The following is a 62,670-nucleotide window of genomic DNA, read 5'->3' as shown; positions in this document are numbered from 1 at the left end:
ATAGAGTAGCACAAGATGGTAAGGTTTTTAGTATTTATCATCAAAATATTCAGTATCTTCGCACACAAAATTGACAGATTAGAAGTATTTCTTAAACAGGAGGATCCTGACATTGTTATTTTCACAGAGCATGGCTTAAAAATAAAGGAAATAAATCAAGTTAGGATTCCAGGCTATTCACTGAGATCAGAATTTTGTAGAATAGCTCATAGAAGTGGTGGTGTATGTATATTCACTAGCAATGCTAAACATACCCAAACTTATGAACTGGATTTTGTTAAGAGATTTTCTGTTGAGATGGATTTAGAGGTGACGGGACTAAGGTTAAAAATTGATGATCGATTTGAGGTAGCAGTGTTAGGTATCTATAGGTCACCAAATGGAGACTGGCAAAAATTTTGTGAGCTGCTCCATACACTTTTGGAAATTACAACCGCTCGTTTCACAAATGTTATAGTAGTAGGAGATTTCAATACCGATTTTGCCAGGCAGGATAAAATGACAGAGGATATTAGAGATATTATTAATATGAATAATTTAGAAATTAAGGTCCACGAATATACAAGAGTAACTCGAACTTCACAGACAATTATTGATAATATCCTCACAAATATAGAAGGTTGTAATGTCAGGTTAGGTAGCTCAGATCTGTCAGATCATAACTATCAAATTTTAGATGTTAAGCTGCAGGGCCAGAATCCAGCAGAAAAAAAACTTTTGTGAAAGAAATTCAGCAATATGAGCTAGGAAATATAAATTGTTTGAAGCAGGAACTGCTTCAAGAAAATGGAGTAGTGTTTATAACAGTTGTAACCTAAATTACAAATATAAGCAATTCATTGATACTCTAAGATTTCACATTAGTGTATGCTGTCCAATAAAAAAAGTCAAAGTAAAAAGTAAATTAAACAAAGTAGATGAATGGATAACTGAAGATTCTTACTCAAAGAATATTGTTAGGGAAGCTTATGAGGAATTTAAATTAGTGAGGGATGTTCCGAGTGAAGTCAAATACAAATGTCTAAAGAAAAACTATGCAAAAGAAGTGAGGAAAGCTAAGTGTAAGAAAACAGCTGAAATATTAACAACTAGTACCAATTTTAACTCTGCTGTTTGGGAGGTAATTAATAGAAATAGGAGAGCAGCTCAAAAAGATACAGTTACTAATGTCCCTAGGATAATCGATGAACATGGAAATTATATGGATGATAGTATAGACATTTGTAACTTTTTCAATAAGTATTATCAACAGGTTGCATATAATCTCCAAAAGTCACTGAACACTAATACTTATAATACAACTACATTAAATGCTGAGCCAATTGAAAAGGTATTTAAATTTCATCCATTATCAAGAGATGAGTTGTCAAGAATAATAAAAATTTGAATAACAAAAAAACAGTAGGATTGGATGGGGTCTCAAGCAAAATTTTAAAAGAATGTGAAATGAATTACTGGACCCTTTATTGCATCTCCTTAATACTTCACTAGAGCAGGGTATTTTCCCTGATGATCTGAAACAAGGAAAAATTTTGCCAATTTTCAAGAGCGGTGATTCTGAAAGAGTTGAAAATTATAGACCCATTAGTATTCTAAATGTAATAAGTAAAATTTTTGAAAGAGTAGTTTTAAATAGGCTATTGATGCACCTGGAAGAAATTAATTTCATATGTGATGAACAGCATGGGTTCCAGAAAGGGAAATCTACTAAGACTGCAATAGTATCCCTTGTTGAAAGACTAATAGATATAATAGATTCAGGTGAGAAGGCAGCCGCAATATTTCTTGATTTATCCAAAGCTTTTGATTGTGTGAACCATAGAATATTATTGGAAATACTAAAAACTGTAGGTGTGAATGGTATAGAACTAAAATGGTTTGAATCATATCTCATAGGTAGAAACCAGTGTGTTGAGCTTACCAAGGTGGATGGGAATGAAATAGTAAAAATTAAATCTCAAAAACTGGAGGTCCAGGCTGGAGTACCTCAAGGCTCAATTCTGGGTCCCTTACTGTTTCTGTTGTATGTGAACCAATTACCAAAAGAGTTAAAAGATCACAGAGCTCTGTTGTTTGCTGATGACACATCGCTTATCTTTAACAATTATTTATTAGATAGTCTAGAAATAAATGCTTTTACTGGAGTACAGTCAATTGTCCAATTCTTGAAGCAAAGGCAATTAACAATAAATAGTAAGAAATGTCAATTCCTACAATTCAAAAGTAAATATAATTCAGTAGAGGATAGAGAAATAAATGTGTTTGTAGAGGAAAATGAATTAGACCAAGAAGAGAAAGTAGCATTCTTGGAATTTTATTGGACAGGAAATTAACATGGCATCCAATTTATTATAATCCACTCGACAGCTGATTTATGATGAATAATTCTATAGTCTGATTTTTACTCTAATATATTGGCGTACGAGGGAGGCGCCTTTTCCTTTTATATTATCCTTGAAATTTCCAAAAACCTTGTATATAGACTACGTCGACGCGCAATTTGAAAAGGAACATCTGTCAAATTGCATGAAAATCTATTACCGCGTTTCGCCGTAAATGCACAACATATAAACATTTAAACATAAAGAGAAATGCCAAACCGTCGACTTGAATCTTAGACCTCACTTCGCTCGGTCAATTAATAGACCTGCAGTTTTACTTATGCTAGGATCGAAATTTCAGGTGGGTTCCCAACCACGGAGATGTGATTATGCAGCTCATAATTTCTGTTAGCTGAGCTGGCCTATGAGATCCTGCGTTTATTCATTTATTCAACGATGATTTAATCGATGATATTAATCGAACAACAGCTGTTTCTCTTCAAGTTACATTGATATATTAAATTGATTGCGTCATTGCATGCAATTTATAATCCTCTCGACAGCTGATCTATGATGAATAATATTCTAGTCTGATTTTTACTCTAATATTGGCGTATGAAGGAAGCGCCTTTTCCTTTTATATATCCTTGAAATGCAAAATTTCCAAAAGCCTTGTATATACGTCGACCCGCAATTTAAAAGGAACATACCTGTCAAATTCATGAAAATCTATTACCGCGTTTCGCCGTAAATGCGAAGGAACAATTATAAACATAAAGAGAAATGCAAAACCGTCGACTTAAATCTTAGACCTCACTTTGTCGGTCAATTATGTTCCTATATATTTTTATATATATATTTACTACATCTATATAGGCCTATTGCTATACAGAATATACAAGCACACTATATTCAAATTGCTATACAGTCGAGCCTCTCTATAACAAGCCACCACTTAATAAATTCTTCTAAGCAACAAATATTTTTATGTCAAAAAACAATGCCATAATGGAGATACAAGTCACACGTCATGGTCTCGAATAAAGAAGCAGACATAGAGCGAATGGTGCCGAAATGATACCCTACTCTTCAAACAAAAAAGTAGAAAGGGCACTCCGTGCTACGAGCATTGTCATGCTAATCAGTGTGTCTTGTGGACAGTGTTGGGGAAGGCCAAGCAGGTTAATAAATTCGTCAGTGTCCACAACGATAAAGATGACTTTTGGCGCACTAATGCAACATATGAGCACAGACGCTAATAAGGGGCATACGTCTGAAAGATTCTGTCTCTGAATCCAACCAACCATATACTAATGTACCATAGCTAATATTTTTCTATTTGAAACAGTCTACATTATTTCAAAGATTTCAATAGAAGGGTTCCCAAGAATTTTGTAGAAAGAAAGCCGACAGTTGGTGACAATTTTGAGGAATGGAGAGAGAAGATGCACTTGTAAAAATCTCTGTATGTCCGCCACCAGCAGTACCTGCATTCAGATGAATTCAACATAAAATATAGCATTTATTCAGCTTTTATAATAGTTGCGATTCAAAGTTCTATCAAAATTATATAAAAAACCGCGGTTTTCTCAAAAACCACTCCAACGATTTTGATCAAGCTCATAATATAAATTGACATTGGTAAGCTCATCACCTGCCACAAGTACCATATCTGTGAAGGTGCGTACAGATATAAGCGCCGCGAACATGAACAAATTCACTTTTAATCAGCTGACTATATCTGTATTTTCACAGAAACGGAAAGATGCAGATATAAAAAGCTTGGCATCAGCTGTTTCGGATGGACACGTTAAGTCGTCGGTCCCAGCTGCCTAAAAAGCAGTCGTTAGGTCATGTCAGAGCCCTGAAATTGATCAGTTGCGACCTGAAAACTCTGACACCAGACCTGAGCCAGCCAGGTCACTCGACATTATTATTATTATATTAGCTGATTAAAGTGAATTGCTCATGTTCGCGGCACGTATATCTGTACGCACCTTAAGAATTGCAGGTGCTCCGCCCCATCCATGTAAATTTTTATTTTCCATTTCTAATTGCTGAGCGAGCCGAAGGTGAGCGAAGCTCTTATAGATGAAATTGTTATTATTTGTTGGGATACTCCTCCTAGACCGTTCGACCAATGGTCATGAAATTTTGCAGAGATATTAAGTTGGACACGGTGACTGCTACTAGCAAATAATATTCTTTATCCGACTTCAGGACTTTGTCACGATAGTGACAGAACCGTGTCTCAAAAATAATTTAATTATAATTTTTTTTAATAAAATACAGTACTTTCAATTATTTTAAATGTATAAAATATAGTATATTTAACAATTCATTTTCATCTGCAGAGCAAGAGAAGAAAACGTTCTATTCAATAAAAATGTCTTAGCAAAGCTTCCACGCCATGGGCTAAGAACTTAATACAACTCAGCAGTTGCGCTGACAAAATTTTTATTCCTAAAAAAGACCACTCACTTCTCGTTCAACTGCGGTATCGACCACGAGTCCAGTTTACCCAGGAGAGTCAGTTCCATATTTTCTGTAAGTTTCTTTTTCTTAATTTTCTTTCAAAATTCATTCTCCTCCTTTTAAAAGTAATATCTCAAATAATAATAAACAATAATAAAACGTTTTCCTCAACATATTTTTTTTTATAAATTTAAATTCTTAAATAACATCAATTTCATTTTAGATAATTAATATAACCCAACGTTTCATAAGAAAGGGCGTAATGTTTAAAATAAGATTTGTTTGTTTAATCATCCGTATACCGATTTTCAACCTTTTGTATCTTTTTAAATATTGTTCAAAATTGATAAGAACTTTGTGTCAATAAAAACTAAATTACTTTTCCAATTCTTACTTCTTCTATTTTCATCCTATTTCAAAATTCAAACACCTTGTGTGAGTCAAAATTTTTATTATCAAAATTCCAAGTTTTTGTGTTTTTTCTTTATATAAAAAAGACACTGGTGGAGGCGTCCTGTTCCTGTGAGGTAATTGAATGAATTGATCGAAACCATACGATTTGGAGGAATCTGGGGATTAATTCATTCAATATCCACAAATTTAAAGATCCTATAATTTTTGGTGGTGTGCTTTACCAAACATCGAGTAGAGGCACTAACCACTAAGAAGAATACAATCGATCAGTAGGCCTACTAACGAATTGATTATTTGAATAAATCACATTAATGTGAAGAACATAAATAGATGATGAAATAACACAAACATCACAACACTTATAATCTTTTCGTTAGACTGGTCATTTCTCTTTATTCTTTTATTTGTTACATATTATGGTGAAGGCGTCGATCGCCCATCATCCCATTTATTTGTTACAACTTCTTATTGATTTTTAATAAATTCAGGAAGGTTATTGTGTTATCTTTATTTAAAAAAGTATGAAACATTTTGTCCAATATCCTTTTCCACTGAAACTTCGAGGTCAACATTTGAAGTCCAAGACTTAAAAACCAGAAAATCCTTTAAGCCACGTTTACACCACGTTTACATTACATTAGACATAAGGATGATATAACTAGATCTACAGTTAGATTGACTAGAACTCTGAAGAGTCATAAGTACCTACAAATTTGCATGTCTAATTTACTACCAGATAATGTTAAGCAGTTACCATTGAAAACGTTTTGTATTGCTGTTGATGAATGCTCAAGTCTAAAGTTTTTTATTCTGTTAATGAGTACCTGGAATAACTCAATGTGTATGTGTAAATTTTATCGTTTGTATGGTCTATCTTGTGATATTTTACCTTTTATGACAGAGCCTATTTTTCATGAATTTTTTTCCTTAGTTTATTGTTAAAGTTAGCATATCATTCTATTTATGTATTTTATTATTAATTTTAGGCACCTGCTGTAAAATCTTTTAGGTTTAGTGAAACCAATTTTGTAATGCATTTTTCTGCATTTTTTAATGCAGTTTTCATAATATTGTAAAAAATATATCGTTTCTTATCTCTTTTAAAATAAAATGAAGTATCTTTTTGATATTTGATATTATTTTGATGAGATAGCAGTGCACCCGTTCTTGTTCGGGAGGACTGAAAAGTAGAGAACAATTATCAAAGTTTTTAATATTATTATATACCAGTACAAATGTTTATCAAAGTACTACATTATATCAGGAAAAACTACATGACAAATATTTAATAGGATATTAAAAGATAAGTAAGGGAGGCTTTCCTTTTAAATGTTAAGGTTACTTATAAAAAGTTGGATAATAATAATTATCATTGATAATAATTCTTTATTCCAAAAGAATATTGAATAGCAATTTTGGTAAACATTCATACAAATTTGGAATAATTCTATTCATACAATATAATGTCAGCAAGTCTAGGTATTCTAAATTATCATAAATTATTGTACCAGGTTATCACTGATGTTGTGTTGTAGGTTGTATTTACTTAAACATTACAGGAGCAATAAATAACACAAGTTGGTTAACGAGTAAACAAGTTGAACAAAATGTATCTATAAATGGATTGGTTTTTGGAATAAAGATATCATCTGAACAAGTACATTTTGTAAATTCTATCTATTAATACCAATAACAACTCATAGTCCAGTCAAATGGTCGTTTTTCAGGAAACAGCCCCGAAATAAGTTTTTTCGACGGTTCTATAAATGTATTTTGGGCATTGAATTCTAATCTGAAATTTGCTAACACACCAGAGGGCGACTTAACCAAAATTTTGGACTTTTTTCAAGTTCTCCATTTAATCTCGAGAACCTTGAATTTTACGATAAAAAGCATTCTCTATACGATATTAAAGATGATAAAATTTCCAATGAATTGAGTGATCGCACAGGACTAATTTTTGGATTTTTTATCTGAAGTGTTCCACAAGATACGCATCTTTGAATGTGCGAGAAATTTGTGATATTTCCTCCATTTTCACAGTCTCGCATAAGCAACGTTGCGTATATTGTGGAAAACTTCAGATAAAAAATAAAAAAATCTGTTGTGGCGCACTCACACAACTTTCGTGCCGTTATGAAAATTGATCACCTGACGCTAGTGCAAACGCGCATCTCAAGTCAAAGATCTGAGCCAGCTGGTGACAGTTCAATAACCCTGGATACACACGAGATCTGCTATCTCATCATATTTAATAGAATAGAATCAACAGTTGCCAAAAGTTTGCAATTGAATAATTACATTTTCTCAAATTTCAAGCTTATTTTCAATTTAAGGTGAAAATGTTACTGGACATTAATTGAAGAGATTTCCATGCTCAATTTTTTCCACTCGAAATTTTTCGTTCAAATTATATCTGAGACCTGATAATTGGAAATCTAAAATCGAACTTTGCATAGATGGGGCGGAGCTCCTGAAATTTTTACAGATATGGGACTTGTGGCAGTTGACGATATAGCTTATCAATGACTATTTTAGGTATGAATTTGATCAAATCGTTGGAGCCATTTTAAAGAAAATCGCGAAAAACCCTGTTTTTGACAACATTTTCGCCATTTTAGCCGCCATCTTGAATCGCATTCGATCGAAATTGTTCGTGTCGGATCCTTATAGTGTAAGGACCTTAAGTTCCAAATTTCAAGTCATTCCGTTGATTGGGAGATGAGATATCGTGTACACAGACGCACATACACTCATACATACACACACACACACACACACACACACACACATACAGACCAATACCAAAAAACCACTTTTTCGGACTCAGGGGACCTTAAAACGTATAGAAATTTAGAAATTGGGGTACCTTAATTTTTTTCGGAAAACAATACTTTCTATGGTAATAGGGCAAGGAAAGTAAAAAGTAGTCGAGGTTGTAATGAATTTTCTCCTCTTTTCACTCCCATGAATTATACTTCTGTTACCGTTCAAAAGTTACAGCCAATTGAATGATGATTTTTATTTTCTAATTTTTCTTGCGATTTTACTGTTTAAAGAGTCTCTAAAACGAGTAAAATACATGATAGAAACTTGCGATTGGTCTCAAATGAGAGAAAAGTTCATGCTCTATAAGCATAGTTGCCTTAAATTGATCTTGCATTACTGTTTATTATCGAAAAACTGTCGAAACTGTAAAAATGAGAAAAATATCGCAAATGTCTTGATTTTTTGAAACAAACTTATCTTACTTCACGATTATATTTTTACAAAAATCATTCCCCTAAATAAAAGAGTAGATTCTTTTCTTCAAATCAAGACCAAGTATCATTTTGAGTTACCGAGACACACATTTTGAATATAGAAATTGGTCATTTTTCTATGCATTGAAAAATATGGGCTAAAATACCTAAAGGAGAAATTTTCTATTTTTTCAACAAATTTTAGTGACATGATAAATGATTTTTAACCGCCTTGACGAGCTGATATGAACAAGCTGTATGAGGAGATGTGATTATTCAGTCATTTGAAGTTTTGATCCTCGACGTAACCTTATGCATGCCCCCCACTAGGAAATACTGAAATCATGATCATGAAATACTGAAATAACATCATGAAACGCCCTCGAAATTGGAATAATTACATTAGATTAAAATGTGCATTACAATTTAACTTATCATTGGCTTTTAAGAAAATTAGGTTGCAACAGCGAGGAAACTCAAACACAGAACCATTAAAAATTAAAATTAAGCAAAAGAGATCAGAATAATAGTGGATGATGAAGTAATAATTTATTTTTGTCAAAGATTTACCTTTAAACTCATAGGCTTAAAATTACTAAAATTCCTGCATACAAAATATTATCAATTGTATTTTTTATGCTTGATCAAATACACAGCTGCAAGATCAATAAAAAGTGGTTCAACTGATGAGAGCACAGCAGTTATTTCAAGTCCTTTGACATTTGCAATTGTAAAAATTTTCTTGTAATATGCTTTGAATTAATTGCTTTTTAGGAAGTCTCCAAACAATAGAGAAAACCTCTTATGATAATATCATTCGAGTTCATAGAGACATTGCAGTCAACCAACCAAGGGAAAACAAGATTACTCGCGATATCAAAAAGGCGATTCGTCGTTTACCAACGGAGAAATAAGAATTACACACTTTCTGAACGCAGTGGCTCATGGTGTCTAAAACATTGTCAATAGGCCACTGCCTCAGAATGAGTGGTTCCTTCTTGATATTGCTGGAGAGGATGAAGTGATGTGAGAAGGTAAGTGTCAGATTGGCGAGATAACCATTACAATCAATGGTCGACAGCCAAAAAGTTACATATTACTTGTACCTTGATTTTAGTATGTGGAAATTATCATTTATATTAAAGCGACAGAGTAATTTTTCATTTCAAATGGGATAACCAATGAATCCTAATGTAATATTATTCTTGTGAAATAAATATTTAGCTGTATCCATAATTTTTACCATCTCTGCACTAGTGACACCCTGGGTTGGAGAACTCACTCATGAAATGTTGTATTGTAATTTTTGAAACGCGCAACTTTTAATTATACAGAGTTGATTAAAATTATGAAAACAGCTAAATATTTCTTTTACAAGAATTATTTGAAAGGAGGTTTCATTGGGGATCCAATGAAATGAAAGGATCTATATTGAAAGAAAAATTACTCTTTCGCTTCAACATCTTTTTCCCTCATATGAATCGAAATTCATTTTTTTTTAATGAAAGATGGTCATGTGATACATGATTTCAATACAGAGTTCCAAGAGAAAATCGCACATTGATATCTCAACCCGTATCAGTTTGTTGATGTAAAAGTTGCAAATTAGCCAGCTGAAATCATGTGTCAGCCCATGAAGGACTGTCTGTGACAGCTCCCAAATAGCCTCAGCTGATGTTATGAATGAATGAATGGAAAAACTGTAGTAATTGCATGCAATGAATTCTTCAACTGGCTTAATGATAAATCACAACAAATGTTTTACTTGAGCAATTTCAATGTTATTGTTATATCCTGAAAAAGGACGAAGGAGTTGGTAAATTTTGTTGGCCAACGAGCTTGAGCTGTAAAAAGAGTCGAAGAATATGTGTTCAAAATTTGAAGTTGATTGATCAAATCTTTCAAAAGTTATTGTTGAACATACACACGACGGACAACGACTTTGGCCTTGAGTTGAAAGTAAAAACTCGCTAATGCTCGATTAATATTTTTTATGGATTCTATATGCATTTTCTAAATGCATTTTTATTGATTTGTATCACAGCCTACTATAGATTATCTAAAGTAAGCCATGTTTGAATGCATTTTCTATATGCATTTTAGTTTGATGTTACTATGATTATATAAATGTCCTAAATATTTATTGATAATCTACAGATGTGGTTCAATCATTTTAAACATGTGATTATAAGATGTTAGGAACTCCTGACTCATAACTAGATAATATTACTGTTTTCATTCAAATAACTGATTTAAAAAAATTAATTTTCATCTTTTCAGGTTGTCCGTATCTCCAGAAGAGGTTGTAAATATTAGGTGGATAGGAAATATTATTAGGATAGATCTGTAAATATTATAATGTATTAATATATAAATAAATAAATTGCAACTTGAAAATATGTAGAATATCAAGACTTTTTATTTCTATCATTAAAAAACACCTTGTGTGACTAATTTGTTTCAAATTTTCGATGTAGTGTTTTTTCCTCACATGAAAAATCACTGTTGTTGGGTCTAGTCCAACAAGGAAATTTCAGACTTGATCATTGTTGAAGCATTGTCCAGATGCTGCATTACAGATCTGACTCGACTAAATTATAATGTACAGCAGACAGCATTGGAATATTCAAGATATATTGAGAGTCATAAGAAAATATAATTGGACTCATGATAAAATCTATCACTTTATTTTTTAATTACAACACAATATAATACAACTTGGATAAAATATAAAAATAGGAAATATAAATGAATGTTTAAATATAGATAGAAATACAAATCTCAGAACCCTTTTAAATTATTTTATCACAACTTAATTTGGACATTAATGCCATTTTCAAGTTTGAAAATGAATCGGAATGCTTCAGACTTGAAAATGGCATTTAATGTCCAAATCATGTAGTGATAAAATAATTTAAAAGGGTACTGAGATTTGTATTTCTATTCATATTACAAAAAAGCCCTAAAGAAAAAGAGAAATAAGTGTTTATATGTGATTGAGAAACTACTAGACAAATAATTATTATGAAAGTTTGGGAATATGTTGTGTGAATAAGTCTCAAGTCTAGTAACACACACATCAATTTTTGAACTTACGATTTTATGCAATCCTAATAAATTTGATTAATTGAACAAAATTTGACAAACATATATTATGATGTGATCATGAGTTTGTCAAGCTCCTGGTAGAGTTTATAAGGACGGCAAAAAATTGTTCATTCAAAATTGATGTGTGTGTAGTTAGACTTTGGACGTTCGATAAAAATTAGTTAGAATTTTTATTGTACAACCAAAACTTGAAGTAGCTTTTAGACACATCGATGATTTTATATCGTGGACGTGCATTTTCAATGATTTCCTCCAGCTGCTTGCCAGTAGTAACAAATTGCCATTTAAAAGCCAAACATAGCCTCCCACACATTTTCTCTTACCTTTGAACCAAATAAAATAGAATTATTAGGTCATGTTTATTTATGACTAGACTGCCTGTTTATCAGCCTGCAATGTAAACGCAATGCTGTGACACGTCCCATGTTCATGAACATCATAATGTCCCACTTTTGTTTCAGTTTGTCTGGTAGGAATAGGCACTCGAAGATGAGAGATACTCCCTAAAGTAGAAACTTTGAATTTTACCCATTGAATAGTCAATATTGTAAATAGGATATTATTTAAAATAACTCTTATTCTTTTGAAATACAAAAGTTTTTTAAGTTGCCTGATTTGAAAAAAATGTAATTAGTTTGTGTTTTATTTCTGGTTCAAAATTTTTCTTAATAACTCAATATTTTCAAGTTCTGAGAGTTTATTGAATGTCATCATTCTATTATATTCGGTTTTTAATCAAATCAAATTCAAAATTTTTAGTTTTATTTCTGGATTGAAAAAAAGGACTCAAATCAATTCAAGAGGATAGCATAACCTATAATTTTTATTCATTCATAACTCTACCTTCATTGTATTATCATTCATCCCTACTTCTACACTTCTACAAAGTCGCCTTTGTAAAATAATAAATAAATTAACAGGATTGGCTCGTCAAGTGCTTCAAAGGTCTAGAAATCTTTCTAGTTTGATCATCGTATGACTTGTTTATCAATAATCACCTCGGTCGGTTCTTCTAAAGTTGCGTTTATACCAAAGTTATCAACAAAATGTTTATTTTTCCGTCCTTATAGATTCTATTACATTAAACGGATCTTGACAAACACCTAAGCACATCATTTGTATGATAAGTTACAGTATGTTCAACCTAATAGAATCTATAAGGAAGGAAAAATAAAAATTTTGTTAATAACTTTGGTGTAGACGCATCTTTAGCTAGGCACTGAAAAGCCTTCCAACAAATACCACCAAATAGTAGCAAAGCTGCCTTAAATATTACTAAGAATATTTATGATATGAATTATGGAATTATCTGATACTTTCATTAAACATAGGATGTCTAATCTGGCAAGTCGAGCAGTTATTCAGAACCAGGTATTGTAGATTCGGTTCATAGTTTCCAATACGTATGATTGACTCTTATTGGTAGAAATACTGTATATTTAACTTTGAATATAATATTTTTACCCTTTTGAAAAGAATATTTCTACAAATTTTGAATTTTATTTGGGAAGCTTTCATTGTAATTAAGAATTGTGAATTGTAATTGAGAAATAGTAAGATGTAAGTTACATGGGAAGTTGTTAATTGAAGATTAGAAAATATTCCACTTGTCCAACGTCACATTCCATAGGCTACTTGCATTCTTTGCATGAATTTTAATTCAGATTTAATTTTAATAAGATCAACTGGATTTTCAGCAGAAATTTCTGACTAACATATCTCATTACCGTATCTCAAATTGAATTCATACTTTCTCAAATACAATTCACTATTCTTAATATTACATGATGTGATAACTTCTAAAATACAAATGTCTATTCTCAATTATTAGGCTACAATAGATACTTTCTTGAATCAAATTTGAAAAGGTACCTATAGATTATCTCAAGTCTGGTAGCCTATAGGTAATACCTACACATTTATAATCAATTCAACCAGATTTTAGCGAATACTTTTGTCTATTCTCAATTATTAGGCTACAATAGATACTTTCTTGAATCAAATTTGAAAAGGTACCTATAGATTATCTCAAGCTGGTAGCCTATAGGTACCTACCTACACATTTTTAATCAATTCAACCAGATTTTAGCGAATACTTAGCCGTGATAAAAAATAGCCATTTAATAACAATAATAATGCTTTTATTAAATCAAGAGCTTTTACAAACACAATTTTGTAATAATTTTGAGTCAATACAATATAAAATACCTTTAAATAATAACTTTTCCACTGAGTAAACTGAATTCCATTCAATCACAACAATGTATGAAAAAGGATTGTCTGTTTCATTGTTAAATCATGACTAAGTGCCAGAGCCGTTAAATTTTAATTGTGATTAATTCCAGGAGAGCCATCAGACAAACCGTAATATAAAAATGCCTTCTCTGATTGGTTCTTGTGAAATTAATCATGGTTAAAATTTAGCCGGCTTCTGTGCAACTGACATTAATTAGAAGTTATTATTAATAAAAAATATATCAATCGAATATGAGAAAAATAACATTTATTGAAAAAATCATCAGTCTGTAATAATTATTTTAGTAAAAATAGAATTGCTATCACCCATTTCATTCTTTACCTATTTTTCCATTTCTTTTTTAAATAATGCAATGTTTCCAAATACCGGTGACATAGCCTATTAAAATTACGCCAAAGATAAGGCTAAAATCAGCGTTTTGAAGTGCATTATCGTATTTCGAAAATTACACAAGGTACATCTAATTGAAATTTTGTAAAGTTTATAACAAGATAAGCAATGCAATTATTACTGATAAAAATGTAAACTATAAAAGTGTATTAAGAAAGTAAAACCGGTGATTAGGTTAGTGATTAGTTTCCATAATAGGCCTACATTTTTTTTCACAATAAATTTTTTAAGCTGCCGTACTACTACAAAGAATTTACTTTATTATTGTAGCTACAATACATACGGCCTATCTAAATAAAAACTGTTGATTGAAATAGTCTTCTACATATTTATTTTAGACCTTAATACAATAAATGTAAAAATGATTCAAACTTTTCTATTAGCTAGCTCTACGTAAATTATATTCATATAGGTATTTTAAGTTTTAAATCAGTTACCTTTGATTTGTAACTTGAAGTGAGTTCTAATAATAATAAATAATTATAAAATATATAACGCACTGTAAGCATGTAAGCAGTAAGCACTAAGCAGTGTTAACATAAACATAACCTTTAAACCGTGAAGTGTAAAGTTCATACATAGTGGAAACGTGGAACGATCCTATCGTTCAAGTCCACTCAAGTTTATTTTTGTCTACATTTTTGACTGTCGACCACCAGTTGAACAACTTATACCCACCCGCTGATGGCAGTCCGACTGTTCTTTTGACGTCATAAGGACGGTCAGTTTACAGAACTGTCACTTTGCAGGACGGTCAGTTTGCAAGACGGTCAGTTTGTAGAACGGTCAATTTGCAGGTCGATCAGTTTTTAGGTCGGTCAGATGGTATACACCCGCTGGGTGGAACTCCGAATATTTGTCAGACAGCGGAATTGGAAATATCCGGTACTCGAAATATGTTGCTAGGCGGAATTGGGAGTATCTGAAACTCAAATTATTTGTTTGTCAGATGGCGGAATTGGAAATATCTGGAACTCAGAATATCAGTGCCAAAGTGGGAGTACTGATAATGTGTTTGTTATTGAGAAATGGTTCAAGTCTGACTTATTTTCTGGAATGATATGGACTAATTAGCCCACTTAGGGTAATTCATAGCTCATTATATATTAATTTTGAATGGAAATATTGGACTTGAACTTTAAACAGTAGAAACAGCTTGGCTGATCTTTTTGGACTTGTTTTTCATTATCAAAATTTGGGAATAGAATACTTTTGGACCTGGTCTGTCGTTCTTTTTCAATTATATTAATTATATTCTTACATATTATGCAAGCTTTCAAAACTCTGTTATCTGTTTCAACAACAAGACTGACAACTGTTGATGTGTTGATGAATTTATTTTAGGTTAACTATAGAACCCTTCATTTGTTTTTCGATAAATTTGTTTCATCCCACATCTACACAGTCTCTCTAATAACGATCGATATTGTGAATTCGATATATTTCCAATTCCACCAGCTGACAAGATATTTTGAGTTCCGCCGTCTGCACGATATTCGGAGTTCCGCCTGTCAATATATTCGGAGTTCCATATATTTCCAATTCTGGCCAGCTGCAATATTTTGAGTTCCAGATATTCCCAATTCATGCGACCTTTTATAGCCCTTGGCACAGAGAAGGAATTCCTCTTCTCTGTGCCCTTGGGCTAAAGATTCGACTTATGCAGTCTCTGGTGGACAAAATATAACTAAGTCAGGGTTTCCCATTTCTTGTTTACATTGATTGGCAGAGATAGAACAGTAGTGAATGAAACTGATTTTAAACACATAAATGTGATTTTTGAATGCGAGACTGTACTTTTAGAAAAAAAAACCTTCTAGTATGTGGTAATGTATTCAATATTGTTGAAAGAAAAGAGGTGAAAGGTTATAGGATAGTGACTAGACAAACGTTGTCTGCGTCGTCTGCATACTTAACTGTAAAGATCAAAACAAAATGCATTATAGAAACGTGATCGTCCATGATGTTTTATAATAATAGAATACCTACTTTACACCCAATATTTACAAGTTCTCTGAAGGAATCAAAATAAGCTCCTCTTGTTTTGTGGGGCAAGTTATTATAAGTTTTATGAATCAAGTTTGATTTTATTTAATATAAGCATTATTACTCTATAGAATTCCAATTACCTGTTGAAGAGAAAGTGACAAGTTCATACATGTTTATGATAATTCAAATGAAATATTATAAATAATATAATCCTAGCATACAAGGTGTAGTATTATAGCCTATCACAAAGACAATAATTCTATGACCTGATCTTGGACCCACTGCTATGAAATGTTGCTTGTAGTTTATTTTGCCTATAGTTTTTATTATACACTGCTTCAATACGGTATTTCATTATTACCATATATTCATTGAAAGCTACAATTGGATCAATAAATAAATACGAAAAACATTTAAACAGGATAACCTGTTTTGGGTTGAGATGTCTGAAACAATGTATGGTAATACATGATAGGAAATCGTTTCAAAAATACAAATCATGTAATTCCATGTATACCTTCTATAAAGAATCTTGGCAATATTGTTATGTCAATCAACAAGTATCTAGTAATAAAATATAAAATTAGTTACTCATCCTTTTCAATAGTGAAGCCTAAAGCCTATCCACTTCCCATGAAATCAATGAATATTAGACTGATAAAATTTAGTATTATAAAATCTTCATTGCAAAATATCACTTAATCTTTTTTTAACTTCAAGGTATTTTTCATTCCCTTCCCAGTCGAATAATTTTAAAACTATAAGTGAATTGCAAGTGAGGTATTTTTACGTTCAATAAGGCTGCTCAGCCTTTGTACTCCCTTGAGGAGTACACATCTTCTCCACGAGCACGCTGTCGGCGTTTCTCCTGTTTCCCATACTTTCAAAAAGAGAAAAGTTAAGGACGTTCAAATGTTACAACGAAGAATCTATAAATCCACTTCTGTTGTGTTTAGATGGCATTTCTAAGAAGATTTTCTATTGATACAAATTCAAAAGATGAAAATCAGTGAATTAAACGATGTTAAACATCGGTATTTTATTCTGATAGAATGTTATTACTTTTAGAAAATAAATTATGACAATCAAAAGATAGAAAGAAATATTTAAAAGAGCTCATGCTGTAGTTGAGCACTCTAGGTATCTAACAATCTATTATATAAATTCTGACAAGTCGCCTCATCTCTTGTTCGACTTTCAGTAGAGGATGAGGAATAAATAGTAATGTTGGAATCTGATAATGATTTAGATTAATGTATAGAAATTACACGAATTGATGTAAAATTATGTACCTAGTACTGATTGAATAGAGATTTAAATTTTACACGGTTTCTCGGCTTTATTAATGGACGCAAAATGTCTGGATTCGATGAAAACCCATTTGGTGAGCCTACGTGGATACCCCTTTCGCCGTAAGTAAAATTTGTAAGGTTATAATTTAAGAAATATAATATAAAACATTTTATTCTCTAGTCTTCTACTGAGAAACTTTCAATTATCCCAAACTTAACATAAATTCAATAATAAGATTCCTTATCTTCAAGATTTATAATTATTCATGAAACTAGGTACCGTAGATCAAATATGGTGAGCTCAAGACAAGTGAATGAGTCATTCATATAAGTATTGTGTTTAGTCTCAATAATTTGTAAATCTAGAATTAGCAGTAGCACCATTAATTAAAGGATTAATCTGTTATGAATTATTAGAAAAGTTGGCAACCAACATTGGTTTAGTAAGTTATTTAGTTATGTAATCAATCTTGAAGATGTGTCGTACTAAAAGCATATTATGGATAAGTTGTAAGTTCAAAATTTTTAACTTGTAAATGTCAAATCGATTGATTTAGTTTAATAGCATAAACTGTAGTTATTGATCAAGTATTTTGATGGAATGCTCTGTTGTAGACCCTGCAATTCACAAGTAACCAATCAGACTACAATGTTTCAGCGGGGCCTCGATGAGTATAATCCATTTGCTGATCAACCTTCAGCCAGCGTCCAATCAACGGTGGTAGGGCTTTTATAACCTAACAAAAATTAGCCTATAATTTTAGTCATCAAAATATACCAAATCTTTATGCATGAAACGTTTTCAACAATTCTTAATTAAAATTTACACCATGAACAGAGATATGTTGGAATTTCTCCATATTAATGTAAAAAAAACTATATTCGTTCTACATAATTTTTAATTATTGTAATGGAATTTAGTTCGCTGGAGTACACCGATATTCACTTCATGTATGGAGCAGCTCTTGGCAATGCGACCGAAGCAAGAAGAATGTATGCAGCTGCATTTCCAAACCGCCGTCTCCCTTCCGACAAGGTGTTCACAAGAACTCACAATCGGCTGAGAGAAGTTGGTTCATTTGAACGGAACAGGGTAATTGCTGGTAGGCCTCGAGCAGTTCGAAATGTTGCTTTTGAAGAGTACGAGAGCAGTTGCAAAGCAAATCAATTCAAGTGCTTCTTCTGTGTGGCGTGTACTAAACAAGGAAAGACTTCACCCCTTCCGCTTTCAAAAAGTTCACTCATTGGTTGAACGCGACTATGAGCCAAGAGTAAACTGTGCCCGTTGGTTTCTTCAGCAAGACATTATCCAACCAAATTTTCTAGAAAATGTGTTATTTACCGATGAGTCCAGCTTTACAAGAGAAGGAATCTTCAACTCTCGCAACAGTCACGTCTGGGCCTTAGACAATCCTCATGAGGTCAAAGTGCGTGGTTATCAGCATAGATTTTCGCTGAATGTTTGGACGGGTATCTTAGGTAATCGCGTGATTGGACCATACATTCTTCCTAATCGTCTGAATTCTCCCACGTACATTACTTTTTTAAGAGACATACTACCAGAACTTTTGGAAGATGTGCCTCTTGCAAACAGATATAATATTTGGTTTCAACATGATGGTGCCCCTGCTCATTTCGGAAATGTTGTTACGGACTTTCTGAACATGACCTATCGTCAGCGGTGGATTGGGCGGCGTGGACCAGTACCGTGGCCCGCACGTTCACCTGACCTCAACCCTTTAGATTTTTTTTTCTGGGGCCATATGAAAGACCTTGTTTACAGCACGCCAGTAGAAAACGAAGAAGACCTTGTGGCAAGAGTGGTTGCTGCAGCAGGTGCCATTCAAGATGATGAAAATGCTTTTATAGCAGTTCGACGGTCCATGATTGAAAGGTGCAGACTGTGTAATCAAGTTGAAGGACGGCATTTTGAGCAATTGCTGCATTAGTATCAGTGAACCGATTTGAGTGAAATTAATATTTTTCAATGTAAAATAAAATTTGGAGGAAGTTATTCTTGTATATTTCTGTAATAAGAACGGTTTTCATGAAATTATAAAAAATTAATATTGATCTTTAAATGGTGAAAAGTGGTCATGCATGCAGTACGAAAAAAAAATTTCTTCTCTGTTATTCTTCGACCAATCTTAATAAATTAGGTATCATTGGAATCGTGAAAAAATTTGCTAACTTTTTTGTCTCTTGTAAATTTTCTGTAAATGGACGGTTTTCGAGATATTCGCCATCAAAAATTTAAAATGGCCGCCATTTTTTTTCAATTTTTATTTTTTTTATTTTTTTTAGTTGAGTCTTTATAGCATAATATTCATGCCAAATTTCAGATCAATACAACATTTCGTTCTTGAGATAAAAATTTTTAAGTGAAAAAACAAAATGGCAGCTATAAGGATAACCGCTGAGTTTTGGACACTTCAAATATGACATTTGTAGTCTCCTAGCATCCAGGTACAATACCCTAAAATTCTCGACACTACTTCTGAAACACCCTGTATATATATATATATTATATATATTATATTTTATATATTATATATATATATATATAAAAAAACATATAAACAAAAAATTGCTCGTTAATAGTACCGTATAGGATATGATGGCATATGTAATGTAATGTCTCTGAAATAATGGGCCCGTTGTGTACATGGAATGTGGTAAACTGTGCGATTCACAATTTACCAAGTAAAACGTTCCGCGTTCCATGGGAGGAATTTTGACAGATTCTGTTCCAGTCTAAACTTTCTGCCCCAACTTTCTTCTGTCGAAGTGTGGTAAATTGTCCGACCTGTACAGTTCCAACTATCTAAGCTCTCATTGGTCGATTATTGTCTGCTTGCTTCTCTGCGCATGCGCTGATAGATTGTTCACCATAGCATAGAATACATAACCAACAATATGATGTTTGATGACCATTCATTAAATGAATTTTTCTCGATAGAAAATTTGAGAGTATTGGAATGAAATAAATTTATACTTTTCTAGACAGTAGGTTTGTAAAACAGCCTTTCTTCATCCACACAGCTAAAGTGAGGTCCGCTTTATAATGACAGTATTTTTTCAACTTTGGTTTTGCTATCCTTGTCTATCATTCGACAAAGCCGGTGGTACTACCCTTTTCTAGGTCCACAACGATGCCAATTATGTTTTTGACGGTGTAGAAATATAATTAATTAATGGAGAGAATCGGCATCGCTATTCTCCTATCTTTCTCCACTGCCATTATAAAGTGGACCTCACTATAGTAAACGACACATTTTAGTGTAAATCAACTTATAAGTGCGCGCCAAAAGATTGAACCAACGATTTTGAAATGGCGTTCAATGGGAACATTTCGCACTAGTCAAGTGATGGAACAATTTACGATTGGAACTGGAACAATTTACTGTACACAGAACATACACAATGTAATGCGTCACTTTCAAACCTCACAAGGTTGTAACAATTTTGATAGCCCGTTTTGTGGGGGATCCTATTCGAATTAAAAAACCTACCCTTCTGTTATTTAAAAATTTTTGTCCATCAATTTGAATCATGCTTCATTTTTTTCAAATGGGAAGTAACCACTTTCAAGACATAATGAATGTTGAAAAACTGCTCATCGATCTCAAACCGTTTCAAAGTTATTCACATTCAAAGATACTAATAAATCATACTAAGATGGAATATGAGTCCATTGGAAATCGAAACTATGGTGAGGTCCACGTTATAATGGCAGTGCTTGTTTAGCAATTCTATTGCTATACTTGTCTAACATTCAACAAATCGGATAGCACTATCTCTATCGCTTTTCTCTGTTGCCAGATCGTCTTCCAATATGTAGAATTAGCCTAATAACAAAACCCCATTTAATTTTGCATTTTTCTTTGAAAAATATGAAAAAACAAGTACTTAGATCATAATTCATCATTTCTTAATCATTTTTGTTTCAAGTGCATACAGTAATCAGAATTAAAGCACTTCTTATCAATATTTATACTATTTTTTGGTACGTATGTACCAAGTACGTATGTTCCGCCTGAGTGTTGGAGCTCCTAATCCGGTTTGAACGAATGGCTTGATCATTGCCAATGACAACTTCATCAAAAACTCACGTCTCTTCGTTTTATTGTTTTGAATCTCAAGTTGTAGAGAATCATAGCATTTATTCCAATCTGATCCATCATCCCATACCACATTCGTAGTGACAATACAAGTAAATCTTTGTAATAAAAGTGTTTGATAAAAGTCCCACGTAAAAGACACTCTGGGGTGTTAGACACCCCAACGAAAAACAAGATGAGCTGGTGACCTTGTAGAATGCTATTACTGACTAGAAGTGGTGGAGAGTAGTTGACAATACTACAAACCTAATTTAGACTGGGCTAATTCCCATCTGTTTGATATTGTCAACTGCAGAATAGAAAGAAATCCCTGGGGTGTGAAACACCCCATGTGTCTCTTTAGGGTTAATTTTGAAATTCATTATAAAACTATTGAAAAAATAATTTCTTGCTTACCTAATAAAATATATTGATTATTTTAAACGAGAATGAACAGTTGATATTACATCAATGAACTATATCAGCTAGAAGGCATTGACAAGACAGAGGATCGGCAACGTTGTTCTCTTATCTTTCTTCACTGCCATTATAACGTGGACCTCACGATAGGTATCAATTTCCACTTTTTTAAATGAACACTTGGTCCTGGTTGTAGAAAAGCTAGTTAAATTTTAATCATGATTAATTCCACGAGAACCAACCAATCAGAAAAGCCGTCTTTTCAAAAACGCCTTCTCCGATTGGTTCTTGTGAAATTAATCATGATTGAAATTTAACCGGCTGTTGTGCAACGGGGCCTTACATTTTTAACGCTAGTCACAAACTATCACTTGGAACAATTTACCGTGCTCCCAGAACGTAGCCAACAAAATTTTCCCCCTCTACAAGTTCACACCGCTCTGTGCGCAAACAATTGATAACTTTTATATAATGGCAGTGGAGAAAAACGTTGCCGATCGTCTGTCTTGTCAATGCCTTCTAGCTGTAATAGGTTCATTGATGTAATATTAACTGCTCATTCTCGTTTAAAATAATAAATTATATTCTATTAAGCAGGAGATTATATTTTTCAATAATATCATAATCAATTTTTATAATTAATAATTAATTCACTGTTAAGAGATGACTTAGCAAAAGAGCAAATAAAGAAAGAGATAGCGCTATCCGCTTTGTTGAATGATAGACAAGGATAGCAATACCATTGCTAATCAAACACTGCCATTATAACGTGGACCTCACTATAGGTATCAAATTTCACTTTTTTAAGTGAACACTTACATTTCTACCGCTAGTCACAATTTATCACTTGGAACAATTTACCGTGCTTTCAGAACGTACACACAGAGAAGTTGCAAACAAAAGAATAGAACAATTTATTCCTTCAAGGCATAATACAAACATGCTATCGTAAATGTCAAATTAATAAATAAATGTTTATTTCCCAAAAAAACTAAAACTACAACATCAATTACACAAAATATTAGATAATTACATACAATAGTTAGTTACAAAAAATTCTTTAATTTGTCCTCTACTTGATTAGTTTTTTCTGTGTGGAAATGACCTACTCCACTATGGCGTACCATGTTCTAGAGTAGGTTAAAAAATACAAACAATTAACTTAAAGCGTAATATAACTTAAAATGTCCCCCTTCTACATGTTCACGCCGCCTACACTCTGTGGGCAAAAAATTGACAACTATCGTTGCCCAAAATTTTTGTACAGCATTTGTTTGGTGTAGAATCGTTGAATAATAATAATATCGAGTAACCTGGCTGACTCAGTCTGGTGTCAGAGTTTTCAGGTCGCTCCTGATCAATTTCAGGGCCTGTGACTGCTTTTCAGGCAGCCGGGACTGACGGCTTAACGTGTCTATCCTGTGTTTGTAGGTACGCGGAGGAGTAACCTCCCGGCTACGGCCGCAGACGCAACAGCCGGCCATTATGCATGCACCCAGGAGCTTCTCCCCCCTACTCCCGAACGGCCAGCAACAGCAGGCTGCCAAGCATCACAGTTCACCACTGCTGAACTCCAGGTAGTCCTAACTCATTCAATACGCCTTCTAATAATTTACCTACAACAACTTCAAATCATCAAATCAAATTCTATTTCCTTGAAGAAAACAGTTGACAAAAAAATGTAAATCTATATATTGCCACGCCCGTCTTTTTTGATATTTTTATGAATATGAAAATTTAAATAAAATTCTTCAGCTTTTACCACTGTCAGAAACATAATTCAAAACAAAACAGTCCTTACATGGGGCCTGAGGGAGTTTTTGTAAATTTTACTATGAGAATGATAACTTAATGGAATTGATAGTAAAAATAAGAACATATTGAATTTAGTAATATGCTGATTTTATTTAATTTTATGTGTTCTTGGACACAGTCCTTAAATAAGTTCAATTTCAATTTACAATACCGTACATAGGTTATACAAAATAATAATGATGACAATGATAATGACTCACCCTTTTTGGAAAAATACACTTAATAATAAAAGCTAATAATTTAAATACATTTTATGCCATTTTTCTGTCAATTCATAATAAAAAAGAATAATATTATCCCACAAAGTGTGTCAAGTTTGTTCCCACTTTAATAACATGTAACTTTTCAAAACTACATTTCATCTCCACATTTCTCTTTTCTGTGATATCACTTTACATTTTAATCAAGATAAACTTTAATATAAAGGTTTTACACACAACAAAGTCATGGTTGTACATCTACCATCACGAAAAGTACCAAACAGAACAAGACTTCGCTTCTTTCCCTCCAGTTTACAACTGCCATAACCTTTATACAACTCAACTTCCCTCCAAATATTGGAATAATTCTTTTATTTATTTACTGTTCAAATTTAATAAAAATGCTATTTATTTTATTTAATTTATATTGGCTTTTTGTTTATTGTTTTATTGAAATCCTGTAAATGATAACATTATGTAAAATTTGTGTTAATGTAATTGGTACAATTCGTTGATTTATTTAATAAAATTATCAATTATTTTATTTTTTAAAGTGTTTTATAATTTTTTATTTTGAAATTCTAGTATTGAAAACGTATATTTAATAACTTTGTTGTGTTGGCATCTAACCTACAAACATTATTTTAAAATTATCAACAAAACATCGATAAATGAACTTTCAACTATCGATATTTATCTATTTTATTCAGTAACGATCTTTTGTTCAGCGCTAAATTCAAATTATTTATCTTTTTAAAAAGTAACATTATAATATAAAGCGAAATGGAACTCACTCACTCGCAGAACTAAAAATCTACCGGACCAAAAACGTTCAAATTTGGTAGATATGTTCAGTTGGCCATTTACAGGCGCACTAAGAACGGATTTGGAAAAATTTCCAAAGATACGCCCAAAATTTGCGTTTTTCCTGCGTTTTCTCAGCTGTATCGAGAACAAATGAACAGAAATTGTTCAAATTTAGTAAAGAAGCTAAGCTAGGGTGTAATAATGTTGTGTTAGAAGGAATTTGCAATAACGTCAAAGATACACCCAAAATTAGCGGTTTTCCAGCGTTTTTCGCTTTTTCTCAGATTTATCGAGAACAAATGAACAGAAATTGTTCAAATTTAGTACACACGCTAAGCTAGGGTGTATAATGTTGTTTTAGAAGGAATTTGAAATAACGCCAAAGTTACGCCCAAAATCTGCGTTCTTTTTCGCTTTCTCATCTTTATCGAGAACAAATTATTATTATTATATTACAATTTAGTTGCGTATAGCCACACATTTCTGAGCAAGGCTCAAGTGGCATGCAACATGTCAAGTTCAGGATCGGGATCCTGAGAATGCGTTGCAGCACTCCTCTATTGTATAGGGACATGCCTCTACCAATGTCCTGGTTATCTTAGATAAAAACACTTTATAACCACCACACAACCTAATATCCTCTGGAATGCAATTATAAAACTTCAATCCTGAATAATACGGTCCTTTTTCAAGCAGAGAGAGTCTATGAATTGGGAGCTGGAACAAACATGCATTTCTACCTCGAGTTCTGTATGCATGATTAATTCGGTCGACATTGAAAATTTCTGAATTTTTGAACACCAAGATTCTAAGATTCAAGTCGACGGTTTGGCATTTCTCTTAATGTTTGAATGTTAATATGTTGCGCATTTACGGCGAAACGCAGTAATAGATTTTCATAAAATTTGAACAGATTTCATTAAAATGAACAGAAAATGTTCAAATTTACTACAGAAATTTACAAATTTACTACAATGGCAGGACAGGAGTACAATAATTCTCATAATATCCTGAAGAAGTTTTCCACCCTGCACTAAATAATTGAAATTAATCGGTGATTGAATCGAGCGAAGAAGTACTTTGACTTCCTGATAGAATGAATCATCCTCAAATGAAAAATGCTGGCGAGCGAAGCGAGGGTCGGGGGTCCCTGGCTAGACGGATATGGCGAGCGAAGCGAGCCTGCCGGCTAGTATATCATATCGAAACACCAAAATAAACAATAGCAATACAATATTTCACAAAAAAAAACAAGTGGAGTTTTCGAGTTATATGCGAGAAACAAAAAAGGTAGCGTGAACAACCTACACCCCCTTAGCACAGAGAGTAGAGCCTGGTTTTCACTAGTAGCATAGCCACCTCTAATACAGGTGGCTATGCCAGTAGAGTTAGAGGTCGAGTAACTGGCGTACTAACTCTACTCTACTTACTTGGTCGAGTAACTGTTTTCACTACAATTGAGAATAGTAGGTAAAGTGTGTTGTCTATGGAACAGACTAACTTAAAAATGTCAATACGGAACATTCATTATCGCCGTTCAGTCACATAAGTTTTACAAAAAGCTTTGATATATGCGGTTTCTCCCTCAGACCACTTCAGTTTTTAACCAAAACAAACTTTTAAACTTGATAGCCTACGGCACTACTTTACTAGATCGAGACTGCTTTGATTAGCATAGTAGTGATGGAATAGAGTGAGAAGCGGTGGTGGGGTAAGGCAAGTGTTAAAATACTATCCCACTCTTCCCTACTAAAATCTAGAACTCTACCATGAGCGTTTTTATGGGAGAGTTCACAAGATAGTTAGTACTTGCCCAGGAAACTCTACCACTAACTCTACTAATGAAAACTATGCCTAAGCCTTAGGGTGGGAAATTTTGATATATTTACCTCCTTACCACCCTTAACAGAACTGCTGGGTCAAAGATTGTCTTCCAAACTTTTCCTTCTATACTTGTTCTTTTCTGAGCATTCATTGCCTGCATTTTTATCTATTATGTCAATATTTAATTTAAGAATAATAGTACATTATTCGTTTTTGTAATTATTAAAATATAAATGCTGCCTTTGCATTTTAAACATTTGATTCAGATCATAAGTTAATTCGAACTAGAATTTATGTGATAGCCTATTCTTCTAATTTGAATTCTTTCCTTTGCTGCTAACTTTTCTAGAGGGAATTAGAGGTGAGTGTTCGAAATAACTTATTTATTCTGTTCGAAGTACTCTCACTTTTATTAATTATTATATACGCTACATCAAAATATTTTTATCAATTTCATTAGGCTACATTAGATTAGATTCTTATCCATTATCATTGCTACCGTATGCGCAACAAATCGACTATATTCAGAAAGAATAATTGATCTATCGATCAAATTCAGGGTTATAACTCTTCATTAATTATTCTATATTGATTTGTAAACATATTCAACTGTATGCATCCATATTGTAGTTAGATTAAACTTGCAGATTGCTAGTTGAGAATCTCATGTCATTAACCTTCCGGCAGTCAACAGTCAACAAGTACAACAGTGTCAGTTTGTTTGATACACAAAACTATTTATTTATTTATCCATATACAAATACAATTCAGGTAAAAACAATAGGCATTCGCCCAAAACTGCTTTAAACCTTAATAATTTGGATTACACAGTCTAGAGGTTATGTAAAAATGATAACTTAATTCACATACTATTTTGAGTCCAAAAAAATATGAATGGGGTGGTGTCAGTGAATGAGTCACCTATGCATTCCAAAACTTTCCCATCACTCCACTGAGTTGCAGTATCAACCGAGCAATGGTTCAGTCTTTAGGTGCCATTTAGTCGCGACAGTGCATAAGATAGGGAAGACTGTATACGGGGACTGTAAACGAACCAATAACACAGAATTGATGGCTTTGCTTGATGTACCTTATTGGGATATGAAATGGTAATCATCCAAATGTTCATAGGCGTAAAATAATCCAAAAGATGGAAAAAGTAATTTATACAATTAATTAATATGTTTGAAAGTAAACAGAGTACATATCACTTGGAAAATTGGATGTTGTACAAAATACAACACGCGACTGCTCGTGTGATTGAGAAGGGCGCGACTACCGGAAGGTTAAAAAAATTCGAGAATCAAAAACTAGAATTAGAAGCTAAATTATGAATCTATTCCAAGTTATCCATTTAATAGACCTACAAGGGAAATGACCTAATCAAATTAATTTAGAGATTAAAATTGCTTAGATAGCCTATTGCATTTATTCAAATGCTAATGATTTATAATTGTTATTAAACGAAAATCCAAATAAATGATGTAAATCACCCCGAAGACTCCATCTAGCTGTTTACCTTGTTTTCAATATTTGCAGTAGCAGAAGTCTTCGGGGTGATTACAGCATTTAATATTCGGATTTTCGTTTAATAATTATTATTTTCAAATTAATTTATATTCAAATTCTCACATTCTAATGCCGGCGCTTCACTTTAGCCGAGTTCGTACGAATGACGACGAGAACGAAGAGTGTGGATGGGTATTATGTCACCGTTCGCCCTAACTCTGTTTTATGTCCTCTCTGCAGCGATACCAAGCATTGCTTGATTTTGTTGCGCTTTTTGGCGAAATGAACTAAACCAAACTAATTATGTCGAAGTGAGACTATACAGAGATAAAAATGATAGCATGGAACTGTGGAAGGAGACAAAAATACCAGGATAAGGATACAGAGATATAGTACACGTTCTAATGGCAGTGTTTGATAAGCAATGGTATTGCTATCCTTGTCTATCATTCAACAATGCAGATAGCGCTATCCCTTTCTCGTTTGCCAGATCGTATTTTAACAATGTAGAATTGATAATTAACAAATACTTCATCTTATCATCAAAAATTTCATTATGAAATTATTGAAAATATAATTTCTTGCATAGTAAAACATAATTGATTATTTTAAACGAGAATGAACAGTTAATATGACATCAAATATCAGCTACTGTCTATAGAAGGCATTGATAACACAGAGGATCGGCAACGTTTTTCTCCTATCTCTCTCCACTGCCATTATAACGTGGACCTCGCTATAGAAATGATAGCAGGGAATTGTGGGAGGAGACAAAGTGGGACGTTGGCATACGAATCGGTGAGGGTGTAGCGCAGGCACCAAGTTCACTGTACTGTTTTCCTTTTTTATTCGGGTTCATAAAGTGTTTGTCTTTTTCTGTCTCAGCGCAAACAAGAGGAATTAGAACGCAAAGCAGCTGAATTGGCCAGGCGTGAAGCAGAACTAAGAAATGCACCCTACAATGGTGAGTACTTTGAGACTGAACTTATGCCCGGTTGCAGAGTCGTTACATAAAATCAACATAGCTATGTGAGACATAGTTGAAAATCACTGACATAAATGGTTGGTCGTTGCACAGTCGTTTACCGAAGCCCATTTAGCTATATCTCGAATTAGCATCACACAAAGTCACACTGCAGCTCTATTCACTTTTTTCCGTACATGCTTCTATCCAACCAATGTCAAGAACCTTACCTTACACTATAAGGATCCGACACGAACAATTTCGATCAAATCCAATTCAAGATGGCGGCTAAAATGGCGAAAATGTTGTCAAAAACAAGGGTTTTCGCGATTTTCTCGAAAACGGCTCCAACGATTTTGATCAAATTCATACCTTGAAAAGCCATTGATAAGCTATATCAACTGCCACAAGTCTCATATCTGTAAAATTTCAGGAGCACTGCACCACCTATGCAAAGTTTGATTTCAGATTCCCAATTATCAGGCTTCAGATATAATTTAAACGAAAAATTTCAAGTGGAAAAGATTGAGCATAAAAATCTCTACAATTAATGTTCAGTAGCATTTTCACCTAAAATTGAAAATAAGCTCGAAAACAGAGAAAATAAGATTATTCAATTGCAACTGTTGATTCTATTAAATCATTCACTATGAAGAGATAGCTGACTTCGTGTGTCTGCAGCGCTTTGTCCTGTCTCCAGCTGATCTTAGATCTTAGAAAAGTAGACTTGAGATGCGCGTGAACACTAGCGTCAGTTGATCAATTTTCATAACGGCAAGGAAAGTTGTGTGAGTGCACCACACCAGATTTTAAATTTGTTTTTCAAATGTGAGAATATTGATACTGATGGGTATGCATCTTAAAAAATATTGAAAATCTACCTTATAGAAATAGACATTGCCAGACATTTGAGCAATGCATTCAATGAATAATCAACTTGTCAGCAGATTGATTAGGAATAATTCTATAGTCTGATTGATCCTATCTTTAAAGTTGATGATATAATATTATGTATAGTGATATGAGAGTATGGAGGAATTCCTTTTCTTCTCATTTTATCCTTAAAATGCAAAATTTAAAAAACACCTTGTGTATACATCGACGCGCAGTTGAGATTCCTGCCAATCTCATCGAATTCTATCAAAGCGTTGGCCGTAATTGCGTTACTTACAGACAGACAAAAGTAAATCGAATTGGAACATAGACCTCACTATGTTCGGTCAATTAGAATATTCACGTATTAATTTGTACGTTAACATTCTGTGAGTTTTATTTTGTATGCGAAATTGTGTTGCAGTTAGAAGAAACAACTGGCCTCCTTTGCCTGAGAACTGCTGTGGGTTCCAGCCTTGCTTCTACCAGGACATCAACGTCGAATACCCACCGAATTCCAGACGATCGTGCGCCATCTTTATTATCTGTGGCTGTGAGTAGATCAATCATAATTACGGCCTGCTGAAATATTAAGATGCGTACAGACTTATAATACAACTAGTCTGTAGTGTTCTACAGAACAGTAGAACTCACGCAGTATTCTCATCCACAAGTACCTGATTGAAACTATACCCTTATGGAAATACAGCAATAGACTGGCTTCTCAGCCAGTCACTTGTCAGCTGATTTATGATGAAATGTTGACAAACTCAGTTCACGTTTGAATTTGTATTTCATATGATATAATTCATCCAGTTCCGTGATATTCCTTCTGAAAATTAATTTTTTACAATCAAAAATATTATAATTTCTCAAGCATTATTTAGTTCATTTGTTTATTTTTTAATCACCTATTAAATTAGGTTTTTGGAAGGTGAGAATATGATACTAATGGGCACGCATAATAATACCATGACTGCAAAACAAAATATTGAAACCAAAGACCTCAAAGCTGCGATTAGACCAAGTTATTAGCAAAATGTTAATAACTCAATCCTTATAAATTCTATTAGATTGAACATAAATCATACACAATCATGATGAAGATGTGTGTTTGTCAACTTCCGTTCAATCTAATATAATCTATAAGGATTAAGTTATTACTTGGTGTAACCCAGCTTAAAATGATCGTGTTTATATTTTACAGCTGGCTATACGTAGCTATGAATTCTGTTAATAACTTTGGTGTAAACCCAGCTTAAAGATGCATACCTCTTTAAGGTCTTTGATTGAAACTATAGACCTTATACAATTTAATACCGTAATAGACTGGCTTCTCCTCATCTGTGTGATCACTTGTCAGCTGATTTATGATGAATAATTCTATAGTCTGATTTTTACTCTAATATTGGCGTATGAAGGAGGCTCCTTTTTACTTTCCTTGCCCTATTACCATAGGTAAGGAAAGTATTGCTTTCCGAAAAAAATTAAGGTACCCCAATTTCTAAATTTCTATACGTTTCAAGGTCCCTTGAGTCCAAAAAGTGGTTTTTGGGTATTGGTCTGTATGTGTGTGTGTGTGTGTGTGGGTGAGTGTATGTGCGTCTGTGTACACGATATCTCATCTCCCAATTAACGGAATGACTTGAAATTTGGAACGTAAGCTCCTTACAATATAAGGATCCGACACGAACAATTTCGATCAAATGCGATTCAAGATGGCGGCTAAAATGGCGAAAATGTTGTCAAAAATAGGGTTTTCGCGATTTTCTCGAAAACGGCTCCAACGATTTTGATTAAAGTTATACCTAAGATAGTCATTGATAAGCTCTATCAACTGCCACAAGTCACATATCTGTAAAAATTTCAGGAGCTCCGCCCCATCTATGCAAAGTTTGATTTTAGATTCTCAATTATCAGGCTTCAGATACAATTCAAACAAAAAAAATTGAGTGGAAAAGATTGAGCATGAGAATCTCTACAATTAATGTCTAGTAACATTTTCACCTAGAATTAAAAATAAGCTAGAAATTCGAGAAAATGTGATTATCCAATTGCAAACTGTTGGCAACTGTTGATTCTATTAAATGATTCACTATGAAGAGATAGCAGACCTCGTGTGTCTCCAGCGTTATTGCCCTGTCACCAGCTGGCTCAAATCTTTGAATAGAAGACTTGAGATGCGCGGGTACACTAGCGTCACGTGATCAATTTTCATAACGGCAAGGAAAGTTGTGTGAGTGCGCCACACCAGATTTTTCCTTTTATATTATCCTTGAAGTGCAAAATGTCCAAAAACCTTGTATATACGTCGACGCGCAATTAAAAAAGGACATACCTGTCAATTTCATGAAAATCTATTACCGCCTTTCGCCGTAAATGCGCAACATATAAACGTATAAACATTTAAACATTCAAACATTAAACATTAAGATGAATGCCAACCGTCGACTTGAATCTTAGACCTCACTTCGCTCGGTCAATTATTCAAGGGATATTGCTCTGCTTTGAATTTTAAAATAAATTCTCTTACAGAATAATTATTAATATTATTTATTAATTATTATTAGTATTATTATTATTAATATAATATATTATTAATATCAATTATTATTATTAATATTATTTAGATTCCAACTAGGAACTGAATTGTTGATTTTTAGATTTATTGATTGGGAACTTTAAACTGTTTATGAGGTTAGCCTTTTGTTCCATTGCCTTATGAATCATAACAAGATACAAGAATAAGAACAGTTTTTATAATCAAAAATTATTGAACCATTTATTATTGAAATTTCATTATTAAATAATCGAAAACCTGAATTCACATATTATCTGAACCAGACATTGTTTTTAAAAGCATAATGCATTTTTTTATGAGCAGATTGGAATGTTTCAAGTGTACCGTCATAAAGACCCCACATAATGGCCGCTCCATAAGGAACACGAGTGTCATAACCTCTATTTATAGACCTTGGGTTCATTGAACTGCCGCTAGCGCTTGTGCCGCGCGACCAGGCACTAGCTGACTACGCGAGTCAAAACTTGAGTGTTTTCCTTCAAAACAACACCAATACTAGCTCTTTACCTTGTTAATTTCCTTGCCCTATTACCATAGGTAAGGGAAGTATTGCTTTTCGAAAAAAATTAAGGTACCCCAATTTACAAATTTCTATACGTTTCAAGGTCCCCTGAGTCCAAAGTGTGTGTGGGTGTGAGTGTTGTGCGTCTGTGTACACGATATCTCATCTCCCAATTAACGGAATGACTTGAAATTTGGAACTTAAGGTCCTTACACTATAAGGATCCTACACAAACAATTTCGATCAAATGCAATACAAGATGGCAGCTAAAATGGCGAAAATGTTGTCAAAAACAGGGTTTTTCGCGATTTTCTCAAAAACGGCTCCAACGATTTTGATCAAATTCATACCTAATATAGGTATTCATTGATAAGCTCTATCAACTGCCACAAGTCCCATATCTGTAAAAATTTCAGGAGCTCCGCCCCATCTATGCAAAGTTCGATTTTAGATTCCCAATTATTAGTCTGCAGATACAATTTAAACAAAAAATTCAAGTGGAAAAGATTGAGCATGAAAATCTTTACACTTAATTTTTAGTAACATTTTAACCTAAAATTGAAAATAAGCTCGAAATTCGAGAAAATGTTATTATTCAATAATTGCAAACTGCTGGCAACTGTTGATTCTATTAAATCATTCTATTTAATCAACCAATGAATTTAAATGCATCTAACAGCCATTTTAGAATGTTGGTGTGTGTGTATGTGTGTGGTGTGTGTGTGGCTGTCTTCCCCCTCCCTGTATGTGTGAGTTGTATGTGTGTAGTTGTGCTACAATATTTCTATGATTGAATAATAATTTCTATTATTTAACATATCATAATTCAATTTACTTCTTTATTTAAGTTATTCTTTTCATTTCAATACAATGTACCTAGCCAAATCTAATTTCCAGGAATTTCTCTCAAGTTATAATAATTAAAATAATGTAATCACGAACTCAAACAACTCACAAACAGACCTGCGTGTCCATGTGAGTGTTGTTTCAATTATATCTTTTTATATATTGTTTATACTGTAAATGTTGGAAACAAATAAATTTGATTTGATTTGATTCACTATGAAGAGATAGCAGACCTCGTGTGTCTCCAGCGTTATTGTCCTGTCACCAGCTGGCTCAGATCTTTGAATAGTAGACTTGACATGCGCGGAAACACTAGCGTCAGGTGATCAATTTTCATAACGGCAAGGAAAGTTGTGTGAGTGCGCCACACCAGATGTTTTAATAAGATTTATATGAATTGTCAAAGTTGTAAATTCCTTTTTGAATCACCCGGTATAATAGTCTGGTTTTCGCGTAACCCCTGTTGTATTTCTAGGGTTAATGGTTGATTGATTGATTGATTTCAGTCCACGCTTGCCTGATGATAGTGAATGTTTTCGGTGGTCTGCTGCTGCTAGTGCATCATCATGATTTCGGCACCATGACAGCTGGCATCGTCTACACCATCATTTTCACACCCTTCTCCTACTTGTGCTGGTTTCGGCCTGCCTATAAGGCTTTCAGGTTGGTCTTAGTGAGGTCCACGTTATAATGACAGTATTCCATCAACATTGATGTTGCTTTCATTGTCTATCATTCGACAAAGCGGATAGCGCTATCTCTTTTTCTCGCTTTGCTCTGTTGCCAGATTGTCTTTTAAAAATGTGAAATTAATAAAAATTAACAAAATATTTCATCTTCATTATGAATATATTGAAAAATATAGTTTCTTGCTTATTAAAATATAATTATTGATTATTTTAAACGAGAATGAACAGTTATTATTACATCAATAAACGTCTATCAGCTACCGTCTATAGAAGGCATTGACAAGACAACGTTTTTCTTCTATCTTTCTTCACTGCCATTATAACGTGGAACTCACTATCTATATATAATAACCAGCCGTCAGGCTCGCTTCGCTCGCCACATCCGTCTAGCCAGGGGGCTCCGCCCCCTGGACCCCCGACTGGATCGTCAAAAAAAGAAATATTAAAGTCACCTCATCACAAAATTTTTAGACCTAAGCTAAACCTCTGTACCAAATTTGAACATTTTCTGTCTATTGATAAAAGAACTGAGAAAACGCAAAAAAACCGCTAACATTGGGCGTATCTTTGGCGTTATTTCAAATTCCTTCTAACACATATTACACCCCAGCTGAGCTTTTGTAGTAAATTTGAACATTTTCTGTTCATTTGTTCTCGATAAAGCTGAGAAAACGCTGGAAAACGCAGATTTTGGGCGTATCTTCGGAATTTTTTTCCAAATCCGTTCTTAGTGCGCCTCTAAAGGGCCAACTGAACATACCTACCAAATTTGAACGTTTTTGGTCCGGTAGATTTTTAGTTCTGCGAGTGAGTGAGTCAGTCAGTCAGTTCCATTTCGCTTTTATATTTAGATTATAACGTGGACCTCACTATAGCAAATATAGTGAGGTCCACGTTATAATGACAGTATTTGATTAACATTGATGTTGCTATCATTGTCTTATTATATTGTCTATGATGAACAGTCTTTCGGCTGTTATAATTTTGTTCTACTTTTCATAATTTTGCTTGTATTATAAATTTTTACTAATTTTATTATAACAAACTTTAATCCCATATCAGTGAATGAAGTTTGTAAATAGTAATTATAACATAGTAATTTCAACAAGCAACTAATAACTTATACCCCAACACATATAATTTATAGTGGGGTGTATATTTATTCATTGAATTATCTTTGCCTATTGAGAAATTGAGAAATTATTCAATGCATAAAACATCATTGTTTTAATTGTATTAATTGTTATAGTATTGTAATTTGTAATATAATTGTTTTTGATGAATAAATTTTATTTGATTATTTGAATAACAACAAAATTTATGAATTATTCATTTATTGTGATCAAGATACACGAATAGTTGTATGAAATAGTTTTAATTAACTTGAATTTTTGCATAAAGATTCTTAATTAACCGAGGGTGGTTATATGCCTATTTTCGTTCCATAATCGATTAATTATCATTTCCATAATTGAAACAAATCTAATCAATTTGTGATACAAATTTCAAGTGAGATGAAAGCCCAATCAAAAGTTTATCTTTTGTAAATTATTACAGTTAGCCTTCTTTCAATATCAGCATGAACTAATACTAATAATAATAATAATATGGAGTGACCTGGCTGGCTCAAGTCTGGTGTCAGAGTTTTCAGGTCGCAACTGATCAATTTCAGGGCCTCTGACATGACCTAACGACTGCTTTTTAGGCAGCCGGAACCGACGGTTTAACCTGTCTATCCGAAACACGGGAGTGGCCCGAGATAAATATCTTGTCCGGGCCGGGATTTGAACCCGGGCCTCTGAATAATAAAGCCAGCATCTGATCCACTCGACTACGGCCACTCCTAGAATGAACTATAAATCTAAAATGGAATTGAAATTCAATCTATTTGTACTTTTAACAGAGCCTTGCGGAGAACGGGTTACATTTGTATAAGATGCTATATATTAGTTTTTTGTATATAAGATGCTGTCTATTCTATGAACTTGATGTGGACGTTCGAACGATGAACGTTCCACAATTGAAGACTCACTTGAGGGATTTTCTACTGGAGAGGTGCCTGTATTCTGTGAGGAAGTTTTTTGTCTGACCAAAGCTAACTGTGATATATTGTTAATTATTGTGTTAGGCATATTAAAAGCTGCGCTTACACCAAAGTTATTAACAAAATGTAGATTCTAGATTATAGATTCTATTAGATTGAACGGAACTTGACAAACACATATATTCATCATGTGTGTGATAAGTTATGTTCAATCTAATAGAATTTATAAGAATTAAGTTAAAACTTTGGTGTAAACGCAGCTTTAGTGTCTGCTATTATTATATTGTATTATTTTCTCTCTTACTAATTGTCGGTCTTTGTATATAAGCTATTGTAGAAAATGACGTTGTTTGTAACATTTTTATGTTCCGTAACAATAAAATATTGATTGATTGATTGTCTTTTACTGGTCTTTCTGAAAGCAACATAAATTAGAGGAACTGAATTTATACAAACTGAGACAGCTTGAGACCTTCCCAAACAGCTGATTCGTGATCACTTGAAATCCGTGATGAAGTGCTCTTAATGACACCCTTGTTATGTTTTATTGCAGAAACGATAGCTCTTTCAACTTTATGGTCTTCTTCTTCATTTTCTTCATCCAGTTCATCATCACAGTGATTCAGACCCTTGGAATGCCTGGAGGCGGAACCTGGTAATTGAACTTTCCACTAGTTTTTAATATCTTGTCTTTTTATTCAGTTTGTCGGGTCTTTAAGGGTGTGCACCACGCTTTTGAAAATAATTCATAGATGACATTTCTCAATGTTTGGATAGTATCAAGTTACCTGAATGGAACAGATTTCTAAGTAAAAACGTTTAAAATCGTTAATACTTTTTCCTTCAGTTACCTTGAAAAGTGACCATTCCTGTACTGATTACAGAACGCAAAGAATCACTTTTCCGCTCTTGTGCGCAAAGTATTACTTTGCGTACTCTTAATACTTTGCGTATTATCTTGCAGCCATCCCAATCAGCTGTTGACATTGTTAGCGTGTATTTTGAATGCGAATTTGTTCTATCTATATTTTTCTGATGATTTTCAAATAAATAAAAATGAGAACTCGTTAAATTATACATTTTGAATATTATTAATTATTATTCATTATTTCAAATAATATTTTTTTTCATTCATAAATTGATTAGTTGAAAAATTATTTAAAAATTAAGATTTACTCAAAACTATTCAAATTTTCAAATTAATTGGATTAATTTAATTTCTAATTTGAATAAATTATTGATTATTAATTTTCAATTGGATTATCAAGTTTGGAATAAATTAAAGTTGTTATTAATAACAAAATTATACAGACAAACGTTTGATGGATTTCAGCCATCATTTTACCCATAATCAACCAATTAACCAAATAACCACCCTCGCCTACGGCTCGTGCGTAAACGTTTCTTTCGGTGCAGCAAACTGTCACTTTGCGCACTAGTTGCACAAATAACTATTTGAGATATGAGCGCCGGAAGATGAAATCTTTGGGCAGATCTATTTCCGAATTGATAACAAATTCACGAAGTTTTGAGGGTACAGTCCGGGTCGTGATCTTTATTAGAACAAACAGCTAAATAATATTACCTTCACAAATATTATTATACAGGAGGTTTCATTGGGGATCCTATTTGAAATTGAAAATTACTGTGTCGCTTCAACATCTTTGACCCTCTTATGAATCCACATTCATTTTTTTAAATGAGAAGTTGGTCATTGTAATACATGGTTTCGATACAGAGTTCCAAGAGGGGATGGTTCCAAAATGAATGGCGAAGTCGCACATTGATATCATTCTCAACCTTATCATTTTGTTGATGTAAAAGTTGTATAATAACCAGCTGAATTCATGTGCCAGCGCATGAAGGTCTGTCTTTGTGATAGCTACCAAATAACCTCAGCTGATGCTATGAATGAATGGAAAAACTGTGCTAATTGAATTCTACAGCTGACTAAATGATGAATCAAAGCAATATTTTTTCTTATGTACTTCCAATATTATCCTGAAAAACGACGAAGGAGTGAGTCTATTTTGTTTTTCAACGAACTTGACCTGTAAAAAGGTTCGAACGATTCAAAATTTGAAGCTGATTGATCAATCCTTTCTAAAGTTATTGTAGAACATATAAACAGACGGACAACGACTTGCTAACGCTCATTCAATTATTAAATGAAAATCCAAATTAAATGCTGTTCAAATCACCCCGGAGACGTCTGCTACTGCAAATATTGACAACAGGTTAAACAGCTATAGTGATGTCCACGTTATAATAGCAGTGGAGAAAGATAGGAGAACAACGTTGCCGATCCTCAGTCTTGTCAATGCCTTCTATAGAAGTTAGCTGATACAGGTTTATTGGTTTAATATTTACTGTTCATTCTCGTTTAAAATTATCAATTATATTTTATTAAGTAATAAACTATAGTTTTCAATAATTTCATAATGAATTTCCTAAATGAAGATGAAATATTTTGTTGATTGATTCCACATTGTTAAAAGATGATCTGGCAACAAAGCAAAGCAAGAAAGAGATAGCGCTATCCGCTTTGTTGAATGATAGACAAGGATAACAATACAGTTGCTAATCAAACACTGCCATTATAACGTGGACCTCACTGTAGCCGTTTACCCTGTTGTCAATATTTGCAGTACAGAAGTCTTCGGGGTGATTTACAGCATTTAATTTGAATTTTCGTTTATTACCCTAGTAGCACAAAAATATTTTTAAAATATTGGCATTCAGTAATTTGAAAGTGAGAACTCGCTAACACTCGTTGAATTGATTGCAGTGGCCTAGCAACAGCCATAATGACCCTGATGGAGGGAACTCCGAGCGGCATTGTGATTGGCCTGTTTCTGCTGGTCCTTGGTCTTGGATTCGGCACTGCTGCTCTGCTCGACCTCCTTCTACTCACCAAGGTCTGTATCTACTATATAAATAATCCTGAATTTGAAGACATGCCAGTCAATTCAGCAATTTGAATTAGGTTTGAAAGAATGGCTTGTACAAAGTGCGGCAGCGAAACTTCCTTTTTTAAAAGTAAATAAAACATTTGTAAGGATTAGAAAGCTTGTATTTATTTTTTGTAATGTAGACACATATACAGAGTGTTTCAGAAGTAGCGTCGAACATTTTAGGGTATTGTTCCTAGATGATAGGAGACTACAAAAATGTCGTATTTGAAGTGTCCAAAACTCAGCGGTTATTCTTAAAGCTGCCATTTTGTTTTTTCCACTTAGGGATTTCTATCTCTGATCTGAAATTTGGCACAAATATCTATGCTATAATGACTCAACTTAAAAAAAATGAAATAAAAATTTTCGATGTAAATATTCAAAATGGCAACTATTTTAAATTGTTGATTGCAAATTTCACGAAAACCGTTCATTTTACAAAAAATTTACAAGAAACAAAAAAGTTAGCAAATTTTATCAAGATTTCAAGGATACCTTATTTATTAAGATTGGTCAAAGAATAACAGATAAATTAATTCTTTTCGTACTGCATGCATGACCAATTTTCACCATTTAAACATCAATATTAAATTTTCAATTCGAATTGTATTTAAGATGAATCTTTGAAACTCGGTATGGCTCCATATGGCCATCCAGCTGATTTTACAATGTTTTACTTTCCTTGCCCCATTACCATAGGTAAGGAAAGTATTGCTTTCCGAAAAAAATTAAGGTACCCCAATTTCTACATTTCTATACGATTCAAGGTCCCCTGAGTGCGAAAAAGTGGTTTTTGGGTATTGGTCTGTATGTGTGTGTGTGTGTGTGTATGAGTGTATGTGCGTCTGTGTACACGATATCTCATCTCCCAATTAACGGAATGACTTGAAATTTGGAACTTAAGGTTCTTTCATTATAAGGATCCGACACGAACAATTTCGATCAAATGCAATTCAAGATGTCGTTTAAAATGGCAAAAATGTTGTCAAAAACAGGGTTTTTCGTGATTTTCTCGGAAACGGCTTCAACGATTTTGATCAAATTCATACCTTAAATAGTCATCGATAAGCTCTATCAACTGCCATAAGTCCCATATCTGTAAAAATTCCAGGAGCTCCGCCCCATCAATGCAGATAGATTCCCAATTATCAGGCTTCAGATACAATTTAAACAAAAAAAATCAAGTGGAGTAGATTGAGCATGAAAATCTCTACAATTAATGTTCAGTAACATTTTTACCTAAAATTGAAAATAAGCTTTAAATTCGAGAAAATGTGATTATTCAATTGAAAATTATTGTTGATTCTATTGAATCATTCACTATGAAGAGATAGCAGACCTCATGTGTGTCTCCTGCGTTATTGCCCTGTCACTAGCTGGCTAAAAGTTTTGAATAGTAGACTTGAGATGCGCGGGAACACTAGCGTCAGGTGATCAATTTTCATAACGGCAAGGAAAGTTGTGTGAGTGCGCCACACCAGATTTTTTCAGAAGATGATCTTGTTTGTTCATGGTCATGCTTGCAGTACGAAAAGAATTAATTTCTCTGTTATTCTTTGACCAATCTTAAAAAATAAGGAATCCTTGAAATTTTGTTGACTTTTTTGTCTCTTGTACATTTTCTGTAAAGTGAACTGTTTTCTTGAAATTCGCCATCAAAAATTAAAAATGGCCGCCATTTTGGATATTTACATCGAAAATTTTTATTTCATTTTTTAAAGTTGAGTCTTTATAGCATAAATATCCATGCCAAATTTCAGATCAATACAACCAACATTTCGTTCTTGAGATAGAAATTCCCAAGTGAAAAAACAAATTGGAGCTATAAGGATAACCGCTGAGTCTTGGACAATTCAAATACGACATTTGTAGTCTCTTATCATCTAGGAACAATACCCTAAAATGTTAAAGGAAAGTATTGCTTTCCGAAAAAAATTAAGGTACCCCAATTTCTAAATTTCTATACGTTTCAAGGTCCCCTGAGTCCAAAAAAGTGGTTTTTGGGTATTGGTCTGTATGTGTGTGTGTCTGTGTACACAATATCTCGTCTCCCAATTAACGGATTGACTTGAAATTTGGAACTTAAGGTCCTTACACTATAAGGATCCGACACGAACAATTTCGATCAAATGCAATTCAAGATGGCGGCTACAATGGCGAAAATGTTGTCAAAAACAGGGGTTTTCGTGATTTTTTCGAAAACGGCACCAACGATTTTGATCAAATTTATACCTCAAATAGTCATTTATAAGCTCTATCAACAAGTCCCATATCTGTAAAAATTCCAGGAGCTCCACCCCATCTATGCAAAGTTTGATTTTAGATTTCCAATTATCAGGCTTCAGATACAATTTAAACAAAAAATTTCAAGTGGAAAAGATTTATCATGAAAATCTCTACATTTAATGTTCAGTAACATTTTCACCTAAAATTGAAAATAAATTCGAAATTCGAGAAAATGTGATTATCCAATTGCAAACTGTTGGCAACTGTTGATTCTATTAAATCATTCACTATGAAGAGATAGCAGACCTCGTGTGTCTCCAGCATTATTGTATTGACTTGAGATGCGCGTGAACACTAGCGTCAGGTGATCAATTTTCATAACGGCAAGGAAAGTTGTGTGAGTGCGCCACACCAGATTTTTCTATTTTCTTTCTACTGATTCACAAAATTTTAATTCTAATAATAATGCCGCGGTACGAACGACGTCCAAACTTGGGTCGTAGAGCTCGAAATGCTGTAAATTTAGATCATGCACGGGAAAATCAGCAGCAAGGAGATATACCATTCGATTCCCAGCAAGTTGCGTTCAACTACCTATATTTAAAAATACAAACTGCTGCACAACTAACTAAGCACATAGTAAGTCTATATTGAGATATAAATTGAAATGTAAATACTGATTGTTGGATAATTTTCATAAAAATTTAGTGCATCAGATAAATCTAAGGCTAAGCACACCTGAGGAGGCGCGGCTTGGTGATACAAAGTGTTGATCTTATGGAGATTGCCTCATCTCACCGTTCCATGCCATGCCCGGTGGCAATCAGTGTGTATGATTTCTTCCATTCAAACCAAGCACCTGGATGCAAAATGCCGCATCACGCCTCCTCAGGTGTGCATCCAGCTAAAGTTTGTAATTAGATGCGCTAACTATTTGGCGGTACGAAGTTCGCCGGGCCAGCTAGTTATATATAATTATGGTGTTTGCATTATTGTGTGTTGACAGGTGCACCGCATCTATCGGTCGACGGGCGCCAGCTTCGCTAAGGCTCAACAGGAGTTCACGTCTGAGTTCCTGCGTAACGAACACGTGCGGACGGCGGCTGGCTCTGCCATGTCGGCTGCCGTCTCGTCGCAGTTCCAGCCGTCTGCCACCACCCCGCCCGCCCAGCAACTGCCCCGGTACTAGGCGACAAACGGTGCATGCTATACTCTATTCTACTTCTCTATCTCTTCCTTATCAATTCAACTCTTTATCCTAAGTCAACCTTCCAGTAGTCGCGCCCTACTCAATCACACGAGCAGTCGCTTGTACTTTTTATAACACCCAATTTTCCAAGTGTTATGTACTCTGTTTCGTTCAAAACATTAATTAATTGTATAATTACTTTTTTGTCATAGTCATTCAATTTCAGCTGTTCAAGCCGGTAAACAGCTGATTGTAGAACAAATAAACATATGATTCTCATTACAGCATACTATACTGTAATAAAATCATATGTTTTCTTGTTTTCACAGTCGAGTATGTTTCCTAGTTCCGAATTTGGAACAGCAAAACTGGTACAAACAAAGACCTTAAAGAAGCATAGACTCACATGCAGCGCTATTGTCGTACTTGGAATTGAAATCGGCCATTGAGGGGGCAACCTATAAGATTATTACATACCAATGCCTTTGTAATCTATATTACAAATATATAGATATAATATCTCGTGCTAAATACCCCAATGGCGGCCTTCAATTTCAAGTAAAAGCTATCATTGGGAAGGCATAGGCATTGTTGGTCTATATCACTTTAAGGTCTTGGGTACAAAACAAGGTCTATAAATACAGGTCATGACACAATCCCGTGATGCATTGCAAAATCGCCATTTTATGGGGTTCTAGTTCACCAATTTACGGATTGAACAACATGATGTGTTATTATTTGTAATATTGTTCAAGGGATGTTACTTGGCTTAGGCCCGGTTGCACAGCAGCCGGTTAAATTTTAACTGTGATTAATTCCACGAGAACCAATCATAGAAGGCCTTTCTGATAAGACGGCTTCTCTGATTGGTTCTCGAGGAATTAATCACGGTTAAAATATAACCGGCTGCTGTGCAACCGGCACTTTGAATTGTAAAATAAATTGTTCCAACAGAATAATAATATTTAGATTCCAGCTAGGAACTGAATTGTTGATTTTTAGATTTAATTGATCGGGAACTTGAAACTCTTTTTGAAATTATTGGCCTCGCATATTTTTGTCTTGTCCCAATGCCTTTTGAATCATAATCCTTGAGTAACAAGGATAAGAACAATTTTTAATATTAAATAAATGAATAATTGAAGCATTTATTATTGAAATTTCATTATCAAAAAATGAAAACCTGAATTAACATATTATCTGAACTAGAATATTGTTTTTAAAATGCATAATTTTGTTACAAGCAAATTGAATTAGATTAGATTTTCAATTGTACCGCAGATTTTATAGACCTTGGTACAAAAACCGCCTTTTAGCGCTCCAGGTGGAAGTTTTGTCAACTACAACCAAGAAATTCCTGATTCGAAACTTGTAAACTAGTTATGTATATAGAATGCATGTAGTAATGTTAGCTCAAGCAGGTAATGTTTTCTGTATCTCAATTATTCTTTTCTAGATTATTATGACAAAAAATAATGTAAGCTACTTGGACGTGAATTTCTTTTGCAGTGCTCGAATGAAATTTTAGTCGAGGCGTCAGCCGAGACTAGAAACATCATTCTCGCCTGCAAAAGACCCCTTCCCGCCCTTGTGACTTGAGATACTATTTCCATCTTCTTGGATTATTTTACGCCTATGAACATTTGGATGATTACCATTTCATAGCCCAATAAGGTACACGAAGCAAAGCCATCAATTCTGTGTTATTGGTTCGTTTACAGTCCCCGTATACAGTCTTTCCCTATCTTATGCACAGTGCGACTTATGCACTGTCGCGACTAAATGGCACCTAAAGATTGAACCATTGCTCGGTTGATACTGCAACTCAGTGGAGTGATGGGGAGAAAGTTTTGGAATGCATAGATGACTCATTCACTGACACCACCCCTTCCAATAGTTTTGTGCAGCAAAAAAACTGACACTGTTGTACTTTCTACAACAGCGCGACTGCCGGAAGTTTAAGGAACTGGAATAACCAACCGGCTTTTTAAAAAAGAATTAAGTTATTTATTTCAACTAAATTTATTTTCAATAAATAAATACATCTAATACATGGTTATAAGCGACGTACGCTCTACGAGCTCTAGCAACAGACTGACTCTTAAAAGCAACTAAACTAATGGCTAGTAAATAACAATGCATAGATAAATAGAAATAAAAATCTCAGTACCATTTTTGAATTATTTTATCACAACATGTTTCGGACATTCGTGCTGGCATGAATGCCATTTGAAACATGTTGTGATAAAATAATTCAAAAAGGGTACTGAGATTTTTATTTCTATTTATATTACAAGGAGCCCTAACAGAAAAGAGACAACGATGCATAGCTACTACATCAGCATTTTAAAAGGGGTTTACCAAATGTAACTCAAGACTTACAATGTTATCTTGTATATGAATGCATCACATTAATTTGTGTGAAAAATAAAAATGAATTAAAGAATAAAAGAACAAGTTTATTCTTATATGAAAAACAAATAGCAAAGAAACACAACATAAACCCAGTTTTTTATGTTGATTGTTATTAAATTCTCGGAGACTAATCATTAATTTTCATTTCACTAGAAATTTTACACTATGAAAAACTATAAAAGTTCAGTTTGTCCATTGATGGCCCAAGTAGTTCTGAGATTATGAGAGCAGTAAAAACGATATAGTCTGCGTACACTATCACAAATTGATTTTAAACTAGTTCAAATGCTTTCTTCTCTTCAGCCTCCTGGTAAGATGTTCGTTGTGTAGTGGTTGGCTTGCCTCAGGGTTTACATGATGAAGGAGTTTCGACTCATGGCAAATCGACTTCTCACTGGACACAAATGGAATGCGTAGATCTCTATGCAAGTCATTGGGCCATATGAATAAAACAAAAGCATATGCTCATGAGCATGAGCATGGAGCATAAGGTTTTGCTCATCAGCATTTGCTCATTTTTATATGAATAAGCTTCACCTTATATGGCCCATTGGGCGATATTAATAAAGTTGAGCATTTGCTTATACTTCTAAAATATGGAGCATTTGCTTCATTTTTATGAATAAACGTGAGCAAAACCTTTTGCTCATGCTCATCAAAAAATAGTCTGAGCATTTGATCAATTGTATAAATGATCTAGAGCATTTGCTCAACTTTTGAAGCAAATGCTTCAAAAAAGGTGAGACTAGTCTAGAGCAGCTTTTCACCTTTTGTTCATAGTTAAAATGGCTCAACTAATTTTTCGTATGAGGAAGAGGAAACTATACCAGATACGATCACAACCAATAGTTGAGAACTATAAAACTTTCTTTAGATTCATGAAATATATCACCATTATTCCTACAGAAGAATAAATACAATGTCATACCTGATATAAAGATAGCCATCACAAAATAGGAAATAGGCATTTAAAAAGATGAGAGTGTAGACAGTTATAAGAAGGCAATTGATATTATAAGAATATGCTGAAGATTATTATAGAGATGACATTTTTTACGCTATTATTTCAAAATTCTAAACTCAACTAACCTAAAACTCTAATCATAAATAGAAAACAGAGCAGACGACGCAAACACAAGCGGTGCTCCCTACTTGCATATTTAGCGCTTCCGTGAGATATAAAAACAAAGTAAGGCTACAAAAGCGAATCAGCTGATGAAAAATCTTTAAAATATGTTAGCATTTGCTCCAGAGTTCAGGAGCATAAGGTAAGAGTATAAGGTAAAGCTTATTAATATAAAAATGAGCAAATGCTTTTGCTTATGAGCAAAACCTTATGCTCCATGCTCTTGCTCATGAGCATTTGTTCTGGTTTTATTCATATGGGCCATTGTCTCTGATGTATGCTACCAAGGAGCGTTGACCATATTCCTTAATACTTTATTTTGAAATGTCTGTATCATATTGATGTTACTTTAACATCCCCATAGTTGGATCCCAAATTGGTTTCAAGATTTGCTTGTAGAGAATGATCTTGTTTTTCAAAGATAGGGTGGATTGGCGACCAAGCAACCAATACATTTGTCCATATTTTATAACAAGCTGTTTTCTTTTGATTTTGATGTGCTCCTTCCTCAGCCCAGTTAAGCTGGATTTGCACACTACATTAGTGACATTGAAGAGTATAATTTCCATTAATTCTAATGGTACTTTCATAGAGAAAAGGTAGCTTGAGAAGATATAGAATCGTTGGTAGCACTGGGCTGCCTTGTTAGTGCTCAAATCTGTAGCTCCGTATTTCTTGTAATATTTAAGTATTCAAAGTGGAATAGTTGACAATTTGTTATTATCAAGTGAGTTATTAAGTTCTAGTTTACCTTCTGATGATATCCACTGGTCACAAACTGTAAGTAGACAATATTAATAATCTGGCGAAGAGCGCGTACTTTTCACTCGATCTTGGAGGATTTCGGCCATTTCTAATTGCCAGTATTTGCCTGATGAGTACGATACGAGCAGTAAACAACTACTGAGTAAATTTTGTCGTCTGTTGTGAACCGAAGTGATAACATCAACATCGAGAAGCAGATAGCGAGAATAGAGAGTTTATCTCTGGTTGTCAAAATACCGTTACTTCTCAGCTGTTCCAACTGTTGCGTGTTTACTCGTATCCATGACAACGTTTCTATCTGAACAGTTTCAATCTCAGCCGTTTTTCCAGACGCGGGTGATTTGGATTCAGAGTGATTTATTATTTTGATGGTGGAATTAAGTTGATAAGGGAGACCACTCATTTCATCTATTAATACCCTGTATATGAGGATTGTCAGATTATGAACTTGGAATGGAATTATAATTTATGATATCCTAATAATTATTCCCATCAAATCAGGAGCTTCCATATCCTTGGCCTTGACAGCTCTCTTGGCAGTCCTTGGTTTTCCTTTCTGCTGATCCTTTTCTGGGTGTCCTTCTCTCTTCTGCCTTCCCGATCGTCATATCCCACACTAAAATGTCGAGTTTCATTGAAAAATTTCAAACAAAAAAGGTGAATCAGGGCATAAAAACCGACGGTTACAGTTACAGACGGGATCGCTCGTTGGCTAATGGGAATATTGCATGGCGCTGTCTCAAGGTGGGGTGTTCCGCGAGTTTGAAAACGGACACCAGCATTGGGAGTATTGTTGAATATGGCGGAGCCCATAGCCATGCGAGGGTTGTGGCAAATACGGTCCCAGATGGCAATGATAAGGATGTCAGAGGTAATAGGCGCGATATCTCGCTTGATGAAAGTGGCTTAATTTCTCCAATAAAATCCTCTAGTCGGGAAAATTGTGTGTCAAACACCCCGGTGGTATGTGATATGGGTGTTAATACACCTACAGCTAGGACGGTCAGTGTTGATGAGGATCGAAGCCTGCGAGAATTGGAGCTCTTGCAACAGAGAGATGACCTGATAGCTTTCTCAAGTAATATGACAAATGAGATTGAACAAATAAAAACTAAAAGCCAATCAGAAAGTTGTGAATTAAACTAGTTAATTTTATTACTCAAGGCTGAGAAAAAATCATTGTCTGATAGAGTCCTCTCAATGTCCACTTCAATTGAAACTTTGGAGGCGGACAATGTTGCTCTGAGGAACGAGAAAGCACTGGATAAAATTGAGATAAATAAATGGAGGACACTATACGATGAGTTATTTGTGAAATCAAAAGAGTACCTTGAGGAGAAACTTTCAGGGATCGACAAGCCGCCCATTTTCACCCAATCAGAACTCGACGGTGCTCATTCTGAAGGTGGATGTGAATTGAAACCTCAGTCCAGCGGCTCTGTACATAATAAATCTAATCTTATGCACAAAAATTCTGATAGAACAAGCTCAATCGATTCATCTTCTAATATTAAAGTCCATCACTACGCAGATAGTCAAGGAAAGAATGTGAGAAGTGAATTTACAAGGAAAAGCAATCACAGTTTCACTTCATTTGTCAAACCTGGCGCTAAATTTCAAGACGTACTACCAGAGAATTTAGCAGATTACGGTGAAAGAGACTTTCTAGTGATTCAAGCTGGCTCAAACGATGTGTCCAAGAATGAGGCGGGAGACGTGCTAGTGGCGCTACGGAAGAATTTGGCGTATCTCTACAGAACTAATGTTATTGTTTTCTCCATTCCTCATCGATATGACTTGGCGGTCTGGTCATGTGTTAATAAGGCGATAGCACAGACTAACAAGAAGATGCAACAAATTTGTAATCTGTTCTCAAACTGTAGTTTTATTGATATTAGTAATATAGGTAAAATATGCCATACGTCTCACGGTATGCATCTAAATAAGCAGGGGAAGAAATATGTTAGTGACAGCATTATGAAATACATTGACATTCAACTATCAAATTTGGAATCATCTCCACCGATAGCACTTAATTTTTTAGAGTAGAGTCGAGTCTCACAACGGAGCTAAGCTTTGAGGCAACTAATAGTTCAGGGTTGAAGATGGGTTTCATTAACGTTCAGGGTTTCATTAACAAAGATTTAATTATGAATGAATTTGCACTGGATAACAATATTGATATTATCTGTATTAGCGAGCACTGGTGTAGAAGGGATGAATTATCTTTTGTTAAACTGAATGATTATTGCTTGTTGAACGGGTTTTGTAGGATACAACACATGAGAGGTGGTGTAGCTATATACAGTAAAAGTTCGAATGACTCGTTCGAGTCTTTAAATTGTGACTTTCTCTGCAAAGAGTTGGATTTCGAAGTAACAGGTGTGGTAAATCGCATCACCAGACTGGTGATTGTCTCTCTGTACAGGTCTCCAAATGGAAAACCAAAAATATTTTTGGAAAACATGGAGAAGCTTTTAGACTTTTTACATAGACCTGAATTTAAAAATTTTCAAATATTTATAGGGGGTGACGTAAATTCTGAATTTGATGTTAAGAAAAACCAACGGAGCACAACTGAACTAATAAATTTGCTAAGACAGCACAATATGATTTATTCGAATAGCGAGAATACTAGAGGGAATGCCTGTCTGGACAACATTTTCACTAATGTTTGGAATGCTGCTACTACCAATAAAGTAGTATCATTTAGTCACTCAGACCATAAGTTCTTGACAATTGAATGTCATAATGATGCAACTGTTGTAGGCGGTAGTCATTTTAAGATAGTAGTTACTAGACCTATTAATAAGGACAACATATTTAGATTTAAGAATCTACTGTATAATTGTGACTGGTCTAATTTATTATATACAAATGAGCTGTCTGCTAATGATGCATTTCAGAGATTTTTTCATCAGTTCACTAAAGCATTTAATGAGTGTATTCCACAACGTGAATGTAAGGTTTTAAATAATGGTCGCATGAGGGTCAAGCACGATAGAAATGATAACTGGTACACCCCGTATCTGTCGGCTCTTAAGGAACACTTATTGTTGCTGTTGACTATACATGACAAATATCAAACTATAGATACTAGACTAGCGTATATCAAATGTAGAAATGAGTATAAAATCGCTATAAGAGAGGCTAAAAGGTTACATAATAAGAACTCCATTGAAAACTCAAAAAATAAATGTAAGGCTGCCTGGAAGACAATAAATAATGTAGCCAAGGAATCAAGACGGACAATAACTATGCAACCGGAGACACCTAACAACTTTTTCATTCAGTCAGTTAGAGAAATCAGAGCCTCTGTGAATGGACCCAGCACTTTTAGAATTGATATGCAAGCAATCAACGGGCCAAGTTTGCCACAATTTTTCAATTTCTGTCAGGTGTTGCCTGAGGTGGTTATAAGTATAGTAAAAGGTTTCAAGTCTTCGAGTAGCAGAGACGTCTATGGAGTATCTGTTAATTTATTGAAGGAGATAATTGATAGTATAGTGGAGCCTCTGACTCACTGTTTAAACAAGTGTCTTAAGGAAGGAGTGTTCCCTGAAGAGCTGAAGAAGGCGAGGGTTGTGCCCATTTATAAAAAAGGTGACAAGAACTGCCCAAGTAGCTATAGACCCATTTCTATTGTTCCGGTCTTGGCCAAAATATTGGAAACAATTATGTACATGCAGTTATCTGAGCATTTCGAGGAGTTCCAACTAATGAATGAGTGTCAATTTGGCTTTAGGAGGGGAAGGTCCACAGTGGATGCTCTTCAAAAAGTGGCGAGAAGGGTACTGCAGTCATTCGAGCAGGGAAGCTTCACTCAAGCCACCTTCTGTGACTTGAGTCGAGCTTTCGAGTGTGTAGATTCGGGGATTCTGCTTGACAAGTTGAGGTATTATGGAGCTGGGCACATTGCCCTTAAGCTTTTGAGGTCGTACCTAACGAACCGTACGCAATTGGTGACTGTAGGCAGTGATAATAATAAGTCTGCATTGTTAAATATAGAATCAGGCGTGCCACAAGGCTCAATACTTGGCCCTTTTCTTTTTCTTGTCATGATAAATGATCTGCCTGCCTACATAGGGTCTGATACGGTGCTCTACGCAGATGACACTACATTCTTGCACACCAATAATGATTTGAGAGGCCTTATCCAAGAGACGGAGAGTACGATGGAACGAGCATCTCTCTGGTTCAGGGCGAATGGCTTTGTATTGAATTCAGATAAGACAGAAAGAATCAATTTCAATTTGAAATACGGAGCTACTCTCAACGCATCTAGTATAAAATTTCTTGGTGTACATTTAGATCCAAAACTCACTTGGGAGCCTCATGTCAAATATGTAAGCACTAAGCTGTGTAGAGTGATCTATCTGCTGAGAAGCCTCGCTAATACGGTACCAAAATTATATTTACGGACAGCATACTTTTCTTTCTTTCACAGTCTCATGTCTTATGGTATTCTTCTATGGGGAAATTCAGCGCACATTAACGATATTCTCCTGCTACAAAAAAAAGCCGTGCGAATAATCACGGAATCACCTTATTTAGAACACTGTAGGCCTTTATTCATAAATAATAAAATTCTGACAGTAATAAATCAGTACATATATTCTGTTTTGTTATACACTAAGGAGAATCTGCATCGTTATCAATTAAGAAATACTGTTCACTCTGTTAATACCAGAAACAATAGACAGATCTATATTCAATACCAAAGATTGTCTAAATCTTTAAACAGTTTTGAAGCAGTTGGGCAAAAGGTGTATAATAAGTTACCACTACACCTCCAACAAACACCCCTAAAACTGTTCAAAATAAAGGTGCACGATTGGCTGGCAAAAAATCCTTTTTATAAATTAAGTGAATTTTACGAGAGCAGAATCAGCATACCTTAATTCTTATTGTTAGCACGTATGAACTAGCTGCTTAATTTTGTAATATTGTCTTTGTTCAACTTTGTATTGAGTATTATTATTTTTGTTGTGGCGAAATAAAATTTGATTTGATTTTCTCCACTGATAATGGCAGTGGACCTCACTATAGTACGGTAGCTCTTTTTATTTTCCTTGCCCTATTACCATAAGTAAGGAAAGTATTGCTTTCCGACAAAAAAATTGAGGTACCCCAATTTCTAAATTTCTATACGTTCCAAGGTCCTCTGAGTCCAAAAAATTGGTTTTTGGGTATTGGTCTGTATGTGTGTGTGTGTGTATGAGTGTATGTGCGTCTGTGTACATGATATCTCTTCTCCCAATTAACGGAATGACTTGGAATTTGGAACGTAAGGTCCTTACAATATAAGGATCCGACACGAACAATTTCGATCTAATTCAATTCTAGATGGCGGATAAAATGTCGAAAATGTTGTAAAAAAACAGGGTTTTTCGAGATTTTATCGAAAACGGCTACAACTATTTTGATCAAATTTATAACTAAAATAGTCATTGACAAGCTCTATCAACTGCCTCAAGTCCCATATCTGTAAAAATTCCAGGAGCTCCGCCCCATCTATGCAAAGTTCGATTTTAGATTCCCAATCATCAGGCTTCAGATACAATTTAAACAAAAAATTCCATGTGGAAAAGATTGAGCATGAAAATCTCTACAATTAATGTTTAGTAACATTTTCACCTAAAATTTAAAATAAGCTCGAAATTCGAGAAAATGTGATTATTCAATTTCAAACTGTTGGCAACTGTTGATTCTATTAAATAATTTACTATGAAGAGATAGCAGACTTCCTGTGTCTCCAGAGTTATTGTACTGTCACCAGCTGGCTTGGATCTTTGAATAGTAGACTTAAGATGCGCGTGAACACTAACGTCAGGTGATGAGTTTTCATAACGGCAAGGAAAGCTGTGTGAGTGCGCCACACCAGATTTTTCTTGAAGCTATGTGACGCTGGTAGTCTCTCATACTTTGCCAATCATACACACTCACCCGTCCATGACAGTAACAATATTCTGTTGTATTATCTACTTCTTCATTTCTTCTTTCTTAGTAATTTTCAAATTTTTACAGGCTAGTCTTCTCCATATCACTTTCTTTATACTTTGCTTTGATAATCAAAAATGTAGTTTGATGTAGACAGATTTTGCATGTAGCATAATTATGTAGAATAGACTCATTATGATTTTGTATGTTTATCATCTGCTCTATATTTTCTCTTGATTTATTTGCTTGAAAATACCTTAGACCAGTTCTATAACTGGGCCCTGTTCCAAAAAACTTATAAGTCACGTAATACAGGAGAATCACCATTCCAATTACATGCTCAATATAGCCCATAAAATCAGCTGTTCCTGTATTACAGGACTTCTAAGTTTTTATGAAACAGGGGCCAGGTCTAAGGAAAATACTTTAAGGAAGATACTTTGAGTTATCAATATTGTATGCCTCATTTGCATGCAATAATTAATAATCCACTCAACAGCTGATTTATGATGAATAATAATTCTATAGTCTGATTTTTACGGTAATAATGTCTTATGAAGGAGGCTCATTTTCCTTTTATATTATCCTTAAAATGCAAAATTTAAAAAAAAAACTTATATATACGTCGACGCACAATTTAAAATGGGATATACCTGTCAAATTTCATGAAAATATAATTATCAGATTCTCTTAGATATTGATAAGTAGAATCTTTGTTATCAAATATGTAGATTACATTTAGAGCCGGTTTCCGAGCTCGGGTTTTAGCTAGGTTCTAGACTTTAAACAGCTAGAGTCAACAAATCGGCTTTCTGAAACGGGGCGTAGTCGCAGTTTTTATGATAATCTTCATTTTCTCATTTCTATAATAATAATTTCCAATTATTGGAAATGTTTTTCCTTGACGAAATTAAACATTCCTAAATAATTCAAAATAGCTGAAACTTTACACTATTTTCTCTTTATTATTTCATTTTGTGTTCAATTTTCTAGTTTTTCGAAATTTAATTTAAACTTGGACTACTCGCACACAGGCAGTAATGCCTCTGCGAGATTAGGCTATATATTTTTTATTATATTATTGGTATGTCTGCTGTAATTTCTGAGGTGCTTACATTATCTTACTTTTATTATAGTGTATTATTTTATGCTAAACAACTGAAAGTGCTTGTAAAATTTATGAAATAAAAAACTTTGAATTGAATTGACTACGCCCCGTTTCAGAAAGCCAAATTTCTGACTCCAGCTATTCAAAATCTAGAACTAAGCTCAATCCCGAGCTCGGAAACCAGCCCTAAGTTTTATACATTCCCCTACCACTTGAATTCACATTTTGTTTCTCAATGGGGTTTTATAGAATCCATTCGTTTACTTTCTAATTCACTAATTTATTTTGCTTTTTCTGTTTTGTTACAGTTGAATACTGCTCGCACCTAGACTACAGGGGCACCCGCTGTACTTGATTACCTATATAACAACACATCTTTATCAACACTATTGTTGACCTGGTGAAAAACTAAAAATGACACTTTCTTGCTTTTGCTAATTAATCAACTTGAAAAAGTGTGCATGATAATTATCATCTACATCGATATAATGTTATTATATATTATAATTCATCCTACCATTGACTTGTAAATTGTTTATTAGTTTCAATAATCAAATGGTATGATGCAAATGCTGTTATATACTCCAAGGGCCGGTTTCCTAGCTCGGGATTTTGGCCCGCCGCAAAGTAGACCCACGCTAATCGACGAAAAGCAACCCACGCCGTGGGATGTTTTGTGAACCATTGCTAGGCTTCTCCAGACATCTGTGTAATGATAATAATACATGCAATGAATAATCTACTTGTCAGCTGATAGATTAAGAATAATTCCATAGCAATGGTTTACAAAAAATACCACGGCGTCGGTTGCAGTGGCGTGGATTAGCGTGGGTCTACTTTGCGGCGGACCTTAGCCAAGTTCTAGACTTTAAACAGTTGGAGTCAGAAAATTGGCATTCCGAAACGAGGCGTAGTCGCAGTTTTTATTATAATCTTTATTTTCTCATTTCTATGATTGGAAACGTTTTTCCTTGACGAAAGGGAACATTCCTAAATAATTCAAAACCGGAGTCCATGTTTAAATTAGATTTCGAAAAACTTGAAATTTGATAACAAAATAAAATAAAGATAAAATAGTGTAAAGTTTCAGCTATTTTTGAATTATTTTAGGAAGTTTTATTTCGTCAAGGAAAAACGTTTCCAATTAGAGAAATGAGAAAATAAAGATGAACATAAAAACAGTGACCAAGCCCCGTTTCGGGAAGCCAATTTTCTGACTCCAGCTGTTTAAAGTTCAGTACTTAGCTGAATCCCGAGCTCGGGAACCGGCCCTCAGTTTGTTTATTAGACATAATTGATATAATGTTACTACTCACAGTTTTGAGGTTTAGCTTGATCTATAGTAAGTGCACAAGAGGAATTTGTTTCGCGCATGCGCAGTGAAACATATAGGCCGCCAACTGTATTAAGCCACACCATTGTATTCTGAACGGTACCTCAGAGCTAGAGGATCGTAAGTCCATTTTTAGACAAAATAACGATGTTTTTAGTGGGTCTTGCTCAGTTTTTTGAACTCTATAGATTGAAGATAGATTCGTAAGTCCTCCGAAGGTGATTGTTTTGAAGATAGCCACAGCTAAAAGAGCGTAAGTCCAGTAAGCATTGAAACTGAAACAACGTGAGTCCAATAATTGACAAGTAAGTGTAATGCTGATTTGACTTACGCTCTTTTAGCCCCGGCTGGGAGTGTAATACTTTTGGGCTCTCCTGAACAATTAGCCGTTTGAGACTTACGCCCTTCTAACACTGAGGTACAGTGAGGTATTGTCATGAAAATCTTCTATAATATGACACCACATCGTATTTATATCAAATTCTCCTTCATGGCCCGGTTGCACAAAAGCATGTCAAGTTTTGATCATTATTAAATCCCACGAGAACCAAGGTATTTTTGAAAGAAGTCTTCTCTAATTAATAATTATTAAACGAAAATCCAAATTGAATGCTGTTAATCACAATAATTATTAATTCACTAACATTTGAATAAATGCAATATCTCAGTAATTTTCATCTTCTCTGATTGGTTCTCAAGGAAATTAATCAATTAAAGAAGCCTGTGATTGGCTCTCTTGAATATTTAACATTATTTTGTGCAACTGAGCCATATTATCGATATGACTGTATATTTATAATATTATCGTATAAAGCTATAGGTATTTTTGGAATACTGGTGAATATCATCGTCTTAAGCCTCATTTTGGCCAAGTTTATTTACTAAATAAATTCATTTATTTTGTTCATTATTTACTAGAATTCATTTTTAAACAAGTGTCTATTTCATTCCAAACTCTTATAGAATCTGTCTATAGTCTAGAAGTGTTTTAATATGTATTGTGTGATAGTAAGTTTTATCAGCTCATGCTTTTCTGTGAGTGTAAGGTGAAAGTTTATGTTATTTTTCTCTGGAACTTAGCAAAAATATGAATTACGGTAATAATTATTATCAAACTAAAATCCAAATTATTATTAATTCATTAGCTTTTGAATAAATTCAATATCTCAGTAATTTCCATCTAAAAATATAAACTTATACGTCAAGTTACTGACATTTGAAAAGAGGCTGTTGAAAAACTAGAACTGTCATTGAGAGAGCAATCTTAGGGCTTTTATTAGAGCATAGGGTTTTTATTAGAGTCATCAGGGCAGGAAGCTTTCCGATTGAAAAAACGCCTTATATGGTCTTGCCCTTCGTCATAGTACCTATCACAATATATTCGCTGTTCACAAATTTATCCATGTGTTACTGGAATAATGTGTTCTGTAATCATATAATTTATTTTTCCTACAGATACCTTGAAAAGTGACTATTTGTGCACTGATTGCAGGCCGCAAAGAATCACTTTTCCGCACTAGTGCGCAAAGTGAATACTTTGCGTACTCCAAATTTGCAGCATGACAACGCAAAATAGTTAGTAGGTTATATGGAGCACCAGTGCAGCAAAATCAAAATTAAGTTGGTAACTGCACTGACTTATAGTGAGACCCGCCCACCTGACTCATGAATGGCAGTGGAGAACAGTGTTGCCTTGCCTGCCTGCCTGCTATTATAACTGCCTTCATTATAGTCATTTCAATGCTTACATAACATCAACCCCCACCCTTCAAGCAGTCACATTAATTTTCAATTGAATTACTATTCATTATAATTCAATTATTATTATTCAATTTTAAATAAATTAAGGTTTTTATTAATAAAATTACACAGAAAAACATTTGATGGATTTCCGGGAATTTTACCCATAATTACCTACTTTTCATATTTAACGGTAACTGTAGGAAAAAATAATGTGAAATATGTGCGCAAAGTTCGTTTGCTGCACTCAAGAAACCATTCCGCCCTCGCCTCGGGCGTAAACGTTTCTTTCGGTGCAGCAAACTGTCACTTTGCGCGCTAGTTGCACAATAACTATTTCGCCACACTGCACAGAAAGCAGCTGTTTTCCAGTCCCTACGTAGATCTGAAAGACATTGTTTGCAGACGACTCTCGTCTGACGTCAGAACAAGTTTCTTTCCAGCTAAGGCCGGAAAGAGTACCCTTTCCGGCCGCGTTTTGAAAATGTGTTTGGACAACTGTGCCATATGGTGCATTGTGTTCAGGAGGGTGAGATCGGAAATTTCCACCCCACTTTGAGTACCCTACGACGTCTGGTTCTTGAGATATGAACCGAGATATCTCGAAGTTTCCCCCCCCATAAAACATTCTTATTCAATTTATTATTCTTATATAGCTGATGCCAGAAAGTTAGGGGGCTTCGTGGGTCACATGGTGTTACCTACTCACAGCTGATGCAATGCATCTATCTATTGCCAAGCTAGATGACAACTCTACTTGACAACATCAGATGTTGGAACGCCTAACTTTTTGGCGTCAGCAAGCCTCGCCCAGGAAACTATCCTCATACCGTAAACACAAACTTTCTGTGCTTGTAGCGTAATATACTATATTCAACAATGATAAAACTCTAAGGAAAACCCGGCTTATAGTCCTTAGTATTCCATTCCCGAATTTTGATTGCACATTAGCCAATAGATGTTATGATTCTTCAGCACTTTCAAACATATAGTACCAGTTGCACAACAGCCTGTTAAATTTTAACCGTGATTAATTTCATGAGAACCAATCTGAAAAGGTGTTTTTGGAATGACAGCTTCTCTGATTGGTTCTCGTGGAATTAGTCATGGTTAAAATTTAACAGGCTGTTGTGCAACCGGGCCGTAAAGCTTTATCCCAAATAAAATACATAATCACAATCAAATGATGGTATACAATATTTTGACTAATGACTTTTCTTGATTGTATTTTTTTGAGCAACCTCTTTCTAAATAAAATGTGGTTGATATGTGTTGATATTTATATTAGTGTTAAAAGTCAGTCACCTTAATGTGCTAGATGCCTTTACACGATAATTTATTGTATTCTATAATTTCATTGACTTATATAATAATTGTTGTAGTTCAAACACATGTTTGTTTTGCTATGTGTATGTATATATTATATTGAATTTATAATACACGTCTAGTTTAAATATTGTGTTTCTGTTTATCTTTAACTTGATAAAACCTGTATCCTATTACAATTAAGCAAGAAATTTCTGTATATAATTATTTATTTATTTGGGTACCGTATATGGGTATTTATTTATGTCCAATGGATCTCGAAAACGCATCTAACGATTCTCACAAAATTTGGAAAAAGTAGGTCTATGATATAAAAATTCTATTGCACCCCTCATCCCTGGAAAAACTCGCTGAAGGACATCAAAAGAATAATAATTTTCCATTCTTGGAAAAACAGCTGAGAATTTCGTCGTCTGTTGTTAAAAATATTACCTCCTCCTCTCTTACATAAGAGAAATCACTCATCTTCAAATGCTTATAACTGAAGAATAGGAGTGAATGTCGCCAATGTGATTACATATTATTGTTCCTCTCGTCAAGTACTAACATTCCTGAGAGTTAGAGCGATTTAAAATGTTGACCATTTCTGCAAAAATCTGAATTCATGGATTTTATGAAAAATGCAAATCAACCAGATTTGGATGTTATTCGTGCTATGGATATAGAGGTTGACCTGACAAGTGTTGTGCTATGATATAGGACGTTTCGCTACAATACAGAGTGAGTTATTCACTCAAACATATAATCTTTCCACCACTCACAGATCAGAGAAATCAATCATCTTCAAATGCTTATAACTCAAGAATAGGAGTGAATATTGCCAATGTGATGACACATTATTACTCGTCATGTACCTGATTGAGCGATTTTAATATTTGAACATTTTTGCAAAAATCATTTTTCATGCCATCATGGATATTTGATTATTTTAAACGAGAATGAACCATTAATATTACATCAATAAATCTGTATCAGCTATCGTCTATAGAACAAGACAGAGGATCGGCAACGTTTTTCTCCACTGCCATTATAACGTGGACCTCACTATAGCTTAGTTTATTTTTATTTAATTTTTGTCACAGTGGCTGTGTTGCTATAGCTTTTATTTTTATTTTCAATTTATACAGCTTTCTGTGACTAAACTACAGTGAGGTCCACGTTATAATGGCAGTGGAGAAAGATGGAGAAAAACGTTGCTGATCCTCTCTTGTCAATTATTAACATTCTACATTGTTAAAAGACGATCTGCTTTCTGTGAAAATCAACTAAACTACAGTGAGGTCCACGTTATAATGGCACTGGAGAAAGATAGGAGAAAAACGTTGCCGATCCTCTGTCTTGTCAATTATCAATTCTACATTGTTAAAAGACGATCTGGCAACAGAGCAAAGCGTGATAGAGATAGTGCTATCCGCTTTGTTGAATGGTAGACAAGGATAGCAATATCATTGCTTATCGAACACTGCCATATAACGTGGACCTGACTAGAATAGAATAGCTTTTATTGATTAATCAGAAAACATACATTACCGTACAAATTATAAATTTCAATCCATGTAAGCATTGACCCTTGGTCAATGACCATCAGGGTGAGTTGAGCATTTTCATTATTATATTTACAATGTTGAGTCCGGGCCCAAATGTCATTCCGTGGTCATTTTTGAGTATCAGCCGTGGAACATGTCTCAATTCTTCGTTATGTCTAGCCTAATAAGGATCGTGATGATGATAAGTCGAAATCACAGGCAAACACCTCGGAAACAAGATGGCCGCCAAAATTTTCAGGGTTTCATTGTAAAATTTCATTTACATTGATATAGCAAATTTACATTGCTATATTGCTTGTATTTCAATAACCGTTCAAGATATTCAACCGTTTTTTCAGACGAAAATATTTTAAAAACCTTCCTCTACAATTTTTGTTTTATAAAATTTTCCTCTGAAAAGCATATTTTTTTAGTTACAACCTTCAAAAGTCCAAAACAATTTTTTTCTAAATTTGTTCAAATTTCATTCCATTACAACTTTTTTTGTGCAAGAGATACAGAGAAATTTTGAATCTATGAAATTCAAAGCGTTTTTTCAACTTTGAAACGATATAGCTTGATGCGCTGTACGTCAAAAAATGAGTTCTCCAGCGCCCTCCAAAGAAAACCCTGCATGTTTTGTGGTGCGTTTTTCCATATGCATGAGGTAACAAGGTAGAACTATAAAATCAATTTTTTCATGACTACTTTAAGATAGAGACTTGCAAATGGTCATATGTCATTTTGAAGCTTTGGAAATATTCAACAACACTGTGCCAATAATACTAGTGTTTGTCTACTACGAATACATATACAGAGTGCCCAGAGTGGAAAGTGAAATATTGTTTCCGAAAAATGTATGTTTCAAGTTTTTGAAGTTGAATAAATAATGGAAAGAGTGGTCAAAATGAAATGATTAGCCTATCTGGAACATCATTGTTTGGTTAATTCTAAACACTTGGTGGTTAAACCAATTCGATATCTCTCACAATACTAATAGCATGCGATATAAAATTTCTGTCAATATGACTGCCATCTTGATTTTTTCAACGATGTCGAATATTTCGTTGTTTCCATCATCAATATTCTTATTCGTCTTGTAACGAAGAGATTGAGACCATTTGCAAGTTTTTTGGAAATTTTGCATTTCAAAATAATATAAATGGAAAAGGAGCCTCTTCCATACGCAAATATTAGAGTAAAAATCAGGAATTATTCATCATAAATCAGCTGACAAGTGATTACACAGATGTGTGGAGAAGCCAGTCTATTGCTGTATTTCCATAAGGTCTATAGTTTCAATCATGTACTTGGGATGAGAATACTGCGTGAGGTCTACTGTTCACAGTACTACTAGTGGTAGCTGATACAGATATACTGATGTATATTAACTCGACGACCGTATACATAAGGTATTTTTTTTTAATTTTGCATTTTAAGGATAATACCAAAGGAAAAGGAGTTTCCTTCGAACACCAATATTAACCGTAACAATCAGACTTTATATTATTCATGATAAATCAGCTATAATACTACCCGTGATAAGCAGTGGACTATAATACTACCCGTTCAGAAACATCGAAATCTTGTGGACTACAATACTACCCGTCAAAAACATCGAACATCTTGAAAATGTATCTTTTCATCAACGTTAGTACAGTTGTCTACGAGCTTTGTGTTTTCCATAAGCTGAGGCCATGATTCTAGCTTGGAGTTTGGAGTTATTGATAGAAAACATTTTTTTCTACATTTTTCCTTTTTAATCTGATGATTAAAATTGCATCAAATATTATTGAAAAGAAATTGATTTCTAAAATCATGAAAAGTGAGTAATGAAGTTTGTAGGAAATCAGCATTATGGTAGTTTATTTTGTTAATTTCAACACACCGATTTTTCGTCTACACAACACAGAATGTTCTCTAATGGGTTGATTGGATTGGCGTATCGACGACAGCCAACCTGATAACAGCGCTCACACTCACATTCCGGGACGACACGTCACGGTACGATAGGACAGAAAGCTCTATGTTTATTTAGATTTTTTTGCTAGACATTTTTAATTGACCGAGCGAAGTGAGGTCTAAGATTCAAGTCGACGGTTTGGTATTTCTCTTAATGTTTAAATGTTTAAAAGTTTGAATGTTTAAATGTTTATAGTTTTGTTGCGCATTACGGCGAAACGCGGTAATAGATTTTCTTGAAATTTGACAGGTATGTTCCTTTTTTAATTGCGCGTCGACGTATATACAAGGTTTTGAAATTTTGCATTTCAAGGATAAAATAATAGGAAAAAGGAGGCTCCTTCATACGCCAATATTAGATTAAAAATCAGACTATAGTATTATTTCAAACATCTCTG

At 34.1% G+C, this 62,670-nt stretch overlaps 1 protein-coding gene and 1 long non-coding RNA gene across 2 annotated transcripts; both read left to right on the top strand.

Moving 5' to 3' along the window:
• Positions 1-9,196: 9,196 nt before the first annotated feature.
• Positions 9,197-10,850, top strand: LOC120352912. Its single transcript, XR_005572130.1, has 2 exons — positions 9,197-9,486; positions 10,733-10,850. It is a non-coding gene; the product is annotated as an uncharacterized LOC120352912 (long non-coding RNA).
• A 6,702-nt stretch (positions 10,851-17,552) lies between these two features.
• On the top strand, positions 17,553-56,303 carry LOC111061262 (secretory carrier-associated membrane protein 1). The gene is given in 11 exon segments (XM_039435304.1): positions 17,553-17,580; positions 23,440-23,585; positions 29,049-29,127; positions 30,425-30,499; positions 30,502-30,553; positions 30,924-30,934; positions 34,436-34,592; positions 37,216-37,317; positions 39,451-39,580; positions 42,849-43,041; positions 54,694-56,303. Coding segments are annotated over 10 exon segments (963 nt in total). The 3' UTR covers positions 43,032-43,041; positions 54,694-56,303.
• The last annotated feature ends 6,367 nt before the right edge of the window (positions 56,304-62,670 follow it).

The sequence above is a fragment of the Nilaparvata lugens genome, chromosome 9 (assembly GCF_014356525.2).
Source record: "Nilaparvata lugens isolate BPH chromosome 9, ASM1435652v1, whole genome shotgun sequence".
Taxonomy (NCBI): domain Eukaryota; kingdom Metazoa; phylum Arthropoda; class Insecta; order Hemiptera; family Delphacidae; genus Nilaparvata; species Nilaparvata lugens.
This window is presented reverse-complemented; position numbering and strand designations above follow the sequence as displayed.